The sequence below is a fragment of the Callorhinus ursinus genome, unplaced genomic scaffold (assembly GCF_003265705.2).
Source record: "Callorhinus ursinus isolate GAN/ISIS: 27379988/994484 unplaced genomic scaffold, GSC_fseal_2.0 scaffold4, whole genome shotgun sequence".
Classification (NCBI taxonomy): domain Eukaryota; kingdom Metazoa; phylum Chordata; class Mammalia; order Carnivora; family Otariidae; genus Callorhinus; species Callorhinus ursinus.
Window position 1 is genome coordinate 158,000,800 of NW_027397066.1, and position 72,089 is coordinate 158,072,888.

The 72,089-nt window shown below is 43.5% G+C and overlaps 1 long non-coding RNA gene across 1 annotated transcript; it reads right to left on the minus strand.

Moving 5' to 3' along the window:
• Nucleotides 1–11,229: 11,229 nt before the first annotated feature.
• On the minus strand, nt 11,230–39,234 carry LOC112825716 (uncharacterized). Its single transcript, XR_012378106.1, has 3 exons — nt 39,161–39,234; nt 20,836–21,057; nt 11,230–11,307 (listed from the first exon to the last, which is right to left on the minus strand). It is a non-coding gene; the product is annotated as an uncharacterized lncRNA (long non-coding RNA).
• Nucleotides 39,235–72,089: the final 32,855 nt, after the last annotated feature.

The window sequence follows — 72,089 nt, forward strand, 5'->3', positions numbered from 1 at the left end:
CTGTCTCAATCGTTCCCTTTTGTTTGACTTGATTGGAAGTAATTACAATAATTCAGAGTTACTCATAAATCACATTTTTCCAAAGGCACCACCATCCTCTCTGTTCCACATGTTCATAATGTAACCTAAGAACAATGTTTCTTCCCCCAGCATCTTGCCATCAGCTAAGGCCCTCTTTTACCCCATCTCATTCCCCTCTTCCCCAGCACACCCTCCAATCTCCAGTCCATCCAAGCTAAAATCTCTCTCAGTCTCTCTCAATATCTCTCTCTCTCTCCCCCCCACCCCACCATACCTCTCTCACACATGCATATATACACATGTACACACACATATACTTTTGTCCCATGCTCACCATTGCATTCCCAGCCTAGATGCTTCCAACACTTGGTATATTGCAAATTCCACCCATCCTCCAGGCACTGCAAATTTTTCAGCTTTTCCAAAACACCCTCTAATTTGCACAGTACTCTGCAAGTCTCTGTCAATAAGAAAGATTAGTTCCACAAAAAGCTAGTAATTTTCATTGATCCCATCCCAAAGATACTAGGACATTTCATCTCACCCCAAGCAACTGAAGATAGAGAGAATGTCCTGTATCATTCCAACCTCAACAATACATTGTTAGAACATAAATTACATGTTACACTTCCATAGTCTCTGCCTCCCTATACCAGTTTAGAGGAGGGGTGGACAACAGAAGGAAGATGAGAAAACAAGAGCCCAGGTGATAATCTCGACACCCTTCAATTCTAGGCCTAAACCTAAGAGAATAACTAGGACCCTGAGTCCCCTCAAAATCAAAGGGCCTGGGGCAGAAGTCCAAATGAAGCCCCATGTACCATATGTGTAATATTTTAAAATTCTAAATCAAACTAACCAACTGTTAAATAAAATTCGTTCTCTCCTCTCATCTTGATGAGTATACCATCACAACAAAAAAAAACTGAAAAATATGCATAAAAGTAGAGTTTTCAATGACAAAGTCAAAAATATCAACAGTGACTGAATATAATTATTATTGCTCTTGCGCATGGTGTTCTGATGCTGGGCTAGCACTGATCAGTAATAAAGTCATACATGATTCATAATTATTATTTATTTATTACACAAACTTTACCTTCTTTTCCTTTACTTCCCTAAAATCGCTATTGGTAGAGAGATTTTTTTCCATGTTTTGGATTCTATTGACAGTAATGATATTTTAAAATAAAATATAATTGTTTTAAAGTTTACAAAATTCGAATAGATTTTCAATAAAAGTATAAAGTAAATATCAAAAAAACTTTTAGATGTTTATAACATATGTTTCAAAAAGTCATTTCTTCCAAAGCATTCAAAATGGTCTGTTAGAATTAAGAGTTGAAAAACAAATTATAATAAAAATATCAAAGTTTAAATCAAAATTATTTCAGTAAAACTGGATTTTATTTAATTTTTTAACGTAATTACATCTTACTGTGACATATTTTATAAAAATAAACTTATTCCCAATTCAAGGTCCACCTAGTTGCCAATGAATAGTTGGTATCACATTTCACAATGTTACGTCTAGACCCACACATACACAAATTTAAGAGTATTTTTGTTTAAAATTGCAAAATGTTCTTCAACTCTTATGAGCAAATGTTGCAAATATTACGCTAATCCATGAATAACTCTGAAACCACAATTTAAACCTGAAGAGGGGCAAGAAATGGATACTGGGTACTACTGGAAAGTGATACTTTATTATGCAAGAATCGATTGCATTCAAATTATCTGAGAAGAGGATTTGACAAATTAATTAATTCTGGTTTTTCACATTTACGTAAGTGCTCCTGTCATTCACATCCTTCCCGCTCACCTAAGCAGTGTCCTTCTCTAAATCCTAGTGACACCTCCCACAGACCGTTGCAGCATTTAAAAAATCTCCTCCAGCTTTGAGACTTCAGGCAGGAGACATGAAGAAATACTTTCCTGGGGTCTGTCATGAGAACAAATTTTAAGTTATATCTCATGCCCAGCACTGAATACCAAATCCCAGGGGCAGAGGCATTCTTGTTTTCTTTAGCAAAGTTGTTTTTGTTTGTTCGAATGCACCACCCAGGACTAAGAACCATATTTTTCTGATTGGTATCATGCAAAAAATCAGAAATACTGTCTCCACAAAACAAGAACATGATCCTATAAAGAGGGGGATCATTCAGAATGTAAGAAAGAGCTCTTGAAAAGTAAAAGCATGATAGCAAGAATTTTAAATTCAGCAAAAATATTGGCAAATAATCCAGAAAGTAGACCAAATAGAAAAAGAGAGAGAAAATTGGTGAGGTAAGTAAGGAAATGAGAAAATTAATCCAGGATACACAATGGCCCACTAATAGGAGTTCTGGAAGAAGACAATAGAGAAGAGAGCAACAGCTATACGATAATAATAACAACAATATAATAATTCATTTTCAGAACTGAAAAATATTAGTTTTCAGACTGAAAGGGTCATTTAATAAGCAGTGCAATGAATGAAAACCAAAAAAATCCCATACAAAGGTATTTCATGTGACATTTCCGAATACCAGGAACAAGATAAGAACTTACAATTATGCGGAGAGTAAATATATGTTCATTTACAAAAAATATCAATTCCATTAAATTCTTACTAGCAACACTGGTGGCTAGAAAACAGTATAGCAATACCATCAAAATATGAGAGAAAATCGATGCTAATCTAGAATTATGTACGCAGCCGAAACTATCAATCAGGTACATGGGTGAAATAAAGATATTTTAGACCTTCAATATACCCCCGAAAACTTTCTCCAGGTACCTTTCCCAGGAAGCTACTGGCTGGCCCACTCTTCCACAGTAAAGACTTAAGCAAGAAAGAAGACAGGGGATCCAAGTAACAGGGCTCCAACACCGGAGAGAGGAGAAGGAACCCACGGAATGATGATGAAAAGAATCCTGAGGATGGCGACTCTGCAGGAACTAATTGGCCAAACCAGAACAGGGGAAGCTCCCTGGAAGAAGGTCCTAAAGAAGAACATCTGACATATTCAGAGGAAATTTGCTGATTTATTTCAGAGGAAAGTTTGGGAGATTTCGTGATTGCAACCAATAAAACTTAGCGAATAAAAAAGTGGCAATAATTAATTCCAGAGAAAAAATTAAAGCTATTTAAAAAAAAAAAAAAAAAAGAAAGGTTTCCTTGAATTCTATGTAGCTCGGCTGCAAATATTAGTTATACATTAAGAACAATGTAAACACTGAGGAATGACTTAACCAAAAATTTTGAGAAATCCAGGTTGGAAAAACGGGAGAATAATGGGAGCAGAAACGTGTGCATATGTGTGCATATGTGTGTGTGTGTGTGTAAAGGCAATATATCATTGAAAAAATTAGAAATACTAATAGTACTATATAATCACAGTACTTGGGAGGGAAACCAAAGAACAGTGTAAAGAGTTGAAAGTATTAGCTTAAGAATGTGAGAATTGGAAATGAAGGGAAACGTGGCAAAGAACTGCTGTTTTCTCATTATATATCTAATATTATTTGTTGACTTTTTAAACTCTGTACATGTTTTACTGTGATAAAATTCAATTAAGAATTAGGGAGGGAGTGTGTAGGATGAGATTGTTTGTGACAGATTGTGAAATGACCAGCGGTGAACAGTAAGAATATTTCTCAGCAATAAAAAGTCCACTTTAGATTCAAGGTCACAATTTTTAAATGAGATTAGCCGGTGTGATGACATGTTTTCCTCCAGCTACATTTCTCCAAGCTCACATATACAGGCACTGAACAGACAAAGAGCTGGATTTAATCAGGGTTGTGATTTGGCCAAATGAATATAATGAAATAAGAGTGGAAAGAGAATCAAAGGTATTTGCAAGGATTAATGTAATTAACATGGAATTTAAGACAGGGAATGAGGACCAAGGGGATGAGATTCGTGGTGCTGGGTTGCTAGAAAGAGTGAAACAGAATAGCGGTGTTGGTCAGAGAGGGGGCGGGGCACGAGACTGAGATTGTGAAGATGTTGCAGTTATTGTTGATGAGGAGGATGAAATATAACCAGGGGAGTGAGTGACTGAGGATGGGCGAAGGACAAGATAAAGAGAAGAACTCAAGGAAGTGACGCGATGGGGCTCACTTTGGCTCAGTGAGCACAAGAGGAGGAAAAACTGAAGGGGACAGTGTTGACTCCCACCATGACAGGAGTCATCTTCATATTTCACGTCTTGATAGTTAGGCTCCTGAGTTTTATAATTTATAATTCAGGATGAAAAGAGTTTTTCTACTCAGTCTACTATAAGCTCTGTACACATCCAGGGGAAAAAGGCAGGGAACAGAGAAAATCCTTGCAGATGGTAGCAACAGTGCCTTCGGTTTAGAGGTTCTTTGGTGGTTTTTAATGTCCTGAAAAATAAGGTACTTGTTTGTTAGCTTTTATTCATTTCAAGGGATGCTTATTGTGTACTACTGTGTCTACTCCATTGTGTACCCAAAAAGGATCAAACCCACCCAGTGTGAGGTCATGAAAGCCTAGTGCCAAGTCCTATCTTCCAAACTTGGCTCTCCTATCCCTTAACTCTATACTTTAGAACCTTACTGCCATTTCACGTTTCCCTACCCAAGCCACCATCCTGTAACTCTTCAGTGTAATTCATCTGGTTATCCTATTTTTGAACCTGAACAGTGACCACTTCCTATTTTGGAACATTTTCAACTTCAAATAATACATTCTTACTGGCCATCCCAGTCCCACAGGTGGGCCAGGGCACTTGGTACATGAGTCATGGTGACGGTGCACACACACCCTCTTCCAGACACTTGTTTCTCATTCACATTCTCATTAAACAAGGGAGAGGTACTGAAAAAATAACCAAGAGGTATATAGAGTTCCACTGGATTTTGATCCTATGACAGCATCTTTACTTCTGGGGATCCAGATGAAGATGAGTGGGGGTGCCTGGGTGGCTCAGTCAGTTAAGCATCTGCCCTCAGCTCACATCATGATTTCAGCGTCCTGGAATCAAGCCCCATGTCGGGCTCCCCATTCAGTGCAGAGTCTGCTTCTCCCTCTCCCTCTGTGCCACCACCCCCCACCCCGCTTGTGTGTTCTCTCTCTACTTTCTCTCTCTCTCAAATAAATAAATAAATAATCGTTTTAAAAAAATGAAAATGAATGATCCAAAACCCCTGCCACCAGGGTATGTATTCATGTACCATGTCCCCAGCCCCAAAGATAATCCTTTGCTTTTCACCAAAAAAAACCATGTATCAAGCATCTAGTGTGTGCTGGGGGTGGGGGTTACAAAAATAAACAGGACACAGTCAAGCATTCCACTAATCCTTTAATACTTCAATATTACAAGTGAGTTTTAGTACCAATTTCCTTTGCTTTTGGAATTGCAGTCTTTGTTTACTAAAACAGAAAATGATTTTTTTGCTCTCTACCCTGATTTGGGTGAAGTCATAAAAAATTCAGTGCAATCTAACCTTTACTGTCAATGATCTCAAAATCTTTCTATAATCTTACAATTAGCTAAGGAATTTAGCTAATTGTAAGATTGCTAATACAGCCTAAAAATAAATTTTAAGCAATTATTTTAATATTGAATTTACAGTTTTTTCTGATGGTTCTTTGAAGAGTATTTTAAATTATTTTTTCCAAAGAAAATGGACTTAGCCAATTAATATGCTCTTTTTAAGTCTGCCCTTTAGCCCCCCCCCAAATTAAAATTTATGTTCAGGGAGTCTGGGTGGCTCAGTTGGTTAGGAGTCTCCCTTCGGTTAAGGTCATGATCTGAGGTTCCTGGGATCGAGCCCCGCATTGGGCTCCCTGCTCAGCAAGGAGTTTGCTTCTCCCTCTGCCTCTGCCCTTATCCCTGCTTGTGCACTCTCTCTCTCTGTCAAATAAATAAATAAAATATTTTTAAAATAAATAAATAAAAATAAAAATAAAATTTATGTTCATAAAAAATCTATATATGAATGTTCATAGCAGCTTTATATATTGGCCAAAAACTAGAAACAACCCAGATACACTTGAACGGGTGAATGGTTAAACTGTGGTACAATCAGACCATGAATACTACTCAGCAATTAAAAAAAAAAAAGAACTACTGATACACAGAAAAACCTGGATGAATCTCTAAAGAATTATGTCAAGTGAAAAAAGCCAATCTCCAAAAGTTGCATACTGTTTGATTCCATTTATATAACATTCTTGAAATGTCAAAATTATAGAAATGTAGACCAGATTAATGGTTGCCAAGGCTTAAAGAGCGGATGCCGTGGGAGGGACATGGTGTGGCTGAAAAAGTGCAAAGTGAGAAATGCTTGTGATGATGGAAATGTTGTGTATCTTGACCATATCAACTTCAGTATCCTGACTGTGATTTGCAAGACATTACCATCGGGGAAGCTGGCTAAGTGGTTCACAGCATCTCCCTGTATTATTTCTTACAATTGTATGTCAGTCAACAGTTATCTCAAGATAAGAAGTTTAATTTTTAAAAATCGACTTTGGAGAATATATAGAACTTTAACGTTCACCATATACTTCAAAGAGCTCTTTGTTGGGGGCAGGGGGAGCATAACACAAAAATAAAAACAATATATTCCCTAAAAAATTTAAGAATAAAAATAAACAAATCTGCCTTGATTTTTAACTTTTCACATATCTTATTTCCCCAACTAGGGCAGGAACTACCTTTTTTTAATTCCAAGGTATTTAACGTAGAGTGCTGTATTAGTTTCAGGTATACAGTATAGTTATTCAACAATTCTCTACATTATTCGGTGCTCATCAAGATGTACTCTTAATCCCCCATTCCACCCATCCCCCACCCACTTCCCCTCTGCTAACCATCTGTTTGTTCTCTTTAGTTAAGAATCTGTTTTCTGGTTTGTCTCTTTTTTTGTTTTCCTTCGTTCATTCATTTTGTTTCTTAAATTCCACGTATGAGTGAAATCATATGGTATTTGTCTTTCTCTGCTTGGCTTATACATTATACTTTCTAGATCCATCCATGCTGTTGCAAACAGCAAGATTTCATTCTTTTTATGACTAAATAATATTCCATTGTGTATATATACCATCTCTTCCTTATTCACTCATTTGCGATGAGCTTCCCTCATCTATTGATGAACATTTGGGCTGCTTCCATAACTAGGCTCTCGTAAATAATGCTGCAATAAACATCAGGGTGCATGTATCTCTTTGAATTAGTGTTCTTATATTCCCTGGGTGTGATATCACCCAGTAGTGTGATTGCTGGATCATCGAGTAGTTCTATTTTTAATTTTTGGAGCAAACTCCATACGGACTGGGACTGTTTCTTAAACTTTCCTCATATTGTTCACAATTCCCAACATCATGATAGATACACAGCATAGCCTTGGTACATGTGTTTATGGAGTTGGGTGGGGGAGGTGTTGTTTTGTTTGCAGGAAAATACTCTTCAAGAAAGATATGGAGAATATATTTGTTTTCTTAAAAAGCTTTATACATTCTCTAGTAACTGCACTATAGTTATGCAAGAGAACATTCCTACTCTTCGAATATACACACTGAAATATTTAGGGGTAAAAAGTCACAATTTCTCCAACTTACTCTCAAAAGTACACGAAAAAAATAGGGAGAGAGAGAGAGAAAGCAAGAAAGCAAAAAAGCAAATGGGGAAAATTTTCAACAGTTGGTGAAGTGGTAAAGAAGGGTGTATAAAAGTTCCCTTGTACTATTCTTGGAAGTTTGCTGGAGATTTGAAATTATATAAAAATAAAAACTTACCCCAGGAAGTCAATATCTAGAAAGAAGTATACCCTAGAGTGAAAAGACCTATATTGCTATGCACTTAGAGAGCATGAGGGAAAACTTTTTTGAGTGCTGAGTTCCAGATGATGGATGAGGTGGTGAGCCATCCGTTGTTTCAGTAGGGAAAGAGCCCCAATGGTAAATGAATTTTCTCTCTGGGTAGGCTGGGTTTGGCTCTCAGACAAACTCATCAGTCAGGCTTTAAGGGGCTCTGGGAAAATCTCAGTGCACATGTTCGAGCACTCTCTAGGACTGCTTCTGGAAGCCCTGCCCTGAGACAGGTCCACCCTTGAGACACTGTCCTATGGAAAAGGAAGTCAGTGGAACAATGAGTTATAATTACAAGGGAGACGAGATGGCTGAGGGGCTGGGAAACAGCTGGCATCTCTTTGCTTCTGAAAGCAATTCAAGGTTGGCTCCCAAAACCTCAAACTCTGCCTTCTCTCCCCCCCGGGGCAAAGTCATCAGCAAACGCCAAAATGTATCAACTCATGTGCTCCAGCTCCTGTATGTTGATGGGAATGTGTAAGACAGAGACTAGCATCTGGGCACGTTCTGCAAATATCCTGGTGTTTCAGCTCCCCGCTGATGCAACCTACTGAACTCTTCCGTGGTGACCTATGAAGCCCAGGGTGGGTTTACTGTAAACTGGCAAAGAATTAAAGTCCAGAAGCTTCAAGGGAATGAACAGATGCTCAGAGAAAGCAGGGGAATGCTGAGGCCTGACCACAATTAAAAATGTCTGAGTCAAAAGTCAAGAAGTCATTCACATGCCAAGGGCCATTTCCTCCACCTCGCCCCCACCCCGCTACGCTGGAAGTCAACTCTCCACAGCGCATGGTGAGTCAGGCGTGAGTACTTTGATTACGGCTCAGCTGATGTCATTCAAGAAAGCAGGGGGGTCACCCACTGCATCAGAGGAAGAGACATTTGACTGAGACAGGTCCACCCTTCAACCCTCTGGGGAGCCTGACATTTCCAGGACACGGAAAACAAACTTCCTCTTAAGAAGGAATATGCTTTCAGTGTGGGAAAAAAAGAGAGAGAGAGAACCAGAGAGGGTCAATGCACGCTCACCCTTGGCTGAAAGCCCACAATCAGGGAAATTTCTGTCCTTTCAGAAAAGGTGAAAGCATCAAAATGTCCTCTGGTTCAGCGGCAGATCCAAGACGCTGCACGTACGCAGAGAGAAACTCAATCTTAGCTCAACAGGGTGGGCTGTGCCAAGTAACCTTCTAATTCCCTTTCAGCTGAGCTCTTTGTTCTCCCAAGAGTTAACACTTCATACACGGAACAAGTATCTACCAAGAGGCTACCTAGTGTTTGGCACCAGAACCATGCTCTGTGCTGGGGAGAGAGGATTCAGATAATCAAGAGGGCCAATGATATCAGCCACTGTTGTTGTTACAGCTAACACTGAGTTCTCTCTCTGTTCTGCCCCTTGTTTTACATGGATTATTTCTTTTGAACCTCCACAGTCTCCTGAGGCATGTACCACTATGTTTTCCACTTTATAAATGAGGAAACTGTGACACTAAAACTCTAATTTATCCAAAATCACACAGCAAGTGAGTGAAGGAGCCAAGGTTTGAGCGCAGTCTAGACGAGCACTATCCAATAGAACTTTCTACAGTGATCGAAATGTTCTTTATCACACTGTCCAATATGGTAGCCACTAGCCATATGTGGTAACTGAGTACTTGAGATGTGATTGGTGCAACTGAAAAACTGAATTTTAAATTCTCATTTAATTTGAATTAGCAAATTTAAATAGCTACCTGTTGCACCATATTGGACAGCACCGACCTAGACTTCTCAGAGCCAATGTACTTAACCATGTGCTAAAATGGCAATATGTAGGATCAACCCTCACCTTCTTTTAATCAATGGGAAGCCAGCTTACAATAAACACCAATGTCGTCCTTGATCATGTGCCTGAGGGAGTGTGTGAAGGAAAAGCATGGGTGGCACTTTGGCAGGACGAGAATGCAGGCACACCAACACTCTCCTGCAGGCACTAAAGGCACGTGTCTTTGGACATACTACAGGCATGTGTCTTACTTGTCAGCGATGTCCTCCTGCCACTCTTACCCCCCTCCAGCCATCAACAGCCTCCCTACAACTCGACCTGTGGTCCTGTAGCTGCGTCAGCTGGTCCTGAGAACACAAGCCCCAAGGACGCTCCTCCTTCTGACAGGCACTATGTTCAGCACTAAGGAGGATGCCAGAGAAAGATCTGGCCCTGACCACCTGCCCTCTAGTAGCTCATACTCTAAAAGTCAGGGATGTGCGTGCCTGAGCTCCGCAAGGTACATGGCAAGACAGTGTGAATGGATGCAGGATGAATTTGGGATGGGGGACATAGGACAATACATTTGGGCTCAGTGAACAGAGATAGTATTTTAGAGGAAGAGGGACTTGTGCTGAGCTGCAAAAGGAAATTAGAAAGAGGAGGGGCAATGACCTTGGAGGTGGAGTGGAAAGCATGAACACAGATCGGGGTGAGTGAGCACAGGGGTGGTGAGGGGCCTGCGAAGCCAGACTGAAGAGAACAGCAGTGCAGGATAAGCTTGCAAGGTCAGGCAGTGGGCAACACTCTGGTTAGGCCCTTCTCATTTCAACTCTGGGAGCTCTGTTAATAACAGCTTTGTTCTCAAAAAGCCAGAAAAGAACCTGAGTGATCATTTCAGCTGTCAGTGGGTCCCAACCTGAGAAATGTATTTAAATGTATACATTTCAGAGACCGACCCTAGGGCTTCTATGGCACAAGGGTGTGGACATGGGGTCTGTCTCATTCGGTTTTGTCTTATTTTGTGAACCAGTGAATGGGATCATTCTGATGCTTCTGAGCCCTCACGGACGTTTGATGAGGACAGATTTCAAGGAAGGACACACTCAGTTGTCAGAGGTGAAGGAGAATTTACGTCATTTTCAAAGGTGTCCAGGCAGAATGACCCAGACTCTCTGGGGAAGGCGTTCTGAGAGATTACAAGCTTGCCTGAGGGGGAGAGTCATGAGAGGCAGGGAAAGGAGAGTCTGTCAAAAAGCAGCGGCAACTTCAAGGGGCCACACTGGAAGTAAAGATTTCTTCACAGGAAATTCAAAACATTTTCTGATTCCTTCGGGGAGGAGGACGCTAAGGGGAGGCTTAGGGAGGAGCAGTGACTTATCCAAGTTCAAACCACCCTCAGGCCACAAACAGCAGATGAAAATGGGTGCCCAGCCTTCGGACCAGTGACCATTACCCAGCTTTGTCTCCTCTCTTCAGCCCCACCCCAGACAGAGCCGACCTCTTCCCTCGGCACTGATTCCGGAGTGCCACCCAAAGCAAAACACAAAACGCTTTTTTTTTATAAAACCTTCTTTGGGCTATTTTCATTAAACCATTTTACTTGACAGCAGTTCTTTATTAAAAAGCAGGCACTTACCTTTTGAGGGCAGTGTCCTTTGTTGTATTATCTCAGTATTTTCCAAAGACTCAAGGAGATCCAGGGGAAGATAAGCCTCTGCCAACAAGATAAATGTTAGCATTTATTAAAGGGGAAAAAAAAAAAAATGAAGTCCCTCGGTGTTTGCTGCCCCTGTGGGAAGAAAGTAGAAGCGAATCCTGTTTTCACTCTGAATTTCCTCCTGGTGAACTCAGGTCCTGTTCATTTTTGGCCTCTCAGCTGAGTCATCATATTTCCCTCCCTCTCTTTTTAAACAGTACCTACTCCTGAAGGCCCCATTCGCTCAGCCAGCTCTGGTGTTCCGATGTGTGTCAGATTCAGAGATAGATAAAATGCAAAAACGTTACTCCTCTTTCTACTCGTGGTCAGCGCTGTCCTGGGCACACCTAGCATGCTGGGCACCTCTCTGAGGCCAAGTGCCTTGGAAGGATAGAGAAGGCGGGCCCCAGACATCCACAGGCATGATAACCAAGCCTTCCATTCTCCTGGGAGGTGCCACGCGCCATTCCCCAGGGGTGCCCCCAATCCCTACATGTGCCCCCCCCCTTGTGACCACTTTATAGAGCAGAAAGAACCGTGGAGGGGTTGAAATCTTAAAGGACTTTCAGCTAGCCCCATCATTGTGTGAATGAGAACTGCGGGTCAAGGATTTTAAGTGCTCTGCTAAAGATCACACTCTTATTTAGTGGCAGATAAGGAATCAACCTCAGGTCTCCCAAGGTTGTACAAAGAGCTATTTGTTCCCTATTATCACTTGGGAAGACTGCATTAGGTTTTGGTCCTGACTTTGAGATTGACTTCCTGTGCTGTTGAGGCTCTCCATGCTTCACTTCCCTTGTCTGGGAAATCAGGACTAAAATGTCTACTCAACACACCTCACAGAGATGCTGGGAAAATCCAATGGCACCATGAAAATGAAAGTGTCCTGAAAATGGGACAGCACGATTTTTTCGTTTTTAAGGTCCTTTTTCCCACCTCAGGCTTATCTTCTCACAACCTCCAAAAAAAGAGAGTAGTGATTTTTATGCCATTTTTGAAAAAAAAAAAAAAATAGCCTCTCAGAAAAATCCTGAGGCAGGAGGACACATGTGGAGCTCATCTCAGAGGCAGGTTGTTTTTTATCTGATGGTAATCCCCCAGTTGTGAATATTTTTGACAACAAGTTGGCTCACGGGACAGAGGATATGGCTGGGTGTGTGGGAAGGGGTTACCCCACGTAGATCATTAGTCACAACAGGGCCTTTTAGGAAATCATCCAACATACAAGAGTATGTAGAACGTAGGAAGCTCATTCCTCCTTTTCAAGCTGCTTTTTAAGTTGGTGACAGAACATGATGGAAACAAAGGAAAGTGCTCTGCCAGTCACAATCTCCATCCCAGAAATTAAGGCCCAAGGTATTTCTGATGATGTTTTGTTTGTTTCCTTCCCTTTCGGTCTAGAAAATAACTAAAATCAAAAGTAAGGATTCCTAAGAGGCATTCTGATAGGCATGTGGGACCAGGGGCAGTGTTAGAAGGTAGAGAATAGGCCATCCTAAATGACATGTGGGCTACACTGTCCTAAGCCCTCTCTCCCCAGGCCCTCCCAGACCAATGCCAGCCTCACAGTAGTAGAGCATTTGATGTTTTTAAGTAAATAACCATTTCTCTAGGCTTTTAGTAGAGCCCGGGTATGCAATCCATTTCTTTGGAACCAGAGTTTTATGTAGTGTTTTATTATTTTTCCCTTGTAAGTTTTTCTCCCCCAAAGAAGAGTACTTTCCAACCATAGCCCTTAGGTATTTTGAAATCTTGTACTCATACTGGCTGTCACATAACCTCAGTTCAAACACCAATCTTTTTCTAAAAGCAAATATGCATAAATACTAAAATTGAATTGGTTCTTCTGTGAGGCATATTCCAACACCATCCTAGAGACTCCGGGTCACAGGAAGAGGGTGGAACTCAGGGCTTTGCAGAGTTGGTCTGTGTGTAGATCGGGATAAGTTAGGTTATGCCACAATGACAAAAAATGCCTCCAAAATCTCAGTGGCTTAACAGAACAAAAGTTTGCTTCTTATTAACTTTGATTCCATTCTGCCTAGAGCCCCTTGGCCAGATCTACTTATGTAGCCCCAACCTAATACTTGGGGAGCTATGACTGTGACTGCCACTGGGAATAGTTTTCTAAAGTCTCCAGGGACTTAGGAGAAAGAATACTGCTCTGAAGGCCGAGGCTCCACTCCCAGATCTTGGGGGTCTCTGCTGCAATTCTTCCAAGTATGGTACCCAGAGAGCCCATATTTTCCACACCTGTAAATTGGGATTTGTATCACATGGCTATGCATCTAGCTGCTGGGTTACCAGCTGGTGAGACATGACAAGTTCCATCGACCCACATGTGACTTCTGAACTGCTGTTTCCTCATGTCTCGAATGATTCGATCACACTATTGTCCTTCAAGGTCCACCCCAGCATATGTTATGAATCCACCAGAGAATGTCTCTTACCAAAGACATGTACCAAGACTAGGTTGGCACCCTCAGGCGGATATGGAAACGTCTCTCAGTGTGAGACAGAGCTGTTCTGTGGCACAAGTCAAGCTCACCGTTTTGCTTGGATGGCGGGCTTGCGGAGACCATTTGCCAACCTAACAGAATGGGGTCAGCGGTTCATGGCAACTCCAATCCTTTGGAGATGTTGGGAGATTTTTTGTTGGTTTTGACACCTAATAAAAAGCAATTTCCTCTTTTCAAAATGTACTCCCTCCCCCCCCCCCCCCCATTTTGGAAGGTTAGTGGGTTTTGGTTTACATTTAGTTTTTGTTTTTCAAACTAAAAGAGCATCATCTCTTAAGGCTAAAGATATGGGTAACACAAAGGACACGTAGACCAACCCATTTCACACCATAAGACAAGAGCAGAGCAAGAGGTAAAACCCACTGCCCTGGGATGGGCCTCATCCCCAGGCAGGAAATCATTCTTGGATCAAAACTCTTGCCAAATGGTCGGTGATGAATGAGTGTTAATAGGTCCCAAACATGGATTTCATATCCTTTTGAACACATGAAAAAAAAGAAGACTTGTAGAGTAGATTTTGGCCCAATCTAGCCCATTAAAAAAAAAAAAAGCTAGTTGAGACATAACCCTGAACCAATCCAGGGGACAGCTCCTCTCTGGCACCTACTGGGAGGAGAGCAAATTTACCTTTTCTGGAAAGGGGATTAAGGGCAGGTATAAGGAGAGGGCAGTGGCACACTGGCCAGCTCCCCTTCCTTAAAAGCTATCGGCTAGTGGCTATCTCTAGACTAGACAGTGAACAGCTCATACACCATGCTGTACCCGCACTGAGTTCTCCCCACCACCCTATCACACAGGCCCCTAAAGAAACATTTGCCTACCAACAAGGCCAGCCTGGAATGGGAGAGAGAAAATCAGCAGTAGTCTCACCCCCTTGCCTGGCAATGTGAATACCCCCCAGGTGTGTCTAAAGGGCAAGCTGCTTAAGTCACTTCCTTCTCTGTTGCCCCAAGTAACAACTTGCCATCCAGGACAGCAAAGTTCCTTCCCAGAGGTTTGGAGGGACATCCAGGCTGACACAGTTGTACCTTAGGAGCCTTGAAAATATCCCAAAAGTTGCACAATAGCAGTAACTGAGAGATCAGTGCTCCTCCTTTGCCCAAATAAGCTGTGATGTTACAGTAAGGAAGGGATCTTACATTCTACCACGCTTGATGATTTAAAATCACTTCCTCAAACAGATCTCAGCGGATTTTCACAACAAACCTTGAGGGCCGGGGAGTGGGGGGTAGGGGAATACAGAGATTATCATTTTCATTTTAAGACATGGAACCTGCAACTCATAACATTTTGAGTGGCCAGCCAGCCTTGCCCAGTGCTCCCAGGACGCTCCCAGGTGCTGAGTGCTTCAGCTAGGTCTTCAGCTTGGACGTTCTAGTTACAGATCCAAGTTCCTCTGCTGTTTGTTTGGCATTCACATAGATCTTGGGTGGGAGGTCATGAACATGACTCCCCTACTGAGAAAGTAGGACCTCAAAATCAAGGTTTACCCACAAGTTCCATAAATAGAGGCCAGTCCTTTGTATGTCAGTGAGACAGGCAGCCTGGAAATAATTAGGAGAAGGAAACTGAATACAGAACGATCCAGGTCCTTAGCTCACATCCAACCATTGGCCAGGAGGATGTTCTGGCTACTCAATGACTCTACCCTAGTGGGAGGTCCAGCTGATATCCAACCCACACCTGGACCGTCCTGGTTGTGGAGGACCATTTGGGGGCAACGGGGCTCCCTGTCAGGGTCAGATGCTCCAGGACTCTCTCAATCAGCAGTCTGTTTTCCCAGATATCCACAATACTGAGACCCCAGGGCACATCAGCTCACAGGATTTGACTGGTGGCAACTGCCCAAGAAGTCCCCCCGGGCCTTGGAGCTCCCCTTCCAACAACAGTCCATCAGCCTCAATAGCACATAGTCATAGAGCTAGCCAAAAGTGCACAGACACTCACTTCAACTGCTCTTACTTGGGAGGAAAGACCCACTTGAGGAAAAACATGCAACTGTGCTGACTAAAAGTGAATTAGCTGGTTATCTGGAAAAAACACACAACTCATATGGAAAGACACAAAGAATGCTTCTTTTTGCATGAAGCTTCGATGCTCACAAGGACACACTCAGGTATCATCACACTGGATGCCACAATACTCTGTGGAGTGCAGGGACATGAGTTCCAGAAAGATGGGGGTGCCTGGATGGCTCAGACGGTTAAGAGTCTGCCTTTGGTTCAGGTCACGATCCCAGGGTCCTGAGATCGATCCCCATATCAGGCTTCCTGATCAACAAGGAGTCTGCTTCTCCCTCTGCCTCTCCCCCCTGCTCTTGCTCTCTCTTTCTCTCTCTTTCTCTCAAATAAACAATATCTCTAAAAACAAAAAAAAGGATAGATTTGCCCCTGGTTCCACAGCTGGCTCACAGTCGAGCTAGCACAAGAATTTGAGAGTCTTAACTCTCCCTTCAGCCCCCTTTCCTTGTATCACTCACTCACGTCCATGTATCCACTCAACAGCAAGGTGCTGAGACCCATTAAAGAACTCTTCATTGGCACAAAGACCTCCCGAGGATGGGCTTTCCGACCGACTGGACTCCCCTGCTTTGCCATCAGGTGTGGACGGAGAATGTTCAGTTACACTCCTGCCTGGATACTCCCTTTTTCTTTCCCTGTCTGCTCCCATCCCTCACCCTCATTAAAACTTTCCCTTCAAAAGGTCTATAATTGAACAAATTTCTGACCGGAATAAAAACAGGAGCTCTCAAACCAAGGGATAAATCTAATATAGAATGATTTTTTTCTCGTTGTATGATGTAGAACATACCATTTAGCTCTCCGTTACCTGCTTTCAGCTAGGCAAGGCAGAAAATGTACCATCAAGAACTAAAGATCAATAAGAAGCTGATATCCATTCAGGCCCCTCTAGTGTAGTTGCACTAGCTATTAAGATATTTAAATGTTTCCCTAAAGGTAGTTTTTTTGTTTTGTTTTTTCAAAGATTTATTTATTTATTTCAGTAATCTCTACACCCAGCGTGAAGCTCAAACTCACAACCCCAAGATCAAGTCACATTCTCCACCCATCAAACCAACTAGGCGCCCTCCCAAAGGTACTTTTTTTAAAAGCCTGGTAAATTGCCACTTCTCTGACCTCCCCCCAAAACCTCCCCAGCATCACCCACACTTCCCATGATTCAGCCAGTAAAGGTTTACCTGCTGAACCTGAGGAGGCTCAGGAACCTGCTCAGCACAAGGTCACATCCTTTCTGATTGGTTGATGTGAGGACACAGGACAGACCCAAAAAAATCATCATCATCATCATCATTACCATCATCATCATCATCACCATCATCTTCACCCCCACCATCATCATCATCACCACCACCATCATCATCATCACCATCATCATTATCATCATCATTTGATAAATCAGAAAAATAAAGTCTAAGAGGAAGAAGCAGCTTTAAGCCAAATCACAGGGTGCCAGAGCTCAGCAAGGTAGTTGCTACATTGCTGAATTGCCGCAAAACCCTGGGTCATAAAGTCATTTCCACAAAACCACAAAAGCTTTTCTTTAAACATGTCACCTCCCCCATTCAGAAACATTCAACTACCCTCTATTTCCTGTTGCGTTTGGTTTTGTTTTTAGCTTCTCCACCTGCCCCCTCAGCCTATTCCCTCGCAGGTCTTAGACTGAACCCTTGCTGTTGCTGGGCTAATTCCCATACTGGCCGCCCTCAACCCCATCCCTGAGCCTTGCTCTGTCCTTCTGTCCTTCAAGGTAAAGTTCATGTGCAACTTCTCCAAGAAGCTTTGCTCTGCCACCCAGTGCTCCCTGGGTCCTCTCTCCTTTGCGTTCCTACAGCACCTACAATTTGGATAATATAAGCTTACCCTCCCTTGTACTGTGTTTCTCTAATTTCATGCATGTTGATCACTTCTCCTCAGTTACACCAGAAGGTCAAGAATCAATCCTTGACCTTATTCTAGAACCTCCCCCCCCCCTGCCCAGCACTGGTAAAAAGCTAACAACTTAAAAATGACATGGTAACTGCTGCCCCTTGAAGCAATGCTTAAAATCTAGCCTCATCAGTCTGCAGGGGGCCCCTGGCTGAAATGCTTCCACAGCACTGGGGCAGATCTTCCAAGACACAGTGGACATTTTCCATATCCCAGAGCATACTCTTCGCATTGTTTAATCCCCACTCCAAACTCACAAACTGCTAGAAGATCCTAAAACCTGTTTTTAAAACCCCAGTGGCTACAGAAACCACCAACTCTGTTGACAGTCTTTGCCTAAAGCAGAATAAATATGTGCATAAACTCACTGAGTGTGTAACTGGTCAGGGGGAGAAAGACAAGATCTGCCTTTTCGGTTCCTGACAAAATAATTAGTACCTCATTCCCACCTTCCCATCAAGAAGGGGGAAGGGAGCAAAGGAGGCCAACTTTCTTTCTTTTTTTTTTTTAAGCCATAGAGGCTCAGAAGAGGAAAGCTCTCCTCCACAGCCAAGAAAATGAGGCCTAAGACTGTCTCTGTGCCTCCCTTTAGGGAAGGGCTTGTGTTTGTTCTCAGCCAGTCTGAGACAAGAAAAAGGATGACTACCCAGGTTAAGTTGAAGTTGACGACCTCAAAATGTCACACAGTAATAAGAACAGCCTACCTTCAAGACCCCAAATCATAAAAGGAAAGGTGGGGGAGGGGTAAGAATGCCAGGAAGTAATTGCACTCCCATTAAAAGGGTCCCCTTAGAAATGGGGAAAGCTACTCAGGGGAGAGATCCTAGCACCTCAGTGAGCTGCCTCTGAGTAACCTGAGAAACCCATTAAAAGTCAGACACCGGGCCCCACCCCAGGGATTCTGACTCAACGGTTCTGAAGGAAGGTTCAGAAACCTGCATTTTTAACAAGCTCCCCAGAACACCGCTCCCAGAAATACTATACTAACGAAAGGAAAAATAGAAAGATCAGGAGGTTCCATGTTACAGAGAACACTAAGGTAGTCAGAGAATTTAGGAGTCCAAGCGACTTGCAGAGAGGTATTAACAAGATGAGTCACATATTCACATAGATGCCGGGCTGGTCTTCAGCGTGAATGCACCTGTGTGAACCCACAGCCAAACCCAGCGCACCAGGGCTTTCTCTCTCAAAGCCGTCATGATTGGCATTGAGGCCATGCTGTGCCGGCTGTTAGACACTGTGCATTGTCATCATTGCGTGGATACAGGAAAACCAACCAAATATCAGCAAAAAGAGATCTCAAAACCATATAAGAGCCTCTCTTTGGAAAAATGACAGATATGCAGAGCAGAAGTTATACAACGTTCAAAGGAGCTTTTGTTTCTTTTCATCCTTGCTTTGGCCGAAATATTGGGTAATTTATGAAAAGTGAAAGAAAGCAGCATATGTGACAATGTTGCTGTCTAAAAACGGGAGTAAATCTCCTGGCATATTGCTTTCCTCCATTCTCTGTGTTTGAAGTGAATCCAGCCACCAGGGATTCATTCACTAAGAAATCAGACTGTTCTTTGACTTACCCCAAAACCTGGCCCTTCTCACAATGATGGAGCTGTCCCAGTGCATGCCCCCCCCCCCCCCCCCCCTTGTTTTTTTCCCCCCCCCTGCTCTTCCGCCCCTACTCTGATCTGACCCACCCTTAATCACCATGGGTCTGGTTATCTAAACATCACTGGGTTTTGGAGAAATTACACGACAGAAGCCAAATAGATAAATAAACTCTGATCTTAGACCTCAACTAGATGATGCTTACTACTCCCATGGGGATGTTTATCTTGGAGAAGTGCAACTTCAGATCTGGGTTCATTATCTGCGGAGGCTGCCAAATCAGTCCATGGTAAGGCTGGGGGGAAAGGACGAGTGGGGACGGTTCTAGTCCAGTGCTCAGGTTGGACAGGCCCAATAAATAACATCTCCCCTACTTGCCTGGGTTCTGGTCCAATTGAGAAATGAGACAAAAACCTGTCCTTGGTGGGACACAAAATTATCACCTTGATTACTGTTATAACTGATAAACATGATGGTAGAGGATGCAACTTTTAAAGATTTTACTTATTTGACAGAGAGAGAGCGCACAAGCAGGGGAGCAGCAGTCAGAAGGAGAAGCAGGCTCCCCACTGAGCCAGGACCCCGATGCGGAAATCGATCCCAGGACCCTGGGATCATGACCAGAACCAAAGGCAGATGCTTAATGGACTGAGCCACCCAGGCGCCCCATCTCTCTCTCTTTTTTAAAAGATTTTATTTATGTATTTATTTATTTTTTTTTAAAGATTTTATTTATTTATTTGTCAGAGAGAGAGAAAGCACAAGAAGGGGGAGCGGCAGGCAGAGGGAGAAGCAGACTCCCGCTGAGTGAGGAGCCCGATGCGGGACTCAATCCCAGGACCCTGGGATCATGACCTGAGCCGAAGGCAGATGCTTCACCAACTGAGTCACCCAGGCGTCTCGAGGATGCGACTTTTAAAAAAGGAACAAATGGACTTCCTCGGCCCAGATCCTAGAATCATCCAGGTTTGACTAGCCAGTCACCCAGAAAAGACTCTCTTGGTTTTAGCACTGAAAGCCCCACAGCCTGGGCAAACAGACATGATGGGTCACCCCAGCTGGGCCCCGGGGCTGTTGGGCAGACTGCGCCCAACAACCTGGGCAGAAGAGCAGATTGCACTTCCCGTGGACAGCTCCTTCTCATGAGGAAGGAGAAAGGAAGGCCGAGGCTATGGCGCCCAATTTCTCCTTCCAACCTCACCAATCAAAGTCAATAGAGGACAAGAGTGTTAAATGGATGGGTCCCTCAAATCACAGAAGGAAACATCTGGAGTGGGAAAAATACATACTTTCTAGCACCACAGATAATCAATAAGACCAACACAAATTAACACTCAGCAATCTAAGAAGACCTAATTGAAAGTCTGAACTACAGACGCATTTGAAAAGAAACCTAACTTTGTGAGCTTCATACAATTCAACTTAAGCTCTAAAAGTATCGTTCACTGATAATGGTAATGTTTAATAAAGCTTACGTGATGTGAAGATGGCCTGTGGTTGATAAGACCATGCAACTGGTTCCTGCGATTGATTTGTGAGCAGAATATGTGAGGTCTCCTGTGTGAGCATTCAATCTCCACTGTGTGGCTAGTCAGAGCACGCTTTCCACCTGGCCAAGGTCATCAGAAATGTTCCAGATCATCGCGATCGCTCTGGATGAAGACAGCCATGATGTGGGGGCAGGGTCCCCGACAGACCTGTAATGGACAAGCGACAGGAGGGAGAAACACTTATCTGCAGTTTTATACTATCACAACTCAGCTGTGCTTATGATAATAAGCCTATCATAACCAAGCCTATCCTGACTGATACAATGTGTCATGGCAACTACCTAAAACATGAATAGAAACAAGGTTGGAGGGAGACGTTAACGGTGATTGCTTCTCTTACATAGGATTTCAGGTCTTTAATTTCTGCCCCTTTACACATTTTTATACTTCCAAGTTTGTTTTATTGAGCTTTTTAAATTTGTGATTCAAAAATTTCAACAAAAACAGATGCCTTTAGACTACCTGCTTTCAAAAAAATACAGTGGAATGCTTTATAAGCATTCTATCCTTGTTTATATGCAAACCATATGTCATGATGCTACTTTGAATCTGAATTTTCATTCTTATTTAAATTCAGCTCAAAATTCTGTTCTGTGTCTCACATATAAAGAAATACCTTCCAAAAAACTTCCCAAGATCTCTATAAAACATAAAATGTTTTGGTTGCTAAGGAATGCTAAAGCTACTTAGCTAGTTAAGTATACTGTCCAACAGATACAGTGACAACCACTGTGTACCCAGACGACCGTTCTGTTTTTTACTTGCAGCACAGTATTCGCTAAATTACATGAGATATTCAACATTGTATTATAAAATAGACTTTGGGTGAGATGATTTTACCCAACTGTAGGCTAATGTGAGTGTTCTGAGCACATTAAAGGTCGGTTAGGTTGACCTATAATGTAAGGTAGGTTAGGTGTATTAAATGCGGTTTTGATTTACAATATTTTCAACTTATGATGGGTTCATCAGGGCATAAACCCATCGTAAATCAAGGAAGATCTGTACATGTAAATCAAACCATCATGCTGTGCATCTCCCTCTTTCTCCTGTGTGATATGTACGAGGAGAGAGGAGGAGAGGGAGAGGTATCTCTGAAGAGTGGAAACTACAATTATTGGCTCCAGAGCAGACTGTTCAAAAAGGTGGCAGCCAGGGTCATGAGGATCTCAACAAAGCCACATGGCAAGTACAAGGGAAACTGCTGGAAGTATTCTACTACTGAACACTATACACATGTTTTGTTTTGTTTTTTTAAGATTTTATTTGAGAGAAAGGGAGACAAAGATAGCAAGATAGAGCACAAGGCGGGAGGAGAGGGAGAAGCAGACACTCCCTGCCAAGCAGGGAGCCCAATGCAGGACTCGATCCCAGCACCCTGAGATCATGACCCGAGCCAAAGGCAGACGCTTAACGACTGAGCCACCCAGGCGTCCCATGTACAGGTACCTTTCTTATTCAAGAGTATTGGGCCTGCAATGCTCCTTGGCAATATTTTTTAACTTATTTTTTTTAATTGAGTTAGAACTGAAATATAACATGGTATTCATTTTAGGTGTACAACCTAATGATTGCATATATGTACAAATATATCAAATGATTACCACATGACCACCATAGTAAGTTAACATCTATCTTTTAAGATCTACCTTCTGAGCAACTTTCAAATGTACGACACAGCTCTGTTACTGCTGTCACCGGGCTGTCGGTTACATCCCCAGGACTCATTCATTGGATACTGGAAGGTGTTTCATTTTCTAAGTCTCAGTGGTTTCTCTCCCATGGATCCTCTGCAGTTGTTCTCTCAAATCCACTCTACCCTCTCAAACCTGGGAGCCAGCATTCCTTCCTAAAAGGTGAGGGTGACTTTTGCATCCAAGAGAAGGTAACCAAGCGGAGCTGCAGAGTCGAGTTTGGGCCACGGATTATAAAAAGTTAGCCAGAGGGCGCCTGGGTGGCTCTGTTGGTTAAGCGACTGCCTTCGGCTCAGGTCATGATCCTGGAGTCCTGGGATCGAGTCCCACATCGGGCTCCCTGCTTGGCAGGGAGTCTGCTTCACCCTCTGACCCTCTTCCCTCTCGTGCTTTCTATCTCTCATTCTCTCTCTCTCTCAAATAAATAAATAAAATCTTTAAAAAAATAAAAATAAAAATAAAAAAATAAAAAAAATAAAAAAAAGTTAGCCAGAGAAAGCCCTGATGAGGAAGTGCCAGTTCGCCTTCAATGAACCAGACCATGCCAGCAATGAGGGCCACTCACTTTAGCATCCCAGAGACCTGGATTTAAGCTCTATCGCTACAGCTGCGTGGATGCATAACTTCAGACCAGTGAGAAATCATACTGAGCCTCAGTTTTCCCATCTATAAAAATAACACAGTACCCGCCCCGTTTTCAGATTAAAAACAATAATGCAGGGACGCCTGGGTGGCTCAGTAATGACTGAGCATCTGCCTTCGGCTCAGGTCATGATCTCAGGGTCCTGGGATCGAGCCCCGTGTCGGGCTCCCTGCTTCTCCCTCTCCCTCTGCCATTCCCCTCTCTTGTGCTTCTCTCTCTCTCTCTCTCTGTCTCAAATAAATAAAATCTTTAAAAAAATAAAAATAAAAACAATAATGCATATAAAACGCTTAGCACAGCTCCGAGAACACAGTAAGCGTCTAGTATATGTTAACAGCTGTTACCTATCTTTTAAAAAGCTGTTCCATAACATTAATGTTTAAATACAGGTGTCAATAAATATTATCTGCAACTATCATTATTGCCGTGCTGAATATGCCTTTTTTAAGTTTTTTTTTTTTAAAGAGGAAAAGCCATTTGCCATTTTCTCAAATCCTACTGTGACTGTTCTTTGGTTTGAATCCCATAGGTATGTCTGAGGCACCACCACATCTGGGAGGGAGAATCCAAAACTACAACCTGCCCTCCTGCCTGCCTTCCCTCCTTCCATGCTCTCTTCCATCCTTCCTCCTTTCCCTTTTCCCTTTTGTTCTTTTGTTTGCACGGTGAAAAACACCATACTTCTTGAAAGATTGAAAATGAAATCGCAGTGAAAGCAAGCTTGCAAAAGTGCTTGAGCGAGTCTGAGAGCATTTTTTTTTTTTTTTGGCTTGGATGTCATAAGCATTCTTTTTTCAGTCTTTTTCATACTATATATCCAGATTCTTCCTAAAGAATAGATTTGCTAAAAAACTAACATGGCAGACCAGCCCCCTTTAAATCTCACAACTTTCCAATGATTCAGGCAGAACTGACTAGCTTTGACAGACAATGCAAATTGCACTCAGATCATTTATTTCAACACATTTTTATTGAGCACTCGGGTGATCTGTGCAGGGAAGATTTGTGAATTGTTGGTCCTCCTGATATAGAAACGGTTTCCTCTAACACATTGAGATAGGTGGCTTCAGAAGCCCGTTGTTACCTGACAAAGAAAAGGGTAAACGTCCCAGGTCAGAGTGAGCAGAGGGAGAGGTAGGTACTCCCGGAAGGTGGAACATACCGGTTTATGACGACATCTTGACCAAGAAAGCTTACCAGTTAAAAACATCAAACAGGAGTAGAGAGACACTGTGTGGCTAGAGGCAAGCTTTCCTACCTTATAATTAGACACCCCACATGGCCATAATCATTCAAGAAGATTCTCCTTCCAGTCTCATCTTCCTCTCTCCTACCTAGAAATTTATGAAACATCAGAGCTACAAGGCACCTCAGAGCTTGACCACCAAAAACACCATTATCACTGGTAGTAGGAACACTGGCGACAGTGTTTTAATGCAGACAGCATGATAACCTAACTGATGACTTTGGTCTGACTCACCAGGTGTTCTCTAGAAAGGATGTCCTTCACAACCAAACACTACCTCTGGGTAGCATGCAATAGCACTACTGCATGGTTATGACCTGATTTGGCCAACAGCAAAGAGCCTTTTGCTTTCTTTAACTTGTGTGGCCATACCACAGGTAGGCTGTGATTCCTAGGAGTCTTTGTTAAATACTGAAAAAAATCTCATGGATCTGTGAACACCTCAGAGCCCACAGTAAATGTCATTTACTAGTTTAAGTCTGTCATTTGATGGATAAGCAAATTACCTAAGGTCACATAGCCCATAAGAAAGTCAGGCCCTAGTCCCTCATCTGGTGACTTTTCTGCTGTACCGCATCCACACAGGAAAGAATGAATATTCAAACAAAACACCACCCTGAAGAAGCAGCCAATTTCAAATGGATGCACAAAGGTGTTCCAACATCCATCAATCAGCCCTTGGAGAATTTTTTGAATAGCAAAATAGCCCTAGAGAAACAGACCCTCAGTGAAGGCTTGCCTGGAGGCTTGCCAGAAATTTCTGGGCAAACAGACCTAAGTACAGCTCCCCTTGAACTGGCCTGACCCCTGACTGTCAGGGACAGTGGACTCCGGAACTCGGCTTTGCTGTTACTAAACCTAACACAGCGTGTTGGCCAGGGCACCTATAGATGCTCTGACAACTCCAGCCACCTCTACATTCTCTGTGTCCTTGCCCCTGTTGTAACCCTCCTCAAAGGACTGATGCTTCAATACCCAGCCAAGCTACAGGAAGCAGTTAGCTTGGTCCAAAACAAACTTTGTAGCAGCTCATTAACCCTTCCGTATCAGTCCAGGGTAATCTGGACTCACCCAAAGTGAGATGTGGGGGTGGACAGGGGAATACTTCATATTTCAAACTCATTACTTTCATCCTCTAGATAAATTTTCAAAGCCTACCACCAGTCAGACCCCCTCAACATGAAGCTCACTTTAGAAAACAGATGCAAATTTATATGTAAGTACTGCTTTTGTTTGTGGGGGGAGGGGCATGCCTTCTGTATTTGTAGGGTTTTTTGGGTTTGGGTTTTTGATAGATGGGAAGGGAGAGAGAGGAGCAGAAAGGAAATGGAGAAAGGCCTTGAAGGAGCCCAGAAACATAAACATGGACGGTTGTGCCTTAAGATAAACAGGAACTAACTTGTATGATGCTTGTAAACAGTGACCCAGGCAGGGATCAGTTTGTGTCCATGATTATGATTAAATGAGGTGTCTACTTTGGCCTCACTCCGCATATTGAAGAGTGATTCTTTGTACAACTCAGTAGCAAGAAAACAAACAATCCAATTAAAAAATGGGCAGAGGAACCGAATGGATATTTTTCCAAAGAAGACATACACATGGCCAACAGACACATGAGCTGATATTCAACCTCACTCATCAACAGGGCAATGAAATCAAAACACAATGAGTTGCCATCTCACACCTGTTACAATGGCTATCAACAAAAAGAGAAGAGAAAGTGTTGGCCAGGATGTGGGGAAAAAGGAACCCTTGTGCACTGTTGGTGGGAATGTAAATTGGTGCAGCCACAGTGGAAAACAGTATGGAGGGGCTTAAAAAATATTTAAATACAATTCCATATAATCTGGCAATCCCACTTCTGGATATATATCCAAAGGAAATGAAAACAGGATATCAAAGATATATCTGCACTCCCATATCCACTGCAGCATTATTCCCAACAGCCAAGACACAGAAACAGCCTAAGTATCCATCAACAGACGAATGGATAAAGAAGATGTGAAATATACGTACATACACAATGGAATATATTCAGCCATGAGAAAGAGATATATAATCCATCCCATTGATTCTGTTTCTCTGAAGAACCCTCTACACCTTCCCAAAGTAAAATCAAAAATACTACATTTCCAAGACTGCCTTGCAACACGGCTACAGGCCTGTGACCAGTCAGATACACACGAGACTGGGATGCAGAAGGTAGGAGGATGAGCAATACTTTTTTTTTTTGACATCTTTATACTTTTACTTCCCCAATGTTTCATAATGTATACATGGTGCTTTTGTAAAATGATTTTTAAGTAGTATTTAATAATAGGTTGCTCTAAGTCTCGTTACACTCAAAGCAATTGGTTGTTAGCTGTTTTGACTTAGGAAAGAGCTTTGGGATCATTTAGCCTAACTCTGTGCAGACAGGAGCACCCCTGCCAGGCCAGGCTTCCAGGACCACCCCCCTCCCTGGCCAGCAGAGATTCTTCCTCACCCCGAGTTCCCTAATGCAGAGGACACACCCCTGCTTCCTCTCCCCAAAACTCTGCTTCAGATGTTCTTGAAGACAGTTTTCATTTGGGTCCTGAGATTTTTCTCCAACTTAAACATCCCTGTTCCTTCAGCAATTTCTTAAGTGTCTTCCCACAACCCAGTTCCCCTCAGATTTACCAATGTCCTTCCCAAAATGTGGCATCCATGAATGGCTCAAATATTCAAGACTGGGATAGAGTATATTGTTCTTGATCTAACATTGACCATCAAACATATCTTCCTTTTCTTTTCTTTTCTTTCTGCCTTGCCTCCCTTCCTATGAGGATCTCAAACAATGTAAAACATAACAATATAGATGATGGATAGATAGATAGATAGACAGACAGACAGCTGGACAGAGATATATAATACAAAGATAAGTCACTGACCCTACCAAACTGTGAAGAGGCATGATAGCAAGCTTCATTTCCCCACCCCAAACCCTAGGACTTTCTGCCTATGTATAGTCCTTACTGCAGAACAAACTCAGGCTCGCCTCCATTAAAAAAAACAAAACAAAACAAAACAAAACAAAAAAACTCATCCTCTTTTCCCAACAAATGTATCTACCAGGAGATGCCTTTCCTGGAGTTTGGTTCTATTTTCCAAGGTGACCACTTTTATTAATAAACCCAATTTCAACCAATATGCCTATGGTCAACAATAGTTTTCTATGCCCTAATCCAAGAGTATTTGCATTTTAACAGAGAATAATACCCTCACCCACAAGTCACACAGATCTGGCAGACTGTGGAGGTGAAAAAGAATTTAACAATAACTCTGGAAAAGTTGGGTATTACAATGTCCTTGTGACAGATTTTATGTTAGATCATGAGAATTTTAGAGATGTTGTTGGAGGTCAAGCCACTTGCGAGTAGAAAGCAGAGGCCCAATGACGGACCCTACACTGCATTGCCCTGTCCTCCCAGTCAGCCATGGGCCCAGCCTCCAGATCCTTCGGCCTCTGCCTGCCCTCATTAGCAGCCTCCCCTTTCTCCAAATATAGTGGCCAAAGAGTCTCCCTGCCTTCCCTCCTCCCAAACTGAAGACTGCTCTCAATTCCTCTTTTCAGACAAAAGTGGTAAATACTAGTAGCTATTACCTGTCCAGTAGGTTGTCCATAAAAGAAACTGAAATGATCATTAATACAACTCTAAAGTCCATTTTGAATATCGGGCAGGCACAAGGGAGAATTCCTCTGAAATCACACCAAGTTTTTCTCCTTCCACTGAAGAGCGCTTGTCAAACTGCCTAACGATTAAGAATGGAGAGCAAATGTAAGTTCTAGGAGGGCTGTCTCTTTCTCACGTCCTGGAGCCCCGGCACCTACCACACTGGCAAGTGCATAGTAAGACCTCACTAAACACTTGCTGAACAATAAATGAACATCCAGTGCCAACCACCCCTCGAAATGTTCTAGAGGCCAGCCATGGAATGCCAAAGCTCCCCTGTGTCATGATGCTGAACTTCCCAGGAAAGAGAGACCTGAGGCAGGGGAAAAACCCATGTAAATCTCTGGTTCAAACTGGCTTATATCACTGATGATAAAAAGAAAAGTTTAGAAAATTCTCACTAAACATCGGGATTCATTCGCATGGTCAACGAATATTGAAAGTCTTACACGAGGTCAGCACTGTGAGGAAGACAGAGGGTACCGGGATGTGTCACATATGGACCCTTGTCCCAAGAAGCTCAAGATCTACTCTGCGACACAGACACGTTCAAAGATCATTGTACGTGTCAAAGTCAGGTGGAACCCCTCCCCCCCATGTCATGGAGAGGACATTTTGAAACGTTGAAAAGTCTAATGAAACTGACTGCCAATTGGCCGACACTTAAGGGCACTGGTGGCTACCACGGTAGAATACTGCTTAACACACTAATGGTAGGTTTTGTTGTTTGGCAACAGAGCGAAGAAGGAATGGGACTTTCCTCAAATAAGCCTCGATTGTGTTGCTAACCTTGGCAGGGTAAGCTTGGGTGGGGAGATCACACAGAAATGTGAGCACCAGCTGCCATTCTTTTTTGAGAATTAGAGGTAGCAATGAAAAATTGGCACAACTTCATCCCCATCCAGCCAAAGCAAGAGGCACTCAGATGTGTGAAGTGCGGGAACGGGGCGGGGGGGGGGGCGGATTGACACGACATTTCCTGTGGGGGAGGGCGGGACTGTGAGAGGGAATGGGAGCAGAGCTGAGGGGACATTAAGAGGGCAGAGAACCCGAAAATTGGTTGGTAGACAGGGAGCAGCCACAGTGGACATCCTCGTTTCCCGAAAGCATCCATTTGTAATACTCTTCCCAGGCATGTTCAAGGAAGCACTCGAACTAGATACAGATGTCATCTCCATTCAGTTTGCCCTGTCCTGTTCGTTTGACAGCTATGCCATCCCCCAATAAAGACTTCCTATTCCTCTGCAGTGATACAGTGTCTGGCCTGACGAAGACTGGAAAAACTCTGGGAAGACGTGGAAAATGCTCCCCAGGCATGGGGCAGAGCCAGGGCTGAAGAGGCATCCATGTCTCACCCTTCAAATCCCCCCTCCACAGGGCAGAGTCCCATTAATGGACATCAGCTGCCCAGAAGAGCCCTGTGTCTCAGAGGCAGTAAGACTAAATTCCCAGGTAACCCTCCATGATTTAATAACAAGAATTTTAAATTATGAAGAAAAGGACCCCTCCCACACCTGGATTTTATAAAATATTACAATAGACACATCAATAAAGATGGAAATAATAATAGCTATCATTTTTTAGCACCTACTATAATGTCTGGTACTACTTATACATTATTTAGGTAATCCTTCCACCATCCCTATGAATTAAATAATATTATCATCCCCAATCAACAGACAACAAAACTGAGGTTCAAAATTAAAAGTATCTTGCCCAAGGCTTCAGTGCTAATAATCGACATCCAGGCCAGTCTTCCTGTAAAGTCCTGGTTCTGTTTATTAGAGCAAGTGCTCACATGTATGCAGACTTTGGAGGAATCTGGGCAGAAGCAGGCTGAGGATTCAAGGAAGGCTTCCCGGAGAAGGTTATACCCAAACTGGATCTCAAAGGATGAATATGAAAGGGCAGGCAGAGGAAAGGGACAATCTTCACCAAGGGGACAATCCAGGCAAAAGCATGATGGAGGCAGGAGCCTGGTGTGGGCTCATCGAGCTGAGGGAGCTGATATTCTTAGAGCTTAGTCGTGAGATAGGCAGGCAGGAAGGGCAGGTGAGACAAAAAGATCTAGAGAGGCTAGTTTGTGCCGGGCCTTGTGTACTGTGTTAAGAAGTTTGAACTTTATCCTATAGACAGTGTGGAGCCATTAGAAAGTTCTAGAAAAGAGAATGACACGGCCAGATCAGCGTTTTAAACAGATCACCATAGCAGACATGTGTAGAGTGGATTTAACACGGACAAGATTAGAGGCAGAGATAAGTCGAGAACTTGTTACAATAGTAAGTTGAAAATTAATAAAGACCTGAATTGGGATGTTCACAACAGGAATGGAGATGAGGCGACAAATTCAAAACATAATTAGAAAGAAAAATTGTTGGGTCTTGGTAGATTGTTTAGACGTGTATGACAAAGGGACACATATGGCAGCCAAGTCCTCAGGAGTAGAGCTGCTTTACGGAGACGAGGAGTCAAGTGTGGAAGATGTTGTGTTGAGGTGTCTGTGGACCCCTGAGTAGAGATGTGGCAGAATATACACAGCTGGCGCTCCCCAAAGGAACCTGTCCACATCTAGGTGGTACGTGAAGTCATACGTACGGATGAGCTCTTCCAGGAGGAAGGACAGTGGGCCAAGGACAGGCTCCAGGGGACCCAAACGCTAAAAAGGTAGACAGAAGAAGAGGTCCTAGAGGAGACAGTTAACAAGTGATTGGAATGGCCTAAGAAAAATCAGGAGACTGTAGAGTTCCGGGAACCAAAGTGCCATACTTTAAGAAAGCAAGGGCTACCAATAGTGTCAGATTCTGAAGAAACTAGAGAAAATTCAGGATTAAAAAAAAAAAGTCCCCTGGATACAGCCATTAAGGAGACATGGGTGCCATCCAGAGAGCAATTATCAGTACGAGTCTGAAGAATGAAGCGGCCTTGGGAGTTGGAGATCGAGGAAGAGCTTGCGGGACCTGGATGTTATTCGTATGGGAAAAAATGAACTATGTTCAGAGGCTGAGAGGAAGGGAACTGTTAAGAGAGAGAACGACTGAGGACATCAGCCAACATGGGAAAACCATGCCTTCTGGCCTCGGTTTTTCTTGATGCAATAGGAAGCAAGCCCTCATGAATGTGAAGTGATGTTAACCCCCCAGTGGTGTGATTAAGCCCAGCAGTCCTCAGGAAGCAGGGACGGGGGTGGGGAGGAGATGGCGTGCTGTTAACTAAAGCCTTAAGAAGCCCTGGAAGGTACCAGATGCTGGCAGTCAAAGAGGAAGGTTAAGAAGCTCCATGTGGGGCAGTTCCTGGAGATAGCAAAATTCATTTGACTGGAAGTCCCCTCAAGAAAATACCATCCTGAGATTCCCACCTTGGTTTTAGTCCTAGAGAGAGATAAGATTCCTGGAAATAGGGGCGCCTGGGTGGCTCAGTCGGTTAAGTGGCTGCCTTCGGCTCAGGTCATGATCCCAGCGTCCTGGGATCCAGCCCCCGCATTGGGCTCTCTGCTCACCGGGGAGTCTGTTTCTCCCTCTGTCTCTGCCTGCCTCTCTGCCTACTTGTGCTCTCTCTCTATCTCCCTGTCAAATAAATAAATAAAATCTTTAAAAAAAAAAGATTCCTGGAAATACCCTGTCCCCCAATAAGTTAAGCTTAATCATGCTAATCATTAGAAGCTGCTAGTTTTGTGTTATCCATTCTAAAACTATTACACTGAGAAAACAAGTAGGATTCCAGCCAACCCAATGGCCCAGGAATCTCCCACCTCTCTGGCATGTGTAGGATTTCTTTGCTTGCTTTCCATTTTGGGTGCTCCTAGAGGCCAGTTTTAACCAATGCATTACACCTTGCCCTGTCCCCACCTCATCTGAAGGTCCATTTTTCTTCCAATAAAAGAAAATGTTTCTGCATCAGAGTTTTTAAATCAAACTCTTAAAAAACACTTAGATCCACGTGTCTCATCCCTCCTTGACCCACAATGCACACTCCTCCACTTCCGGGCTGACTCCTCTGCTTCTGGCTAACCTCTAATACTTGCAAAGTTCACCCTCTGGAGACCCCATGTTCATCTTTGAAAGGCACTCCCTCCACCAACCTGCCTCATCTGAAGCTGCCCCTTCCCCCAAGGCCATCACTCCCCGTATAGCTCTCTACAGTGTAGAGTGCACATATTTCTACATCCCATACTCTGGAGCTGGGATATCCTTCCCAGCTGTTCATGGGCATTTTGAAAGTTCCTCCCATCTAACTCTCATGCTTCCTGGCTCTCCCACTCTCTGCCTCTCCTCATGGTGCTCCAGTCCTGACTTCATTTTGCCCACAACACTCAGCAGACATTGGCAACTGGCTCGCTAGCTTCTCCCCACCTTAAGCACTGCCCTCATCCTGGAGACAACTCTCCCAGCACCCTGGCTTTGTTGTGTGCAAGTTAATTCCCCGCTGGAACTGCTCCACTGCCAGAATCTTAGCCTCTTAGACTCAGGGGCCACCTCCGCTGAACACAGCCTGCCCTCACTGCACCCCTTGCTCTCTTTCCCTTCTCTGGTCTCTTTTACGACACTCTCACAATGATGCGTAAGCATAGCTTTGAAGTCAAACAATGCTGTCAAGGGCTTAACAAACATTTAAGACATTTTCCTAAATAGCCCAGGTATACCCTATTTTAGCTTTTTATATCTTGATATTACCTATCTTTTATGTGGCAGAACGTCAACCACCTCTCGCCATCACCCTCGGCTCCTTCTTTTTGCCCTTGGGCTAAGCTCATCCAGCAAACCCCCAACATCCCAACCAGGCACGTTCCCCAAGATTGCAGAGATAACTAGCAATTCACAGCTGGGAAGATATACCACTCCAGACGTATGGTTTCCAGTCTCAGCTGAACTGCTGGGTCTTCTCGGATCCAGTTACCTGCCCCACCCCCACCCCTGGCCAGCTTTCTAGCCCCTTGTCTGCCGTGAGGATTCCGGCTCTAGCACTCTGCTCAAACTGTCTCCCCAGCACCTCTTGTCTTCTCTCTAACCGGCCTTGCTCCTAACTTCATAGAGAAAACAGATGCCCTCTAGTGGGAGCTCTCTCAGCTTCCCAAATGGGTCTGTGCCTACACTTACCCTTCCTTCTCTGGACCTTTCTCCTTAGACGAATCCATCCACGCACCTCTGCTTTAGATTCTAGTCATGCATCGTTCATTCCCTCCCTTTTTTCTGGATCTTCCATCTCTCACTCCTTCGCTTCAGATTTTAGCTTATAAATGAGTCTCTGCCGTCTTAAAAAAAAAAGTCTCTGACTCAAGATCACACTTCCTGGTGATGGTCTTCACAGCCCACTGTGTGACAAACACTCCTCGCTTTCCATTCCTTTTTTTTTTTTTTTTAATCAAAGTAATGCATAAGCATAGCTTTGGGTGTCAAACAAGGCTACAAGGCGTAACAAAAATTTTTAATATTTTTCTGTAATCCCCATTTTTCTTTTTTTTTTAAGATTTATTTATTTGAGAGGGGACGAGCAGAGGGAGAGGGAAAGAAAGAGTCTCAAGAAGACTCCCCGCTGAGCACAGAGCCTTACTCAGGGCTCGATCTCACCACCCTGAGATCAATGACCTCAGCCAAAGTCATGACTCAGGTGCTTAACTGACTGAGCCACCCAGGCGCCCCTGCAATCCCCATTTTTCTAGATAACCCATGGATAGTCTCGTTTAACTTTTTATATTTTGACATTATCTTTGACCTTCCTACTGTGGAAGATGAGGATTCAGTCCCCTTCACCAACCCCTCCCCCTCCCCCACCAGGCACACAAATGTCACTTCCCCTCCCTCCATGGTCCCCATACGTGACATCATGATTAGTGGGGAAATTATTATTCAACATTTACATTAATATGTCTATAAGTTTTTCACACATTTGTAAACTATGATTATGTTTTTCCTTTTTCCTCAACCTTTTTATGTCTCTATCTCTAATTCAGCCCCACGCTTTCCAAGAGAAAGTAAAACTCCTCTCAGTCCAGTGAAACACATCAGGAAATCTAACCCTTGCTATTTACCCTAAGAGAATCCTGGATGAAAGGACTGCACTCCAGGCCACTGTCCCGCTGCTGTCCTGGGCTTCCCTTCATCATCGTCCCTACTAATTTCCTTGCCTTCCCTCAGTTTTATCGTCCCTGACTCCTAGACTTGATGTCTTCCTATTTCTTGTTTACATCCTAGTTTTGGTGGAGCACATCCTACAGTAGCTCTATCAAAAAGGGTGCAGGAAGGCACATTTTTTGAGACCTGCCTTTACTCTTGAGGGTGATGTTCTCAGGTTCTAGATTGGAAATCATTTTCCCTCAAGCTGTTGAAGGCACTGCTACACTGCCTCCAAACTCTTGAGAAGTCTTATGTCCTCTGTATGAGACCAGCTTTCTTCCTCTCTGATAGCCTCTACAAACTTCTCTTGATCCGTAAAGTCCTGACATTTCACAATCTTGTGCCTTGCGTGACGACTGCTTTATATGAGTTACACCCATGGGGCCCCTTTGGACTGGAAATGCAAAACTTCAGAAGCTTTGGAAATTTTGTTCCCTTTTTTTTCTATAACGAACCCCCTCTATTTTCTTTTTTCTCTCTTTCTGTAGCTCCTAATAGTCAGGTACTGGACCTGTGGACTAATCCCTAATTTCCCCATCTCTTCTATTTTCCACAATTTTCTCCTTTATCTCTATGTTCTGGAAGGTGTCCTCAACATTATCTACAGACTTTTATAAGTTCTGCTATTGTACTGTAATTGTCAAAGGTCCTTTTCCATTCTCTGAATGTTTCTTTGTCTAACACTCCATTCTTTCTTCATAGACATATTTCCTCTTATCTCTTGATGACATTGATCATTGTATTTTGAATTTTTATTATATCCCCTACATTGTCCCCACTTTTTTTTTATTTGTCAGGGTCTCCATCTTACATATTTTAATCTTGCCTCAAACCTTTGGTGATTCTTATCTTCTTCTTTTCATGACTAGTGGTGAGGAACTCACCACTAGTCATGAATATGACTAATATTCAATATGAGAGGTTTTTCATGCATGGGCAGGGCTAATTACCTGATGAGCTTCACCAGAGTTTGAGGAGGGGGTCAGATCTATCTATTCTGTTTGGTCTATTCCGTCTGGAGCAGACCAATTTTCCCAGAATACAATCTCCAATCTTCTTAGTGGGCTACCTGAATTGACTGGGCTCAGCAGCAGAAGGGATTATGAGAATCTCACAGTTCGGTGTGCAGAGTTTCAGTTCGTGCCCACTTTCAGCACACTACCTAAATGCCAGAATACATCTCCAGTCCTGGGGGAAGAGGGGAAGGAAGCAGGTAGAGGGGCAGTTGCTTGGCTACCTGAAGACAGAGCAAATAAGAGTGTCTATGTGTTCTTTATGCAAACTTGCCCCCAGCCTTTCTGCGTGTGCCCCTTCCTGGTGCCTCAGCTTTTACAAGGACCTGTTGCCTCTGATTCTTAAGCTTTTCAGTACTTGCACAACTAGAAAGGCTGTGTTCCTTATTGATTTCTCCCCTACAGACAGTTAGGGGTTAGCTTTCTCCGAAGGAGAAGAAGGTGAGGCGGGAGAGAGGAAGAGGGAACAGAAGGAGGAAAGAAGGGAGGGAGGGAGGGAAAGAAACATTTACTGAACAACTACGATGCACCAGAACCTGTCTGAACTGGGCCCTTTACGTAAGGAATCGTACTTTAATCCCAAGAACAACCCTCTTAGGTGGGCACTGTTGTCATCATTCACATCTTACTATTGAGGAAACCCAGTTCAAAGGTATGAGTTAACCTGGCCAAGGACCTACCATTAGTGAATGCCCGCATTCAAACTCAAGGATCTGCGATCCCCACAACCCGTGCTCCTTTCCCCACCTCTTGCTAAGCCATATCCAAGACCTGGGGTCTACAGGGCCACGGCCACCTCCCAAGTCACACAGTGTAGACACCTCCCACTCTCCCTTCCATCCTCTGGGTCCCCCCAAAGCCCTGTGCGCCTTCTAGGATGGTGGGCAGAGTATTTTACATTCTCACTGGAAGGGGCCCAAGGCGCTGTGTTCTCAGCTGCTTGGGCTGAGATCTGAAACGCAGACCCAGCCACTGACGTCACTCAACGTGCCCTCCACTTCCGCCGGGCCGTTTATGCTGGCACAGCCCGAGAGCAAGGTTGGCGGGAAGGGAATCAGCCCAAACAGGATTAATAAGAGGCAGCTGGGCTTTAAAAGCCTTCTTGACAATGTAAAGAAACTAAGTCAGATGTTTTTGGAAAAGACTGCTGAATAACTGTGTCCAGCTCCCCGTCTCTTTCTATTGCCACTCCCCCACTTCCTCCCCTCACACTTGAACCGAGGCTCTCAGTTGCTTTTTTCAGCATCATGGGTGATAACCCCATTGGCTCCAGTCTGACACTGGCCGACGGGAGCTGGTGTCCGAGGGCTCAGTTGCACCCAGGGCAAAACATTTAGGTAGGCCGTCACTCAGCTCAGCCCCCAAGTGCCCTGGGTGCCTCACTCACCGCCCCTAGTCCCGGCCTTCCCCGGGCAGAGCTGGTAAAAGGTCTGGGGGGAAGTGGGCGCAGGGGGCCGGCAGGGATCAGCCCCTTTGTGGATTAGCTTAAAAGCCGCACTGGATACCACAGCAGAGGCGTGCATTACTGAAACAAACCGTAGCCTCCGGGGACTAGGAGAATCACAACTTAAAACTAGGATCTACCAGGCACCTTCTGGGCTACGTGTTAGGTTCTTTCACATGCTTTTCTCCCCACACCTCATCAAGCCCTGCCTAGGCTGTCTGCTCCTCAAACCTTTCCAAGTCTTTCCCATCCACAAAGGAAAGGTCTTACCTACCTCCTTTGTGAAGGCTTCCCTGGCCAAGTCCTTCCCCAGGACTGGGACCTACTAGTATTTTCTGTCCATCCAGTCTACCCTTCATCATATGATTAACGTTGAGGACAATCTGCCATTTACATTAGTTCATGACTCCCATGGAAGACGCCATGAAGGAAATTTCCTGTTGAATTCAGAGCTAAAGGGCACTGTCACTCTTGAAGAACTAGCATTTTCTTTCTTTTCCAACAATGAGATCTTTGTAACTCATCGTGTTTCCTTCTTTGCCTACTGAGAAGTTCCAAACACAAGGATGATTTAACTTAGGGCGCCTGGGTGGCTCAGTTGTTAAGCGTCTGCCTTCAGCTCAGGTCATGATCCCAGGGTCCTGGAATTGAGCTCCACATTGGGCTCCCTGCTCGGCAGGAGGCCTGCTTCTCCCTCTCCCACTTGCCCTGCTTGTGTTCCCTCTCTCGCTGTGTCTCTCTGTCAAATAAATAAAATCTTAAAAAAAAAAAAAAAAAAGGATAGTTTAACCTAGGTTAGGAATCTGGCGGAGGTCTCTGCTCTATAAGGAAGTGAGATGTAAGCTGAGACCTACAGGATGAAAAAAAAAATTAGCCAGATAAAGACTGAGGGCAACATCATTCCATTCTGAAAAAGCAGCATGTGCTAAGGTCCTGAGGCAGAAAAGAGCCCAACGCTCAGAGTGACTAGAACCTGCTGAGGAAAGAAGAGGGTGGTACTAGTGAAACTGCAATGAGTTTTAGACCCCCCAAGACAGCTGAGGCAGTTTTTGCAGGCCCTGTGGGTATGTTAAGAAATCCAGATTTTAGTCCAACCACACTGGGAAGGACTTGAAGAGTTTTTATGTGCAACCATGACACGAACCAATTTATCTTTTAGAATTATTTCTCTAGTGGCTCTGTGAAAAATTCACTGGAATGAGACAAAAGCAGAAACAAGAAGGCCAGTAAAAAACCTACTGCAGGTTGGAGGGTAAGAGATGATGGAGACCTGGCCTGGATATATGAGTGGCCATGAAAACAGGTGCACAGAATCAGGACATATTCTGGAGACCGAATCCACAAAACATTTAGGTTATATAATGCACCATAAGGAATGGCTTTGGAGCCAGGAAGAACTGGAGCTAAGAAGCAGCTTTCCCCCTTAACAGCCAGGTGACCTTAGAGCATGCCACTTAGCCTCTCCAAGCCTCACACTACTCACCTATAAAATGGGCATAATTACACCTACCTCAAAGGACAGAAGAGAGCTTAAGAAAGATGACATGGTAGAAGAGCTTCCGGCCTCCTCAGTAATCTGTAGAGGATCGACTTCTAGACCCTACAGTCGGCCACAGTCGAGGAAGAGGGGCTTGCCTCTGCTCTGTGAAAGTGGGAGCTCAGGCAGCCACCCCACCAGCTCAAGAGGCTACCTCTTGTCACTTTTCCCTTCCCCCAGGTCCTTATCTCAAAATCTCTACTGTAGGAACTGAGACTTTCAGAAGCTACAGTGCCCCCAAAGGGGCACTGGATGGGCGAGGAGCAGAATAACGTCAGGGAGGGAAAGTTTTGGGAAGCAGGGGCATCTGAAGAAAAGAAGGCATTCGGTGTACCCTTGGGGACTTTGTCTTTCTCCCAACACCACCCCCCACCGCCTGTTCTCCTTCCCTGTCTTTCTTTTTCCTCCTCTGCCCCCTCCTTTCTTCTTCTTCTCTCCTCTTCCTTACAGCCAGTGGCCTCTGAAGCCCCCTGTCCCCAGCACGAGGACTCAGGACTAAGAAAGTCCCCTCTGACTAGTCTCCACCCCACTTTCCTCATCACTGGGCTCACAGCCAAGGTCAGTCAATATATGAGTATCTGGAGAGAAGGGAGCCTCCAAGCTCTCGCTCTCTCTCTCTCTCTCTCTCTCTCTCTCCTCTGGGAACCTAAGAAGCTCAATTTCCCCGGCTTTCCCAGCACATTTTCCACCAGCTTAGGGCCCCTGGCCGTAGGAGGCAGCGGCTTCAGTGCACCAGACCGAAGCGGTTACATAATTCCCGCCCAGGCTCCCAGAAGCCTCACAAACCCATGCTTCCCGAATAACCCCAGTGAATGAGCCCTAATAATACGTGAAATTGTATCGGGCCTGCAGTGCCCAGAAGACTCACACAGAACGGGAGGGACGCTCACCGGGCCAGGCTGCCGACACCCGATATCTTCTCACCACCACGGACGATTAGAAGGGGATTAGGATCCGGTGGACAGGGGGCAACTCCAGTGCACGAGGCGGGAGCGCGACCCGGCAGTGGCGAGACGGTCCCGCGAAGCGCTGAGCCCTGCCACGCGGCCCGGCGGCTCACAGTCTGGGCCCTTGGGGTGGCCGCCATCTGTGTCATGCAACCGCAGGCCACAGCTCCTCCGATCGTCTCTACCTGGTGCGTGAAGACACCGAGGCTCGGAGCTGTGCCGCAGCCTCTGTGTGTCCACGCGGCGCCAGGACTGGGCCAGTAGTCGTTCTCCAAGCCCAGGCCGTGGTGGGGGCGGGGGGACGAAGTGGGAGAAAGGGGGCGGCAGGCAGACAGGTTTTCTGGATTCTTCTGTGTTCCACGTTATCCATGCACGGATTTTCAAGTCCCTCCATTCCAGACCCAACCATCATTTCAGAGCCAGAAGAGCAAGGAAAACAAGCTAGGAAGAGGGTGGCAAGCCCTCTGGGAGCCGGCGGAAGGAAATCACAGGCCATGGAGCTGGTCTCCCAGCGAAGCATGGCAGGCCCCCCCCCCCCCCCCCAGCTCTGCCCTTCGCCTTTCTCACCCCGCCCCAGGCGCCCTGTGTGCACCCGCCTCCCTGACTACTTCTGCCCAGAACATTGAGGGTATTGGGTAGGAAGTCTCTTAGGGGTCCCTTACAAACTTACCTCGGTCATCCCGATTCCACCGCTGGCTTTTTTGCAGTCCTTGATCCAGACAAATCCAGCAAAAATGCACTCAAGATCCTTGTCTCCTTTCATTTTTCTAGTTTTGAAATCCGCATCATGCTCTCAGCCTCTAATCTTGCCCGTGAATTATTTAAAACATCATTTCAAGGGGCGCTTGGGTGGTTCAGTCGGTTAAGCATCTGCCTTCAGTTCAGGTCATGATCGCTGGGTCCTGGGATCCAGCCCTGCATGGGGCTCCCTGCTCAGCGGGGAGCCTGCTTCTCCCTCTGCCCCTCTCTCATACTCGCTCTCTTTCTCAAATAAAAATAAATAAAATCTGAAACATCATTTCACAACCTCAGGGTCCATCCACAGATGAATAAAACATCTCCACTAACGGTGAAATTCGTGAAGGTCAGAAGGGTCTCTTACCCCTCTCTGAGCCTGGTGCCTAGCAAAGTGGTTGGCATGTGGTAGATACTCACTGGGAAAGCGATGGTCCCACTAGTCACTTCCCTCCTGCGAAAATCAGAGAGAAAGAGAAAAATAGAGAGCAAGTGCAGCACAGGATTTAAAGAGGAAGGAGGGAAGAAATGAAGGAGGGAGGAAAGAAGGAAAAGAGAGAAGGAGGAAGGGAGGGAAAGAGAGAGAGGACTAGAAAGGGAGAGAGGAGGGAAACAGGAAAACGGGAGAAGCCTGCAGCGAGGGCTTGTCTATGGAGCTAGCTCCTTGAAGATTTGCTTCAGTTGACTCTAACAAATCCTTCCAGTGCCATCCCATACCTCCTGGGCTATCTTATTCCAGCAGTTTGATTCATTCCTTATTTTGAGGGGCAGCCAAATACTTCCCCCCTTCTCTTAATAGGCAAGATCTAGGACAGATCTTGTTGCAGAAGGAGAGGCACTCAAGAGTCATCTTCACTTGTAATTAACTATCCAATTAAATCCAGGCACTCAGCCATCCATCCAAATTGGGGCTGAAGGTTGTAATCCACCATGAATTTTGTGAGCTTGCAGCAGCTCAGACCAGCAGCTGTACTGTATTTAGGTTTTTTTTTTCTTTTTCCTTTTTCTTTGTGGGGGGGGCGGTTGTTGTTTTTAAAGAAGGGAGAGAAGAAGGGGAAACTGGGTAGGTAGATACTGAGCGATCAGAGTGTCCCTGAGGATATTGAGCATCAGGGGGAAATTACCTTCCTGATGACTCAGAAACAGGAAGTGGTGACCCAGAGGCGTCACACGAAGGGGAGGCATGCACATATGTGATGACATCGTTTCCTATTTTTATGAGTGTGGGGTACGGGAGAGTGGGAAAAGGAGGGGGAGAGAGAACAATCAAGGGATAGGACAGTGGTTGTCCTGCGTGTCTTTGCTCACATCCTCACATCCCCATCCCCTATTCCCGCAACTGGGACACAGGGTCGGCGCCCAGGACAGCTTCCTCTCTCACTCTCAGGCTCTGACTGAGAAGAAAGAAGCTAACAAAATTCATTTCAAGCTCTTCTGGCCAAAGACAGAACCAGATTAGCAGGCAGATACCCTCAATCCTGCAGATGCCACCATGCTGATGATGGAAATTGTCTTAGCAGCAGAAGGAACCATGATCTGAAACTCCCTAACGCCTCACCAGGCCCCATGCCCATACTTCATCACTTGGGCAAGAGGGGTGCTACAATGAGCAGCCATGGTGCTCAGTGAAGACGGGCTGGGCAGGGGGTGCACAAGAATGTGCAGGAAAGTATTCAGAACTTCACCAGCAGGTTTGGGGGGGTGGGGGAGTGGCAGGGGGAACAGGACTGCAGAGCTAAGTCTAACGAGACTTTGGGATTAGGAGAAAACTGAGGGCCAGAAGCCCCTTCTTGGTCTTCTTTCCCCAAAGAGGGAAACAAAGATCAGGGCTCTGGTCCAGGGAAATGGGCCAGTTCTGCCCCCATAAGACCAAGCAAAGGAACAGCCCCACCTCCCAGTCTTTGCCAGGGTGCATCCCTCCTTGCCTTTGCTACCACAGTGGACACTGTCCCAAGAATGCCCTCACTCTGTAGAGAAGCTGCTCTGTTTGTGCAGTATACCCTGCACGTCAGGAAGCCAGCAAAAAGCAGATGGGCAGATGGCCCAGCTGGAAGTTAGTGGAATGTAATTGACAGTCATGCGGAGCAATCGACAACCCCCTTCCAGTTCTCTCCATGGGAGTTCAGGATGCAACCTGCAGCGGGGGAGGGGAGCAATTGTAAATTTTGTTAAAGTTGATAGACCAAGAGAACAGAGCACATCAAGTCCACCAGCATGTTCAGAGGAGCCTGACCCTGGGTTTGCCCGCATTTGTCTTTCTCTCCTGCCTCCTCTAAGGGAAACCAAACCACCATAATGCTTAGCCAGACTTCTGTGTGAGCAAATCTATGTCAGCCAATCTATATAAAAAGACCAGTAATCTGCAACTAAATGGCTGCCTACACGTGTGTGCCCCCAAAAGCCACTGTAGAGGGAAGAGGAAAAGGAAGAGTCATAGTCCAAAGTCTTATCTTTGGAAGGGATTGATGAAAAGTCTGTCCAGCGAGTTCTCTGTCTAGGACTCCCCGTGCAGTGAAAGGCACTCAGCAGGACAAACGTTAGAAGGGAAATAATTTTCTTGGTTCAATCAGAGGTGTCACCTCATCTGGTCCCCACACTAACCCCACATGGAAACTGAAGTTCAGAGAAGCTGGGTAACTAGCCCCAGACCTCAGAACTAGTAACCAGCAGAGGCAAGGCTTGACTCAAGATCCCACCATGCCCCTTCTCCAGTGTAATCTGTTATCTCTGAAGACGAAGTAACAGAGCTGAAGATCCAGGGCAGTACATGAAGCGCCATGGCAACCTTCCTCGACAAATGCCTCTCTCTGCTCCTGTCACAGATCCTGAAATTGGACCTCTGCATAGTCATTCCTGGTGGTCTTAGATAAACGTTTTCTAGGTTTCACTCAATTAGTCATCACAGAACAATTGCGCTTCGGCTACTTGACCAAAAAAAAAAAAAAAAAATTTAAATCCTAAATCTGTAGAGACCAAAAAGTAGATTAGTGGTTGCCTTGGGCTGGGGTTGGGTGGAGTGGGGAGTGACTGCTAATGAGTATAGGGTTTCTTTTGGGAGTCATGAAAGTATTCCAAACTTAGACTGTGGGAATAGCTGCACAACTCTTCAAATATAATAAAACCTATTGACTTGTGTGCTTCAAATGTGAACTATATCTCAATAAAGATGTTTCCAAAAAATAGAACCTGTCATGAGGAGTTTAAAATGTAACTGTAGTGAGAAGACATATGTAAGAAGACAGGCTATGCCAAAAAGCAATAGGCACCAGAAGAGTTCAGAAAAAGAGGGGCACCTGGGTGGCTCAGTCGTTAAGCATCTGCCTTCGGCTCAGGTCATGATCCCAGGGTCCTGGGATCGAGCCCTGCGTCGGGCTCCCCGCTCTGTGGGGAGCCTGCTTCTCCCTCTCCCACTCCCCCTGCTTGTGTTCCCTCTCTCACTGTGTCTCTGTCAAATAAATAAATAAAATCTTTAAAAAATAATAAAATAGAGTTCAGAAAAAGAAGGATCAATTCTAGTTGGCATATCAGAGAAGACAGATTGGCTGTATATTGGTAGATAAAAGAGAAAAATCCATTTTTCCAAGTTCAATTTCCACATTTGAGGAACATGAGCATGGGGGCATAGAAGGTGTGAACATGTGAAGGAAGCATGTTTAAGAAATGGTAAGCCAACTAATGACATCCTCTTTGGCACACACACAGAGAGATGATTTATAATGCTGTATCAACTACCTATTGCTGGGTAAGAAATACCTCCAAACTTGGTAGCTTAGGACAACAGCAACCATTTCATTGTTCACAAGTCTGCAATCTATTCCAGGCTAAGGAACGTGACTTATCACCATTCCACAATCAGCTCATGGTTCCACCGGGCCTGGAAAATCCAAGATGCCCTCATCCCTAGTCTGGTACTTCAGCCAGGATGACGGCAGCTAGCCAGAAGCTAGATGTCCTTCTTCCCCTCCTCATATTTCATTTCTCTTCCCCCAAGAAGTTGCATCCTAGAGGAAGCTGGCGAAGGCCTTCTTGCACGACATTCAAGACAGCAAGAGAGTAGAAGAAAACACTGCAAGGACTCTCATGGCCAAGGCCCAGAACCAGCCCAACATCACAGCCACAGAATTTTATGTGTCCAAGAAAGTCATATGGTCAATCTAGACGCAGTGAGGGAGGGGTGTACACCGGGTGTGCATTCAGGGAAGCCTTCACTGGGTATCTATCCCAAATACAAAACAGTAAGCTTGCTTTGGAAGAGCACTTGCTTTGGAAGAGCTTACTGTCCAAGGACCTGACTAGGCTGAAAGGTATTTAAAGGGGAACTATGTCTAGGAATGGAAGACTGGGGACAGAGCATAGAGGACATTGAATACAAAGCTAAGGAGTTCGGATTTCATTCAAGAGTCCTTAATTAAGGTGCAAAAATCCCTAGGAGAGGTGATATTTTAAGCCTTTATGAGCCAGCATCTTAGAAGAAACTGATCACGTGTGTGAGCTAGACACAATAGAACCCTAGGTCTATTTAAGAAGTCAGATAAATTGCAAGGACTGTGTGTTCCCATCACCTAGGTCAGAGACCACCACCGCTTTAGAGAGGAGTGTGGTTTCCATGTAGGTAAGGGTTCCGTGCCTGCATCCCGGGGCGGGACACACACCACACCACAGGTGCTAAGTAAGAGGTTCTGCTCACATGTCAGCGTTCTTTCCCTCTTCAGTTGTCCTACCCATCCTTCCTCAATTTCTGTGTGCATGGCCATATCGGTGGGCTATAAAATGCTAAAGCTGGAATCACAGCTTCGAGACTGAAATAAAGAAAAACAAAGACAGTCAGGAGAGAATTCTTCAGACTATAATACGGAAATTCACAGCAAAGAGAAAACTAAAACCACTGATCCAGTTGAACTAATTACTTGGGTATCTACTGCTCCTGTTCTGCCCATCTCTCTCCCCGCTTCACCATTCACTCCTCTAAAACCCAGAGTGATGCTCTGGCCCCACAGTTCCCCTGAGGACCTACTTCCTCTGTAGATGATTACCTACAGCCCTAGGGGGGTGAGGGGCTGGGGGTTGAACAAAGCCATAAAATGCTGCTTGCACCAAGAGCGGCAGCCCACCCATTTTCACTACGGGCTGCCAAACTTTTCCCCTCCAGAGACGTTTAGGTCACTCTATAGTGACTTCCTCAATGTAAAGCAATTCCTGGGGACAAATAAGATGCCTGTAAGTTGGCTGAAGTACACATGGGTGCATATCAGCAAAGTATGGTGAACATCTTCTCTACTAAGAGGTTGCTCCCAGGATATCCATGTTGGATCAAGAGCGTCCCATTCAGATAGGCGGCCAGTGGTCCTTGGCACTACCTGGCCAAGTGTGCCTTCACTTTCCTCCCACATCCCACCTCGGTGCTTCCCTCCACCGACTGGCCTTCCCCCCTACCCAGGTCTTTCGCCCCCACACGATGCCCATAGTTTTCCACCAGAACAGCCCCCCATTGAAATTTTCTGCCCCCACCGCAAAAAGTTTACCTACATTCTGAAATCATCTTCTCACTTTCACTATTAAGATTCTGATTCCCAGATCCATGTGCTTTCAGCTAGCTGTGGGTGTGAATGAATACATATTTAAGGAGAAGGCTCCCGAAAATACAAAGACATGAATATGTACTGCTGCCACTTCAGGCACTTTGGAGGATGGGCAACAGAGGCATTTGGATGCTTGTAATGGATTGGGACCTCCAGATATTTTCCTTATCCAGAGAAAAGTTGAAGCAGGGAGAAGGGGTGAGGAAAGGTTATGGGCTCCTCCCGAGCCACCCCCGCCATTCCTCTGCAAATATCAACCACCTCCCGTGCACATGGAATTACTGACCATACAGTCATGCGACCGCAAATGGGAGCCACGTGCCCCACACATAAACAAGTCATACAGTGCATTCCTCCCCTAAACCATCTTGAAATACCCAGAGGTGAGGATTATTTCCAGTCGAAATCATCTCAGACGTCACTTACCAAGTCTGGCAACCGTAACTTTCCACTTAGACAATGGACGCTAACTTAGGCGGGGGGAGGGGGGACACAGTGAAATGCTAGCAGCTTCAAAAGAAGGGAAAAAGGAAGAAAAAAAGAAAAGAAAGAATAAAGAAAAGAAACATTCACACTTGACAAGGAGCACCATCTAGAGGAAATATAAGGTAAAGCTCATCTTCGCCCAAATACAGCCCCAGGTGTTCTCCAGTAGCAGGGGCTGAATGCTGAGCCTTGCTTGCCTCCGGCCACACGGACAAGAGCCTGGCTTTGAGATGCTTGTAAGCACTGGTGACCCATGCGGGGCAGCGACACCTGAGGTCCCACGCCCAGGTGTAGGCCTCCATGTGACAAGTTGGAGCAACCCCAGAGTCCAGAAACCTGCCAATAAGACACAGTTGAAAGCAGGACAAATACTACATGATTCCACCTACATGAGGTACCTAAATAGTCAAACTCCTAGAATCAGAGTAGAATGGCGGTCGCCAGAGGCTGGGGAGAGGGGAAATAGGGGAGTGATTGTTCAATGGGTATAAAGTTTGTTATACAAGATGACTAAGTTCTAGAGATCAGCAGTGCAACATTCTGCCTGTAGTTAACAAGACTGGATTCTACTTAAAAGTTTGTTAAGGGGCGCCTGGGGGTCTCAGTCGGTTGAGCCCTTGCCTTCTGCTCAGGTTGTGATCCCAGGGTCCTGGGATTGAGCCCCGCGTTGGGCTCTCTGCTCTGCGGAGAGTCTGCTTCTCCCTCTCCCTCTGCCATTCCCCCCACTTGTGCTCTCTGGCTCTATCTCTCTGTCAAATATATAAATAAAAAGAAAAATTTAAGAAGGAAGATCTCATGCTAAGTATTCTTACCACAACAACAACAAAAAAAGAGAGCAAATTTGTTTTGGGGGGTGGGGGGGGGCGGTGTAGAAGGGGAAATGGGACAACAATGCCCCTAAGGGCACTTCTATGATCTGGGAAAGCAGAAAATTGAAAATCCGTGTTTCCAAGTCTTAACATGAAGATTTTGAATTTGGATAATTAATATCTCCACATTCAAGCAATTGAATTTAGTGTTTTCTTTTGAACTGTAACCTTTATTTTTAAGAGGACATTAATTAGCATTATCTGACTTTTATTCAGGATTCCAATACCCACCTTTCAATTTGGGATTGTGAGGTGTGCCCACCAGTGGTGACCAGGAAGATGGGCCACATGACCTGGCCTCCTTCAGCCCCCTGAGTGGCAGGGACAGGGGAGGATCCCCAGGGTTGGGGTCCTGAAGGAGTTAGGGAGCAAGCAACAGACCCACTACCTCCCAAGCCTATCTTGTCACTAAACGGAGACTCAAAAAAAAGACCATTTAATCTAATTGCTCATTTTAGTGATAAGAAAAACTGAAGCTCAGACTTCTTTGTGTTTTTTAAAGTAGGTTTTATTATTCAGGCATGGTGAGGCCAACAGACCAGAGACACCTGCCAAGGAAAAGATGGTTTATTATCCATAGTTCCCAAGAGGAGGGAGCATGCCATCCATGAGGGGGCCACACAGGGAAGCACCAGGGGCAGGTAGGAGGCACAGGGAGCGAGGGTAACTGCAGGCAAAAACCCTTATTGTGGTTTCCCAAGAAAGAAAGAACGTGACAGGGTAAGCAGGTTTAGGGTTGGCCAGTTTGGAAAGTTTCGGCAGGCTCTGGGGGGTAGGAGCTGCCCCTAGTTGCCAGGTACCTGGCATTGGGGTAATTAGGGCAGGGGGAGAGTGGCCCGGATGTAAGAGCCTCATAGAGTTGGCGGATGAAAGTGTGGCTCTGGATGGGTTGCTTTGCATATGAAATGTGTGCTTTCCAGAGAGTCCTTTACTGTCTCTGGGATGGGCTAGCGCTGGGAGGGGCACTCGCTCCAGGGCCAGCAAACCCCTCTAGGCCACAGGCATTCCTCATAAAAGCATTCAGCGTGTTGTAAAAGGTAAAGATGCATTCAAAAAGAGATCGCAGGAAGCCCATATTTGCAATCAAGAGGTCATCTCATCCGAGGCCAGATGTGAGAGACAACCTCCTGCTCGCCAGCCTCCCATGTCACTGCGCATGTGTGATGTTAGCTACTCAAAGGCTCTGGTTATTTTCCTGTATTAAGCAATCAGAATCCTGTTAGACCAGAACTAAACACAGGGCTGCTCCCTGCCCCGGACCTAGGGAATGAGCCTGACTCAAAAGGAAAAAAGATGATAGTAAAGGTTAAAAGGGAGAATTTCTTAGAAGGCTCCTCTTTTCCTCCAAAGGTCCCAAGTGAGGCGGGGCAGGGCCTGGAAGCCCCAGAGGGCAAGCTAGCTTCGCTGGGATCTACTTTGCAAGCCCCATCATTTATATTCCTTACATTCTCAGTTTAATTCCCTGTGCTCTCTATATCATAAAATTCCCTCTTCCTTCCACGTCCTGGCTTCGCCTAGCTCTGGGAAAGGAGAGTTAGATGTGGAGGGGCAGATTCTTGAGGCTGGAGATCCTACCCTAAGATGACTGGAAATTTAAGGAGCAAGATTGAGATTGCTTCCTCGGTAACCCCTCCTCACCAGGACCTTCTCCTTCCATGTTCGAACCCTGAGGTTCTGGATTTCGTCTCATGGAGGAGGTGCCCTTCCTTTGCAGGTGTGGGACATAAAATTACTATGGAGGGACAGTGACTCACTAATAGGGAAGGGGGACAAACGGGAAAACAATGGGATGCCACTGTCCTTGAGCTTCACCAGGAAGACGGGCCCACAAGGATCCCCGAAAAGTCTGGGTGTACCATAAGATTCATTTCACTTTCTTTGACATTTTTCCAAGGGCCAACCACAACTCACTATTATTTATATATATATGTAATAATAATATTATATATTATAATAATAATATTCTTATTATTTCAGTATAGAATCCAACAGTTCAGTAGAAGTTAAAAACAACTGAAGTCAAAGATAACTCGTACAAATTACTGGGGAGGCTAAGAAAATGAAGCTTCTTCTTTAAGATCTGAGGGTACGCACTCTATACCTACCCTGCCTTCTGGGATAGCAAGTCTGAACTGACTAGGAAAATCTGAATTATCATTTGCCGTCAGAATATACCCTGAGCAAGTTCTGCCCCAGGTACAGCTGGGATATGGCTGAGGCAGCTGGTAGAGAAACAGCAAGGAACAAATCTCCGGTCAGTGGACAATCAGAATCCGGGAAGGGCAGGTGGAGCAGGTTTTGAAAGGAGAGGAAGGGATCTTTATGTAGGCCAGTGGTTCGCACACTTTGAGCGTGAAATGGCCGGGGGTGTTTTAAACAAACATGGATGCCTGGCTCCAACTCCTAGGCATTATTGATTGGTCTGGGAACTGGGATGTTCACAATCCTCCTGGGTGGTTTTGTTAGCGGCCTGGAGCCACCGTACCAGTCTCCACGAATGCAGTGGCTTAAGAAAAGGGAAATTTCTTCTCTCACGGTTCTGGAGGTGGGCAGTCAGAAATCAGTCTCACTAAAAGCAAGGTGTCCGCAGGCCCTGCTCCCTCCACAGGCTCCAGGTGAGAATCCGTCCCTTGCATCTTCTGGCTTTGGGTGGCCGCCAGCACCCCTTGACTTGAGCAGAGTCACTCTGCTCTCTGCCTGCTTCTTCTCCACCTGTCCTCTGTGTGTGTCTACTGTCCCTCCACCTCCATCTAATGACATGTGTGGTGCATTTAGGACCCCCCTGGATAATGCAGGACTGCCCCCTCACCTCAAGATCATTAGTTTAATCACATCGGCAGGGAACCTTTTTCCAAATAAGGTAAGATTTACAGGTTCCAGGGATTAAGACCTAATATCTCTAGGGACATTTTCCAGTCTCCTACAGTGACTTGAGTGTGCAGCAAAGTTTGGAAAACATTGAAATCGGCAGTTGTTCTCCATGAGGCCCCAACCCAGCCCTGATACACCTGCCCCTCGCTGCTCTTACCCTCTTGTGTCTCCAGGTACCCTCCCTGCTCTGAGTCCCCTAAGACATCCTAATCCCCGGCACAGACACCTCACCACCTCACTCTGGATTTCCCTAAGTCCTGTGTGTCCCATATCCAACATCCCACCCCTTCCACCCAACCTGAATAAATCCCACTCCTGCACCTGCGAGTCCCAAAGTGCCCAGCTCCTAGATTTGAAATATCCTGTGATTAGGAAGGTGTACAGAAAAGAGGTTGGGGGAAGTATTGGAATACTTCTGATGTTTTAATGCCCACTGGAGATCTAAAATCACTTTGTTAATTTAGAAATGTACTGGGCACAAATTACTTTTCTCACAAAATGCTTGCGGAGGAGAGTCTAATTTCTGATGTGAAGACACAGGGAACAGAGGCAAGACTTTTATAGAAAAAAAATGCTTTAACTCTGAAAATAGAAAGTAGCTTTATTTTCTGGAATTTTTAGTGCCTGCATTCACTACATCTTTCCCTATCAGCAGGAAGTTTTTTCAGGATTGAATAGCCACTTGGCAGAGCGTCTCTGAAGTGAACGGGGTCCATCTATGGCACCGCCACCACTGCCCCTCAAGGCTCTCCCTGTCGCTGTGCTCTCTAGCCACCGTCCATGCTGCTGTGTCCCACTACAACAGGAAAGGCGGACGTGCGTCAGATGCCAGGCTCTGAGGCTACATACTGAGCATAGCTTCTCTCACTTGATACTTTAACCACCATCAGAGGAGAGGTACCAGTATTTGTTGCCATTTTACAGATAAGGAAACTGAGGCTTAAAGATTTGCTATAACCTGCCCACAGTCTCATAGCTGATGAGTGGTGGAGCCTGATTCTGACCATGCCTTCCAATTCCTGGGGTCTGTGTTTGGGGTAAAGGGGCTAGACTTCTAAGTTCTTGGCTTCAGACCTCCAGGAGCTGCTTATGACTGAACGGAAGAGATGAGTGAGAGAAGAAAGTCCAGGAAACTCCCAGGCGGCCCCCAGGATAGGAGAGGCCACAGCATATGCGCAAGGCTGTTGCTGGTGAAATGTGGTTTCAGAGCACAAAACTAAATCGATGCCACTGCTGTCAAATGTCAAAGGAGGATGAGGGTAAGAATTACAAAGAATGTTCTAAGTGATATCACCAAGATGATGACATAGGTCCTTCCTGACCTGCTCTCCTCACAAGAACGACTAACAACGATTCAAGAGCAAGACACCACTGAGAGAACCCTAGAGCACAGGGGTGACACTGAAACACCCCCCGCACCACAGAGACTGAGGTAGAGGGGAAGAGAGCAGCTCAGTGCTGACCGCATGGCCCTCCCCTGGCCAGCACGGCACCATGTGGAGAGATGTCTCTGCGCCTCCAGTTCCTACAGTGGGAAAAGAGACCCACTAACCGCCCCCCCCAGCATTGTGGGTCGCTTTGTGGAAGTCCCTACTCTGGTCTTGCACCCCAGGAACTGCAGGGAATCTGTGGGGTGAACCGCGGGGAACCTGACTGTGGCAGAGAAGGGGGGAGGGGCTGGCAACAACCAGCACACGGATCTTGGCAGACAGAGTTCATACTTGCAGTGCCCAAGGAGTGATCCCAACCAGTGGTTTTACTCTTCTGCAAACCAGGTCAGGGGCACACTCCGACTGGGTAACTTGGCGAGATGCGGATCTACCTGATTCAGATCCTCACATGAAGACTTTGCCCGCTCTAGAGCCTAGTTGGCCCAACCCATGGCAAGAAGCAGAGTGACAACCCCACCTGCTGTGCAGAGTGTCCTCTGGCCCCATTTGATCGGAAAGGCGGGTGACTACTCCTGGAAGCTGAGTGACCTGGCAGCACTCCAGCATAGAAGTGAGCAGGCAGAGTTGATCGCCCCCAGAGCAAAGCCACTATACAGCACAGAGGCTTCCCTGGCTACACGTGGGCAGGGGGATTAACTCATAGCCAAGACTGAGGGTAGCTCCCAGAGGCCCCCAACCAGAGAGCCTGTTTGGGAAATTGAGAGTAGCCAGGAGTGGCCTCCCCCTCCTGCCTGGCAAGAGGGCTGCAATACAGCTGCGCACTATAGAGTGTATTCCAGCCCCATCTGAGCATAAGGGCTGGAGACAACTCACGGAATTCGTGTGGCCCAGTGGTGCTTGAGCTTAGCAAAGGGCTCACAGTCTGCAAAGGAAATCCAGTGGCCCTATTTGGCCAGGGAGCCTGGCTTGAGTAAGAGAACAAGGGCTTTTACCAACTGCTTCTCTCTCTGCGCCTGGGCAGGGAATATAATTTGTAACCCTACTCACCACTGAACACAGCCTTCAGCCTGTCCGACCAGAGAACCTAACCAGAGCACACAGGAAGCTTTGTAGGCCATTCCACAGCCCTGTGCACTGTGGCACCGGAACAGAGAGCACAGCCCATGACTTCCCCTGTCTACAGAGTAAAATTGGTGGCCTCCCCTGACCAGGGAACTCAGTGTCCAGTCTGGCCTGAGTCAGGTCCCCAAACAATGAGGCGTACAGGCCCTGGTTGCTGTCTTGCCCTGGCAGGGAAATTCATAGCCCCAAATACTACAGAATATGGTACCCAGTCCTCACCATCTACTGAGCCTGACCAGAGAATCCAGACAACCACAGAGCCCACCCTGCAGCCTCACTCTTAATAGGGAACCAAGCCAGCGGTCCTATCTGACTGTTCTCAGTCAAAGGCACATCCCCTATCCCTCTCTTCAGAGTTTGAACAGTTGCTTCACCCAAAAGTAGACCATAATAGTAGGTCCCACCTGCCCAAAGCCAGAGCAGACACACCCAGAAACCCAACTGAGCTGAGTGGTGAAGAATGGTCTCTGCCAAAGCAAACCTGTGAGGTCTGGAAGAGAAGCCTGGTTATTTAAACAGACAGATACCAATGTAAGGAATCAAGTAAACGTGACCCCACCAAAGGAAACTAATAAGGCCTCAATAACTGACCCTAAAAAAAAATGGAGGTCTCTGAACTGTCAGACAAAGAATTCAGAATAATCCTCTCTCGGAAGTTTAGTGAACTACAGGAAAACCCAGACAGACAACTAAATGAAACAAACTTAGGAAAACAAAGCATGAATAAAATGAGAAATCTGACAAGGACATAGCAACCGTCCCAAAAAAAGAAACCGAGAAAACCTAGAGTTAAGAAATATAATAACTGGACTGAAAAATTGGAGTATTTCAAAAGTAGACTCCGCCGTGCAGAAGAGAGAATTAGACCCTGGAGGATAGGACATTAGACATTACACAGCCAGGGGAAGCAAAAGAAAAGAGAATAAAAGAAGAATAACAAAAGTTTGCAGGAATTATGAGACACAGTGAAAGAAATGATATTTGCATTACGGGCATTCTAGAAGGAGGAGAGAAAGAGGAAAGGACAAAAGTATATTTAAACAATAATGCCTGAAAACATCCCAAGCCTGGGGAGGGAAATGGACTTCCAGATCCGTGAGGCCCAAAGGAGCCTGAGTATGTTGAGCCCAAAGACACATTATAATTGAGTTTGTCAAAAAGCCAAAGACAATGAATTTTAAGAACTGAAAGAAAAAAGAGAGAAGTTACATACAAAGGAACCCCCCTTAAGGGCTTGGGGGGGGTGGTCTATCAGTGGATTTCTCAACAAAAACTTTTCAAGCCAGGAGAGAAAATGATAACATATTCAAAATATTTTTTATTGAAGTATAGTCGACACGGAACATTACATAACTTTCAGGTGCACGAAGTAGTAATTCAACGACTTTATACGTTATGCTGCGCTCGCCACAAGTGTAATTACTATCAGTCACTGTACAAAGCTATTACAATACCATTGACTGTATTACCTACGCTATACTTTTCAACCCTGTGACTTGTTTATCTCACAACTGGAAGCCCGTAACTCCCATTTCCTTTCACCCATTTTGCTCATCCCTCATGCCCCTCCCCCCCGCAACCATCAGTTTGTTTTCTATATTTATGGGTCTCATTTCTGCTTTTTTATTTGTTCATTTGTGTTTTTTAGATTTCATATACAATCTAAATATGATATTCATCTCTTTCTGACTTACTTCACTTAGCATAGTGCCCTCCAGGTCCATCCACATTGTCACAAATGGCAAGATCTCATCTTTTTCTATGGCTGAGCAATACTCTATTATATGTATATTTTTTAATCCATTTATCTACTGATGGACATTAAATTGTCTCTATTTGCAGATAGCATGATTTTATATAGAGAAAATTCTAAAGGCTCAACCAAAAAAAACTCTTAGATCTAGCCAATGAATTCAGTAAAGTTGCAGGCTATAAAATCAACATACAAAAATCAGTAGCATTGCTATACATAATAACAGAATTTCTAAAAAAAAAAAAAGAATGAAACTGATCCCATTTACAATAGCATCACAAAAATAAAATATTTAGGAATAAATTTAAGGACGTGAAAGATCTCTACTCTGAAAACTCAAGAAATCTAAGAAGACACAAATAAATGGAAAGGTATCCTGTATTCATGGATTGGAAAAATTAAATTTGTTAAAATGCCAATACTACTGAAAGCTATCTATAGATTCAGTGCAATCCAATGGTATTTTTTATAGAAGTAGGAAAAAACACACCTAATATTTATATAAAACCACAAAAGACCCTAAATAGCCAAAGAAATCCTGAGAAAAGAGCAAGTCAGAAGGCATCACATTTCCACACTTCCCTTTCAAGCTATACTATAAAGCTATAGAAATCAAAAAGTATGAAAAACAGAAAGGCAGACCAATGGCACAGAATCAAATAAACCCAAACACTCATGATCAACTAATACTTGACAAGGGAGCCAAAGAATACTCAACAGAGAAAAGACAGTCTCTTCAACAAATGGTCCTGGGATAATTGGATATTCACAGGAAAAAGAATGAAACTGGACCCATATCTTATAACACTCACAAAAATTTACTTGAAATAGATTAAAGACTTAAATGTAAGACCTGAAACAATGAAACTTCTAGAAGAAAACATAAGAACAAATCTCCTTTTGGAGATTGGGTCTGGGTCATGATTATTTGGCTATGACACCTAAAGCACATGCAACAAAATCAAAATACACAAATGGGACTACATTAAACTAAAAAGTTTCTACACAGCAAAAGAAACCATCAAGAAAGTAAAAAGACAACTTACAAACTGGTGAAAAAATATTTGCAAGTTGGAACGCCTGGGTGACTCAGTCGGTTAAGTGTCCAACTCTTGGTTTTAGATCAGGTCATGATCTCAGGGTTGTGAGATCCAGCCCTGCATTGGGCTCCATGCTCAGCGCAGAGTCTGCTTGTCCCTTTCCCTCTGCCCCTCCCCCGCTCTCGCACTCTTGCTCTCGCAAATAAATAAATAAATAATTTTTTAAAAATATTTGCAAGTCATATATCTGATAAGGGGTTAATATCCAAAACACATAGAGAACTCGTACAACTCAATAGCGAAGAAAAAAATAACCCAATTTTAAAATGGGCAAACAACCTGAATAGACCCTTCTCCAGAGAAGATATATGAAAGGCCAACAGGTACATGAAAAGATGCTCAACATCACTAGTCATCGGGGAAATACAAATACAAACTACAATGAGATATCCTCATGCTTGTTAGAATGGCCAGCCCCCCCCCCCCAAAAAAGAGATAGCAAAAGCTGGTGTGGATCTAGAGAAAAGGGAATTCTGTGTGCTGGGGATGGGATGGTAAATTGGCACAGCCACTGTGGAAAACAGTATGGGATATCCTCAAAAAATTAAAACTAAAACTATCATATGATCCAGCAATTCCACTTCTGGGAATATCCAAAGGAAGTGGAACACTAACTAGAAAATATATCTGCCACCATGTTCACTGCAGGATTATTTACAATAGCCAATAGCCAACACATGGAAACAACCCTAAGTGCCCATCAATGGATGAATGGATAAAGAAGATGTGGCATATATACACAATGGAATATTATTTAGCCATAGGAAATGAGGAAATCCTACCATTTGTGACAACATGGATGGAGCTTGAAGGCATTATGCTAAGTGAAATAATTCAGACAGAGAAAAGCAAATACTGTATGATCTCACTTATATGTGGAATCTTAAAAAAAAAAAAAAAGAGCCCTCATTGGAAAAGAGATCAGACTTGTGGTTACCAGAGATGGAGGGTGGGGGGCAAAGGAATTTAAGAAGCTGGTCAAAATGTACAAACTTCCAGTTATAAGATAAATATGTACTAGGGATATGATGTGGGCTACAACTAACACTGCTCTATGATCTATAGGAAAGGTGTTAAGAGAGTAAATCCTAAGAGTTCTCATCACAAAGAGAAATTTTTCTTTTCTTCTTCTTTTTTTGATTGTACTATATGAAAATATGGATGTTAGCGGACCTGACCTTATTGTGGTTGTCATTTCACAATAATGTAAATCAAACCATCATGCCATATGCCTTAAATGTATACATTGATGTCTATATGTTAACTAACCGAATTTAAATGAAAACTTAAAACTTACACAGTGTGTCAAAACTTACACAGTGTGTCAATTATTTCTCAATAAAACTGGAAAAAGATACGTTAGCTATTTTAGTTTTTTGTGGATATGCTTTATTAGATTAAGAAATTCCTTTCTATTGTTAGCTTTTTATGAGTTTTTATTATTAATGAATATTGAAGTTTATCAAATGCTCTTTCTATATGAACTGAGAGGATCAAATAATCTTTTTTCCTTGATTGTGCTTATATAATAAGTTTCATTATATAATAAGTTTCATTCATTGATTTAAAAAAAAAGAATTTTCTAGACTAGAAATCAAAGGATCTGGGTCCTGGTCCTGGCTCTGCTAAAAATGATAGATGGATAGATAGATAGATTGATAGACAGATAGCTAGATAATAAGCAAATTTAAAAAATCCTATGTAATCCTACACAAGTAACTTCAACATAGAAGGATGGGGACAAGAACCCACATCTGACTATCAGCACCATCTGGGGATTGGCTTATGAATACAGATTCCTGACCCCAACGACAAACCTGCTCAATTCATTTCTCTATGTGTGTAGCCCGGGAAATTCTGAAATGCAGCCCAGGTTTGAAGTCACTTGGTATCTCCCGCTCCTTCCCTGCTGTTTCACAAAGTTCTGACCCTTCCCTCCTGGGACAAGCGGCAAACCAAGTTGGTGCATGACATGACACCATTTGCCCACGAGAGGGCAGTGTTGGCTCAGAGTTTCCCCACACATCACTCCTAGGCCTTTAGGATTGCATCCTGCCCTACAGCATTGTTTTAGGATATTTATATATCTATAATAACTTTTAAAAAGTTTCTAAAAACTACCCATATTCCCATCACTTGTTTGAATTGTATAAAGTACACACCCACCCACCCATCCATCCCACCTCCCGAAGTCAGTAACTCAATATTTTATCCTTCCTAACTTGCTCCTAAATGTAAACACACAAATCCATGGTGAATTTATACACATGCACATATACACAAACCGTTTTTTTCAAATGTGGAATCTATTCTTTTGTCTACAACTCACATTTCCACATACATGTGATGGATATCACATGTATATGGTATACCATGCACATCTTTCTTCTAAATTCATACATGTTTTAAGTGGCTGTGTACTATCCCTCTGGCTGGATATCAAAATGCCTATTAATGAATATCTACGCTTTTTTAGTTTTTCAGTTACAAATAGCACTCTAGTTACCATTCTGGAGGATAAATCTTTATACAACCTTGGCATTCTTTCTATAGAATACAAATGGAGGATTATTAGGTGAAAAGATATATTCATCTGTCTTTACTTTCTGTAGTTTGATTCCCTGTTTTATCCAACATTGAGTAGCTTTAAAATATATTTTGGTAATACTAAGCATTAAAGATTCTACCAAATACCCAGAAGCAATTGTTTTTTTTATTTATTTAGCCTGATTTTGTTGTTGTTGTTCTAAAGTCGGCTTAACATCAAAAAAAAAAAAAAAAGAAATTTTGCCATTTGCGATGATGTGGATGGAACTAGAGGGTATTATGCTAGGCAAAATAAGTCAGTCAGAGAAAGACAATTATCATATGATCTCACTGATATGTGGAACTTAAGAAATAAAACAGAGAGGATCATAGGGGAAGGGAGGAAAGAATAAAACAAGACAACATCAGAGAGGGAGACAAATTATAAGAGACTCTTAAGCACAGGAAACAAACTAAGCGTTGCTGAAGGGGAAGAGAGTGGGGGATGGGGTAACTGGGTGATGGGCATTAGGGAGGTCATGTGATGTAATGAGCACCGGGTGTTATATAAGACTGACGAATCACTGAACTCTACCTGTGAATCTAATAATACACTTAATTAATTGAATTTAAATTTAAAAAATAAGTAAAATAAAATGTATCAAAACCTCAAAAAAATAATAAAGTTGGCTTAATTAAGTTATTTTCCTAATTCTGAGCATTTTTGAGACAGGAATTTTCTTATGGTCACTAAACCATTCCATAAGTATCAAAAAATCTTGTTTAAAATAGACTACACATCTACTTCACCACTAAAAAAAAATGTGTTTGTGTTGCTTGTCCTATGTTACCAATGATATTTTAAAATTTTCAAATATTTACATCTCTGTTACTCACACTCCTTATACACAAATCAGAAAACCAAATACACAAACCTCTGGTCCCACGGTGGTGCTGGGAATTACTTCTGTTAAAAATTGTCAGATGAAGATTTCATCTTGCTTGCCAAGGGCCAGCCTTTGTGGGTTCCTCTGAGCCCTTCTGTTCTAACTGGCCAAAAGGGGGTCATTTCGTTCAACTGCACCTGCTTCTCACAGCACACATGGAAGCCGGGTTACTGCCAAATCAGACCCAGGGTCTAGGTTCTGGTGAGGTTCCAATTTGAGACAAAAAGCTAGTTGTGAGTGTCAATGGGGGTGACCCTCTGTTTAAAGAGCCATTTGGGAGATTTTCTCCCAAAAAAAAAAAAAAGGCTTTTAATGTCATGCCACTGTCTCAAGAAAGGGCAGGTCCGGTCTCAGCTCAATTTGTACCCAAGAAGGTGGGGAGGATGGATTCATGGCTTTGAGACTTCAAAACTCCCAGTGCCCTCTGAGCACCCAGCACTAAAGGCAGGCACCTTAAAACAAAAACTAAACCAGGCTACACAACCTGGAGAGGAGAAACAGCACAAAGACGTTTGTAAGAGATACGGTTTTACATCTGGGCAGATTCAAAGTTCTATGAAAATGTAAAGTGGGGGCGCCTGGGTGGCTCAGTCGTTAAGCCCTGCCTTCAGCTCAGGTCATGGTCCGAGGGTCCTGGGATCGAGCCCCGCATCGGGCTCCCTGCTCCGTGGGAGACCTGCTTCTCCTTCTCCCACTCCCCCTGCTTGTGTTTCCTCTCTCGCTGTGTCTCTCTCTGTCAAATAAATAAATAAAATCTTTTTAAAAAAAAGAAAAGAAAATGTAAAGTGGTACTGGATTTGGCACAAAATCAAAGGCGGAGCAGTGGCGGGCGGCAGAAGCTGGCTTGATTTTTTTCCTAAAGGTCTGGATTTGAGTTTTCCTGGAGAGAACCACACCCTCCTCTCGGCCGTTCAGCTGCCGCAGCTCCGAGTACTTCACTAGTGGCTCAAGCCCACGCCGGTCAGCCTCGTGGCCACAGCTCCACGTCAGCTTGCGCACTGACCTCCAAACTCCTGCCCCACCATGTCATCTAATTACAAAAGGATAAAATAAGAAATACAGAACACTGGGGTAGCACACAAAAAGTGAGAGGAAATTTAGACTGTAGCTCAATCGCTTTTACCACCATCTTGCTATACAAAGTTAATTTTAACTACTTCTCTTGCATGTAATTTTAAAAGAGAAGACTATCTGGTCAACTGAAAAGGCATGTCTGCACCTGCAACAGAAGCGTGATATGAGATTAAAACAGAAGGCCAAAAGCTGAAGAAACGACTGGAAGGAGGTGATAAATTGCTCACTCTGGGGCAGGAAGCATGCGAGTCTGTGGCGAGACAAAGATGACCCCACCCAGCAGCAGGACTGTCCGGCCGGAGGAGGACAGAATGGTTATTCGTGTCTGGATCTGAGACACAGTTTTGCTGACCTGTCTGTCTGCATGAAGCCCCATGAAGAGCCCGTGTGGCCAGCGTGGCCGAGTCTGGAAAAGCAAGGTATCTCCTAGGCAACGGAAGACCTCCAGAAGTAGCCAGGGTCTCTACCGGCTGGGCTGAGAATTTATTGAAGCTGGCCCACAGCCTCCTGCCCCCAAAAGGGGTCCGTCTGGATGGCAGAGTGCCAAGACACATGCTACTTTGCAGAGAGAAGGCATCTGGTGAGCAGTCAGGCACAATGCCTGGATTTTTGTTACCCAGAATTAACTCACCTGTAAAAAGGCCCATTCCCACTCCGTTCTCCAAAACATCCGAAGTAATGGGGCTCTCCCAATTAAAATAAGAAGGAGTTTCTAAGCTACAAGATAGCAAAAAGTTATGATCTGGGCACTTTCTTAGTAAATCACACCCTTGAAGGGATCTTGCACCCACATTCTTTGCAAGACCTGGACAAAGCACCCCCAGGGAGTCACGCAGAGGGTCTGCTGAGGCCTGAGAAGTGACGAGGGGAGAGAACGTTGAAATGGGATAGATTTGTGAGGTTGTTGGGGGCAATGAAGGGAGGGAAGAGGCCGGGAGGGGAACAGAAGGGAAATAAAAAGGGGAAAAATCCTTCCCACAGCATAGAGCTGCTTGTAATTCACTCATTTCATACTGTCAAGAAGACTTTTGATCACTACCCCATCATATAAGTTTGTTATACGAGTTCATCTTTTTAACAGGTAAACTAAGTTTTTGTTAAAACATAATAACAATAAAATTTCTGGTCTTTTAGGGTGAATCTTGGTGCACTGTCAAGTGGCTATTTTTCTAGGATGATGGAACTTGGCATGAGGAGTTCAGCCCATTTCCAGGTAAGGCTGACCACGAGGTTCACCCAGAGTCTGACTGTGCATTGGAAGAACATCATCTACAGGCCAGCCCGCTGGTTTCCAGCAGAATGTGAATCCTGTGACATCCTCCATTTTTAAAAGGTAAAATCTTGATCTTTCTAAGATCAAACACAGGATGTTGAAAAGGTGAAGGCTTGCAAATGATGAAACGTTCTAGAAACTTTCGTATTCTGGGTTTTTGAAACAGTAAAGGGGAGGGCTTCTGTAGTCGTTAGTCAGATCCTAGTTCTCTTGAGAAAGCAAGCACGCTCTGATGCAAAGACAGTGATTTGCTGGACTTCCCGTGAACCTTGGGGCCATGGCACATAACTCTCAGCTACCTGGGCCTGCCACGTGTCAACCATCTTGGGCCAGGGCATTCTCTCTGTCTCTCTCTCTCTCTTTTTTTTTTTTTTAAGATTTTATTTATTTATTTGACACAGAGAGAAAGAGCACAAGGAAGGGGAGCAGCAGAGGGAGAGGGAGAAGCAGACTGCGTGCCAAGCCGGGAGCCCGATGTGGGGCTCGATCCCAGGACCCTGAGATCATGATCTGAGCCGAGGGCAGATGCTTAACCAACCGACGGGTGAGCCACCCAGGCGCCCCAGGGCATTCTCATTAAGAAAGAACTTCGTGGGGCATCTGAATGGCACAGTCGGTTAAGCTTCCAACTCTTGGTTTCCGCTCAGGTCGTGATCTTGGGGTCATGAGGTCCAAGCCACGTGTAGGGCTCCACATCCTCCTTACACAGAGGCCATGTGCTACATGCACCAGCGGTCCACATTTACTAAGGGTTTGGGGCTGGCTTCTCTAACTACTCTTTTGTTGTTGTTGTTAATGTTTAATTTTTCAGTAATTTCTGCACTTAACATGGGGGCTCGAACTCAAAACCTGGAGCTCAAGTCACATGCTCTACTGACAGAATCAGCCAGATGCCCTTCTAACTACTCTTAATAAAGCTTTATTGTTTTCACTATCAGAGGTCTTACACATATTTCACAAGATTTATTCCAACACACTTCATTTCTTGATCTCATTATACACAGTTTATTTTTACTTAATTTTTGTTTGTGGCTAGTAAATACAATGTAATTGATTTTTTTACATTGACTTTCTACCCAGAAAGCTTGTAATTTCTCTTAACAATTCTAATAATTTCTCTGTATAATCATTTGAATTTTTTAATGCACATAATCATATAATCCGTGGATCATGAGGATTTCGTCCTTCCCTTCCAGTCCTTGTATTTTGTATGCCTTTTCTCTCTATTCCTATACTTGTTAGGACCTCTAGCACAATGGTGTAAAGAGACACTGGCAGCAAACTTCCTGTCCTACTCTCAGTACCACAGGGAAAACTGCCTACATTTTGTCTTTTATCTTTACACTGTAAATTTCTCAGACATACACTTTATTAGGTTATGAAATTTTCCTTCTATTCCAAGTGTACTAAGGATTTTATCATGAATCAGTGTTGAATTATAATCAAATATATTTCTGAATTTATTGAAATGATCCATTAAATGATAAATTACATTCATTGATATTCTTTTTTTTTTTTTAGAGAGAGAGTGGTGGAGGCCAGAGCGGGTGGTTGTGGGGGGTTGGTGAGATAGGGCCAGAGAGAGAGAGAGAGAATCCCAAGCAGGCTCCACACTCAGCACAGAGCCCGTAGCTGGCCTCAGTCTAATGACCCTGAGATGATGACCTGAGTCACAATCAAGAGTCAGACACCCAACGGCCCAAATGACTGAGCCACCCAGGCGCCCCCATTGATAGCCTAAAATTAAACCAAGCTTGCATTCTTTGGGTAAATGCAAGATTCAGTGTTGACTCTCTTTGTATGCTCTGGAATAGTTTCTGTGGGATTGGAATTACTTATTCCCTAAATCTTTGGAAGAACTCAGTTGTAGTCATTTGGGACTGCTGTTTTCTTGGAGGAAAGATTTTTTTAACTACTGATTAAGGATCATATACAGACTAAGAGCATAGACCTGAAGCTAACCTGCCTGCAAGTCATTTCCAGCTTTGCCTCCTACTTGTCCTGCAACCTCAGGCAAGTTACATGATCTGTGACTTGGTGCCCTCATCAGTCAACAGGAAAGAGTAACAATATCCCCTACCCTTAGGTGATCAAACATATCTAAAACATCAAGAGTACTGCCTGGCCCACAGCAAGTGCTATTTGCTATTTGCTATTATTATCACTGACTTGATTTCTTTAATAATTATGAAATTACTCAAGTGTTCACTTTATTCTTTTTTTAATTTTTTAAAAAATATTAAAATTTTTTAGAAACACATAACAAAATTTGCCATCTAAACCATTTTTAAATTCAGTAGTATTAAATACATTCATATTGTACAACCAACACCATCATCCATCTCTAGAATTTTTTTCATCTTGCAAAACTAAAACCACTAACAGTAACTCCCCATTCCCTCCTCCCTGCCCCCACCGAGCTGCTGGCAACCACCATTCTACTTCTTGTCTCTATGAATTTGACTACTCTATGCTCCTCTCGTAAGTGGAATCTTATGGTACTTATGATTTTGTGACTGGTTTATTTCATGTAGCACCATGTCTTCATAGTTCATCCATGTCCTAGTACGTGTCAGACTCCTCCTTTCTTTCGAAGGCTGAATGATATTGCATTGTGTGTATACACCACATTTTGTTTACCAATTGATCGACCCATCTATGGCCATTTGAGTTGTTTCCACCTTTTGGCTATTGTGAATAACGCTCCTATGAGCATGGGTATACAAATACCTCTTCAAGTCTCCGCTTTTCACCCTTTGCATTATAAACCCAAAAGTGGGATTGCTGGATCTTATGGTAGTTCTACTTCTAACTTTTTGAGGAACCACAGTACTGTTTTCCATAGTGGGCTGCACCATTTTACAGTCATACCAACAGTGCACAAGGCTTCCAATTTCTCCACATCCTTCCCAACATGTGTTATTCCTTTTTTTTAAATTTTTCCCCATTTTTTTTATAGTAGCCATTCTAATGAGTATGAGGTGGTATCTCGTTGTGGTTTTGACTTTCATTTTCCTAATGACGAGTGATGTTCAGCATCTATCCATGTTCATATAGGCTATTCGTATATCTTCTTTGGAGAAATGTCTATTCAAGTCCTTAGGCCATTGTGTAATCAGGTTGTCTGTTTGCTTTGTTCTCGAGTTTTAGTTTAGTTTATATTCTGAAACAAAATTTTTTCTGGAACAAAAAAAATTATTCCATTTTCACAAAGTCCAAGTTGTCCAGTTTTTTTGTTTGTTGATTATGCCTTCGGGGTCATAAGTTTTCCCTTTAATCTTGAATCAGTTTGGATATACTGTATTCTAGGAATTCAACCACTTTGTTTCCAAATTTATGATATCTTCTTATCTCATTAATCTCTGCAGCATTAAGTGCTTAGGGTTCCATTTTTCATGCTTAATATTATTTCTTCGTGCCTTCTCTTTTTTTCTTGATCAATCTGACCATGGGATTTTTCAAAAGTATTAATATTTACATGTAACATCTGACTTAGCTGAAGCTGTCTTTATACTTTTGTTTTCTGTTTCCTTCTGCTCAGTTCTTCCATTTCTTCTCTTCTTTCTTTAGAATTATCCTCTGTCCTCTAACTTCTCAAGATGAATGCTTAGCTCATTTATTTTCAGCCTTTCTTCTTTTCTATTATAAATGTTTAGGGCCAGAGATTTTTTTCTATGTTCCACAAATTCCAAAAGTGATATTTTATGATAATTCAGTTGTAACTATATTCTAATTTTTATTTTGATATATTCTTCAACCTAAGAGTGTATGTTATTATTTATAACATTATAAATAATATGAGTGGCTGAGACTACACTAGAAATAAAAGTGATAGAGAAATACATCTGTCGACTTAATTCAGTTCTCTGTGGCTCCAGATTTTTTTTTAAAGATTTTATTTATTTATTTGAGAGAGAGAGAATAAGAGATAGAGAGCACAAGAGGGAAGAGGGTCAGAGGGAGAAGTAGACTCCCCGCTGAGCAGGGAGCCCGATGTGGGACTCGATCCCGGGACTCCAGGATCATGACCCAAGCCGAAGGCAGTCACTTAACCAACTGAGCCACCCAGGCGCCCTGTGGCTCCAGATTTGAAAGCGAGCTACATGGTGAATTAACAGTCGGGCAGCACTTTTTTAAATATTCAAGCCAAATCTACTGAGGGCAGCCTTATTTTGGCATCAAGAATAATCATTCTTTGGCGTGTCTGGTTGGCTCAGTTGGTAGAGTGTGTGACTCAATCTCAGGGTCATGAGTTCAAGCCCTACATTGGGTGTAGAGATTACTTAAATAAATAAGTAAATCTTTTTTTAAAAAAGAATAATCTTTCTTTGAGATTATTATGATCACAATAGGGACTACTGCTATGAACAATTTTGAAGATTTTTAAATGTGAAAAGAAAAGATTGCTAAGTGTTCTGTCCAGGACATCTTTCCAGGTTATCTCTGCTTTCATTGTCTTTGAATTATTTATAACTCCATAAGTTAAAGAACTTTGATAATAATGCAAAAGATTCTATCCATAGAAATGCAAATTAGTTAGGACCGGTTGAATAAAATTGATTATTGACTCATTTCACATCTGTTTTAAATTCATTTCAACCTTCCTTAACTGCTTCTGTGTGTGAGTATGTGTGTGTGAGAGAGAGTGTGTGCGTGCGTGTGTGTGTGTGTGTGTGTGAGACACACTACTTGGAATTGTCCTTTGAATCAACTGTAACTTCTTACTGGTTCCTTCACTAATTTAATGAGTTAAAAAGGTTGTGAACATGTTCACTTAAAGAAATCAACTACTAAAAGAAGTAGGTTAAAAATTTTTTACTCTGAACATTTATCCATCTCCCCTTAAAAGCATGATAATTTTTGTTTCAGTTGTTTTAAAACTATGTTATTAGATATATATAAGTCTAGAATATTGTGTCTTCCTGGAGAATTTAATCTTCTTTCTTTATGAAACCCTCTTTTTCACTAATAATAGTGCTCCTTGACTCAAACTCTATTTTCTCTGTAGTAAATGATAGCTTTAAAATTAGTATACACCCACTTCCTCTTTTCCATCTTTTTAATTTCAAGTATTTCTGTGCATTTGTTTTAGATGTATCTCTTGGGGAAAATATACATATATATGTATATATGTATACATATATATATTATATAATGAGATTTTTTTGTTTTCATGTAGTTTAAAAATCTGTCCTTTACAGAATTTAGTCTATTTAAATTTATAGTAATTGTGGGTATATTTGCATTTATATCTACAATCTTGTTTTAGTTTTTCTATCTTTCCTGCCTTTTTTTCCTTTCTTTCCTTTCTTGCTTCTCTTGTGATGAAGATTTTTTTGTTGTTGTTTGTTCCAATTATTCCCCTCTACTACTTCTGTTCTTTAATTAGCTCCCTGTTATGAGCTATATTGTGGCCCTCAAAAAAAGATATGTTAAAATTCTAACCCTCAGTACCTCAGAATATGACCTTATTTAAATAATGTCATTGAGGGTATAATTTGTTAAGTTAAAATGAGGTCATACTAAAGTAGGGTGGGTCCTTAATCCAATATGACTGATGTCTGTATAAGACAGAGACACACAAAAAGAACAGCATGGAGGCAGTAATTAAAAATTGGAGTGATCATCCACAAAACAAGGAACACCGTGGATTTCTGGCTGTCATCAGAAGATAGGAGAGAGGCATGGAACAGATTCTCCTCTGAGAGCGTTCAGAAGAAACCAAACATGTTGGCACCTTCATTTTAGACTTCTAGCCTCCAGAACTATGAGCTAATAAATTTCTGTTGTTCGTGGCACTTTGTGATGGCAAATCTAGGAAACCAATATACTACTCAAGAAATTATAACACACATACCCAACTTAACAGAGTCAGTATCTAACCATTGTCTTTGCCATTCTCCTGAACAACACGAGGACCATGGGATATTTTAACAATGTTTATTCTTCCTCTTAACATAAATTACTATGCTTTCCTCTTTTCTATTTTGGTTTTTTTTTCCCAATCCCATAAGACGTTATTTTTGTGATTGTTATATACATTCATGATTTGCCTAGTTTTAACCACCTATTGACCATTTTTTGTTATTGTTGTTTACATTCCTTTTTTGCATCTCAAATGTCCTCTCTGGAATCACTTTCCTTGCTTCTGAAGTACATTCATTAAGATTTGCTGATGAAAAATGCTCTTAGTTTTCATTAGTCTGATAATGTCTTTATTAGACACAGCTCTAGGTTGGCAGATGTTCACTCTTAGTACACTGCAGGTAGTATTCCACCTTCTTCTGGCTTTCATTGTTGCTGATGACAACCCTCTTGAGAAGTCAGCCATCAATCAATCATTGTCCCCTTTGGGTTAATCTCTCTCTCCTGTATGGCTGCTTTTAAGGTTTTCTCAAATTTTGCATTTTTCAGGTTCCTTTGTTGCATCCAAGTGTGGATTTCTATTTAAGTTTCATGATTGGAATTCGTAGAAACTCTGGAATCTGAGAATTAATGTCTTTATCATTTCAGCAAAAGTGTCAGCCCTAGCTCCTCAAATGTTGCCTTGACCACATTCTCCCTCTCCTCTCTTTTTAGAACTTCTGGAACTTAGATAAGATGTATGTTACACCTTTTGCTCTATCCTCCCTTTCATGTTTCCTCTTTGTAATACCGTGTGCATAATCAGTCAGCTCTTAGGATATGTCTTCCACCTCACTAATTCTCTCTCTAGTGTCCAAACTGCTGTGTTAAATCCATCCGTTGGGTTTCGATCCCTATATTTGTATTCCTACAAGTCATATTTGGTTATTTTTCAAATTGTCTTGATTTTTATATTATTCATGCTCTCCAGGCCAAGACTGCCAAGAACGTACATACCTATAGGTAAATGACTTGAGTTTATTTATCATTGCAGCAAAAGGAAATGCACACCATGGGGAACCATGAGGCATCTCAGTAAAAAGGTGGTAAAAAAGGAAAAAAAGGCCTAATATAAGATTTGGGCTGCAGCTGGGTGGTTTAGGTGTGGGGTTAAGGAAGCAGAGGATGCTGTCAGGAAGTAGGATAATTCTAGGCATCAGTAAATCTTCTCTAGAAGGAAGATAGATGAGAGACCAAGACTAAAGTTATAACAGCAGTCACTCATATTAGCCAAGGTGGGGGATGTTTGGTAAGTTTTCTATTAGGACAATTCCATATTTTGTCATACATGATTATGGTAGGGTCTTGCTTTTGTCTGGATCCATCCTGGTCACAGATTGGTTTTATCTGATGCTGCTGTTCTGTGAAATTGTTTATGTTCAACAGGACAACATGGTCCAGCCGTGAGTGCTAGGCCATCTCTTAGATGTCAGGGGCTGCTTTTCACTTTCCCACTGGTCTCTTAACTCCTTAAACTGTCATCCTTCCTTTTGTGTTTTTATACACATTAACCACGTTCACTTTATATTCTGAGTCAGATCATTTCAATATCTGAAATTTCTCTGGACCTAATTTTGTTTTCTGTTGTTTCAACTGGCTCTTGTTTATGGTGTTGTGTGTGTGTGTGCACACGCGTGTGTGTGCCTATGTATGTGTGTGTGTGTTTGACTTCTGCCTGTGGTTCCATAGTTTTTGGAACTTTACTTGTGTGAACTCTGAGTCTTGAAAGTGGGTTCCTCCAGGGGACATCTGTGTTTGCTTCCATCAGGAACCTGAAAGCACTACAATCTATAAACATTTTTAACTTTATTATCAGCTTGATGTTCGGATCATCTTGATAATGTGAATTTGAGCTGCAAACTTATATGAGTGACGGTTTTAAGCTTGAGTTTCCTGGGACACCTGGATGGCTCAGGCAGTTAAGCGTCTGCCTTCAGCTCAGTTCATAATCCCAGGGTCCTGGAGTCGAGTCCCGCATCGGGCTCCTCCCTCAGTGGGTAGCCTGCCTCTCCCTCTTCTCCTCCCCTCCTGCTCGTGCTCTCTCTCTCTCTCTCTGACAAATAAATAAGTAAAATCTTAAAAAAAAAAAAAGCTTGAGTTTTCAGGTAATATGTCTTTTATTCTCTGCCTTAATGCAAATTAACTTACCATAAGTTATGGCAGAGTATGGATTTTTTTCTAATTCACTCTTGTGCAGAGCATGTCACTGCAGGGGTTCCCAGATCTATGTGGCAAGTCTTCTACTAGATTCTCCATAGATGGACCCTAAGCTTTATCTCCTATTCCTTGTGTCATAAAAACTCAAGCTCACAGGATTTAGCAATGACTTCTGAGTGAAAGTTGCCTTCAATATTCTACTTAGCTCTCTGGGTTCCTGCTTTTACTTGTCTGGGTTACTTTTTTGTTGTTTTATTTCATTTTGATTTGTTTTGTGTACTTCTGAGGATTCTGTATTTCCTTTATAGGTGGGTGCACTTAAAAAATTTTTTAACCATTTTATCCAGAATTATTAAACAAGTTCCCTATGAGAAAATACTAGTCTCAGAAATCCATGATAAAATCATCTCTACGGGGCACTAGGCTTACTAGAAAGTATGTTTTAGTTCAAACCCAACATCATTCCACTGTATCTCTTCTTTGAGACCCTGAAAATGTCCTAGACCCATACAGTCAGAGGGGCCTTAGAGCTCAGCCAAACTCTCCCTTTTATGGAAGAGGAAACTGAGGCCCAAAAAATCAGCACTGGTCATCTCTGGCTGAGATCAGGGCTCAGGTTCTGACACAAAGCCCATGTTCTTTCCTATCACTGCAAACCACCCACCCATACTTGACCGTTGGGAAATGTTTCCTGGAGAGGTAAGTGCTGGACGCATTCAATTTGACAAACACCTGAACAAATGTAGGTCTTTTGGTTGTTGTTTGGGAAACTGGGACATTATGCTAAGAGGTAAGTGCCAGCTGTGTCTTTTTGTCTCTTTCTGAACTTGCACTCTAACATGGAGGAGGGACCTACTCAGTGGCTCTGAGGCAGGAGAGGGTGGAGGTCTCTTGAAGCCTCAGCTGGTCCCTCTGCCTGGAAGACCAAGCTGGGATACAGGAGAAACTGAGAAAACAGGGGACTAAAGTCTGGAAAAGATGGACTGGATCAGCAGTTAGCTCATTCTAAAGACAGCAGGGACCCAAGGAGGGGCTTCAAGGAAGAATGGCATGACTATAGTCAATTTGAGAAGATGCTTCTCATTACCAACTATCGGGTCACCAAAGCTCTGCCATTAGCACGTATCATATTTTGTTCTCTAAATACATCGTCTCAATGGAAAAGAACAAGTGTGTACGGATGGGGTCTGTACTGCTGACATTGGTAGACAAATTTACTTGTACAAACATTTTCCAGCCAATCTTTACAACCGGCCTATAAGGCAGAGCTTGCAGAAGCTGATGCCTGTCAGGCTGGGGAAGTCATACAAAGGGATGAAACCAGCAGCCTATACACCTAAGGCAGGAGAGAGCTCCAGCAAAAAGGAATAAATGCTCTGCTGCCGGGTGTGGCTCCGCATATAAAATGCTTCCTTTTGTGCAAAGCAGTTGGATGAGAGCAAGTTAAAGTTGCATATGCTTACACAGAGGGACTTAGGAAGAATTCCCCTGAGAAAGCAACCCAAGGGGCCACCTGTTGAGGAAAGTGATAGACAGATGAGAGGTAGGGGATATAATGGGCATATACCTTTTTATATGTTTTTTTTTAATTTTTGAACCATATGAGTGTATTGTTCAAACTTTCAAATTAATAAAACATAATTTTAATAAGCAAATAAGAACAATTGTTTAAAAGATTGCCATCCTTCAGCTCCATTGCTGTCACACAGAAATGCATGCCTAATGTTGCTAGTGCTCCCAAGTTTAAAAAAATGCCAAAATTTGAGATCTGGGTTTGTTTGTTTGTTTTTCACCTTTCCTCATTTAAAAAATGTTTAAGGGATGCCTGGGTGGCTCAGTTGGTGAAGCGTCTGCCTTCAGCTCAGGTCATGATCCCGGGGCCCTGGGATGGAGCCCTGCATCCGGCTCCCTGCTCAGTGGGGAGAGGGCTTCTCCCTCTGCCGCTCCCCCCGCTTGTGTGCGCTCTCTCTCTCTCTCTCTGACAAATAAATAAAATATTTTTAAAAATGACAATAAAAATGACAAAAATATGACAGAATTTAAACATATAGAAAAGTTGCAGAAAGTTACAGAAATTCCCATGTACACTTCACCAAGACTCCTCAAACATTAAAATTTTACCACATTTGCTTTATTCTTTTCTCTACCTGTATGGGGGGAGGGGAGAAGGTGTATAGATAAGTAGGGAGGTAGGGAGGTAGATAGATATTTTTTCTAAACTGAGAAGTTTAAGACATGATTCCCTTTCTACCTAAATACTTGAGTATATATTTTCTAAGTACATTCTTTTATAAAACCACAGTGAAACTATCAAAACCAGGAAATTAACACTGATATTTTATTCAGATTTCATCAACTTCAACTTTCCTAATAATACCCTTTATAGCAAAATAAAACCCTGGGTCATGTTTGCATTCAGTTTTCATGCCTTTTTAGTCTCCTTTATTGTTTTTATTTTTTTTTAAGATTTTATTTATTTGAAAGGGAGGGAAAGCACAAGCAGGGAGAGGGGCAGAGGGACAAGCAGACTCCCTGCTGAGCACATAGCCTTAAGCAGGGTTCAATCCCAGGACCCTGTGGTCATGATCTGAGCAGACGTCAGACACTTCACCAACTGAGTCACCCAGGCGCCCCTCGTCTCCTTTAATCTAGAACAGTTATTCAATCTTTCCTTGACCTTCACAATCTTGACAATTTTGAAGATTATAGATCTGTAGTAGATTACGTTTTCCAAAAATGATGACAACAGTATTTCTAGTCCCACATGCTCTTTCAGAACCTTCTTACTACTCTCCATTGAGAGTTGGAGTCTATGTCCCCTCTCCTTGAACTTGAGTGGCAATTTTCCTGCTTTAATCACTAGAGTGTAGCAGAAATGATGCTATATGAGCTCTGAGGCTTAGTCATAAAAAGGATATGGTTTTTCCCTGTTTCTTTGTGTGTGTGTGTATATATATATATATATATATAATCTTTTTTTTCTTTCTATCTCTCTTCCCATTTACCCCTGGAATGCAGCCAAGGGGCCACGTGGGAAGACCACGTGTAAGTGTTTCTGCCAAC